Source organism: Moschus berezovskii, chromosome 3 (assembly GCF_049115385.1).
Source record: "Moschus berezovskii isolate FMDL1 chromosome 3, NW_MosBer_1.0, whole genome shotgun sequence".
NCBI lineage: Eukaryota > Metazoa > Chordata > Mammalia > Artiodactyla > Moschidae > Moschus > Moschus berezovskii.
The window spans coordinates 121,707,223-121,779,311 of NC_142462.1; positions in this window are offsets into that span (position 1 = coordinate 121,707,223).

The window sequence follows — 72,089 nt, forward strand, 5'->3', positions numbered from 1 at the left end:
GGAGATCCAACCAGTCCACTCCTGGGTGTTCATTGGAAGGACTGATGCTAAAGCTGAAACTGCAATACTTTGGCCACCTCATGCGGTGAGTTGACTCACTGGAAAAGACTCTGATGCTGGGAAAGGTTGGGGGCGGGAGGAGAAGGGGACGACAGAGAATGAGATGGCTGGATGGCATCACCGACTCTGTGGACATGAGTTTGAGTGAACTCCGGGAGTTGGTGATGGACAGGGAGGCCTGGCATGCTGTGATTCATGGGGTCGCAAAGAGTCGGACACGACTGAGCGACTGAACTGAACTGAACCACCTCCAACACACCACCACCATCACCACGGCCACCACCACCCTTTCTCAGCTGTGAGTGTCATATGGCATGTATTAAAGCTTCTGGGGTTAACTTCTTAACTCTGAAAAAATTTCAGACAGGAAAAATGTTGACAGAAGAGTGCATGACTTCCCCGGTAGTTCAGGGGTAAAGAATCTGCCTGCCGATGCAGAGAACACGGGTTCAGTCCCTGGGTCGAGAAGATTCCACGTGCCGAGGAGCAACTAAGCCCATGCACCTCAATGACTGAGCCCGCATGTGCCCTACAGCCCATGACCCACGACGAGAAAAGCCACCACAATGAGAAACCCGCACACCGCAACCAGAGAAACCCTTGTGTGCAGCAACGAAGACCCAGCACAGCCAAAAATCAATAAAGGAAACAAAACAGAAAAACGGGACAAAGAATTCCCAAGTCCCCTTCACTGATGTTCCCCAAATGTTAACATTCTACAGCATTCTACAGTAAACATACACAAACACATAAAGGGCACTCGGTTACTGCGCCTTGACCTGTTTAGTATTTTGTGGGCATTGGATTATATCACCGCAAACTTTCCTTCTCTAGAGAGTCTATGATCTTACCACTTGTATATAAAGTAAGTCTTTTATAATATTTGTAATACGCATTCATACACAGTCTCAAAACACTCGTAAATAATCAGTTCAGCCCAGTGATAAGTTAATAGTTCAGATGCAAATATTTGGCATTTCCAGAGTAACGTATCACACTAGGTGCCAAGTCATACAAGAAGTGTCTTGTAAATGGGACATGAGTGATGGTGAATGACCCCCACCCAAGAAATCAAATATGAGAGAAAAGAGATGACCCATAAGAGGCAGATGAAAAAATCAGCTGGAAGTGAGTTGAGGATTGACTGGATGGGACATCCATGTCCAAAGACACGTCCAGCTGCTGGTCTGACATTCACACCCATGGGTCTCACAAGTGCCACAAACAGAGGTAGCCAGCACCAAAGTCTTAACTGACTTTTTTCCTGTGTTCTCACTCTGCTTGGTGATATTGTGACCAATTCTGAGACTTGGGATTCCTCTTCCAAGAAATGTTCTTTCGTCCCCAGCTTCTAATCACTCCCTAAGTTCTGCTCATCTGGGAGGCTGAGACCTCCCTGGGAGAGTGAGGAGTAGTCCAGGTAAGCGGTCTTCATCAGAAGATGCCCAGAGATAAATATTTAAGGAAATACAGTCTAGAAAGCTTCCCAGTGAAATCCGAAGCCTGGTATATTTCTGTGGATGTAGCGGTTTCTGTTCACCGTGTTGTGTAAGATTAGTGCCAGCAACAGTTATAGACAGCTTGGTGTGAAAGAGCTTGGACGTGGGCCCTACATGGATAGTCTGCCACCCCATGATGGCTCCTCAGACTCAGGGACCATCAGGTCCCCTGGCGGTTTGTTGGGGGCGGTAGTGATTGGGACTTCCCTAGTGGTTCAGACGGTAAAGAATCTACCTGCCATGCAGGAGACCTGAGTCTGATCCCTGGGTCAGGAAGATCCCCTGGAAAAGGGAATGGCACCCCACTCCAGTATTCTTGCCTGGAGAATCCCATGGACAGAGGAGCCTGGAGGGCTACATTCCAGGGGGTCGCAAAGAGTCAGACACAACTGAGCGACTAGTGTGCAAACAGGGCTTGAGGGGTAAGGACGCTGGAGAAGTGAACTAGGGAGCAGCACACAGGACCTGCCTGCTTCCTCCTGCGCTCGCCACCGCCTTGCCAAGGGGTGGTTCCACGTTTCACTGCATTAAAGGTGAGCATTTGACACAGGCGTGTGACCTAATCACTGCTTTCAGACACACTGAACCAGGTCAAGCCTAGGCTAGAAAAAAAGTTAGAGTAGGGATGAGAAAAGAGAGAAATCCTTCGGCTCTAAAGCAAGTAAGACAGGGAAAATGTGGAGACTGACAGATTTTATTTTCTTGGGCTCCAAAATCACAGTGGATGGTGACTGCAGCCATGAAATTAAGATGCTTGCTCCTTAGAAGAAAAGCTATGACAGACTTCAGTTCAGTTCAGTTCAGTTCAGTCACTCAGTCGTGTCCGATTCTTTGCGACCCCATGAATCACAGCACGCCAGGCCTCCCTTTCCATCACCAACTCCCAGAGTTCACTCAAACTCATGTCCACAGAGTCAGTGATGCCATCCAGCCATCTCATACTCTGTCGTCCCCATCTCCTCCCACCCCTAACCCTTCCTAGCATCAGACTCTTTTCCAGTGAGTCAACTCATCGCATGAGGTGGCCAAAGTATTGGAGTTTCAGCTTTAGCATCAGTCCTTCCAAAGAACACCTAGGATTGATCTCCTTTAGAATGGACTGGTTGGATCTCCTTGCAGTACAAGGGACTCTCAAGAGTCTTCTCCAACACCACAGTTCAAAAGCATCAATTCTTCAGCGATCAGCTTTCTTTGCAGTCCAACTCTCACATCCATACATGACCACGGGAAAAACCATAGCCTTGCCTAGAAGGACCTTTATTGGCAAAGTAATGTCTCTGCTTTTTAAATACTGTCTAGGTTGGTCATAACTTTCCTTCCAAGGAGTAAGCGTCTTTTAATTTCATGGCTGCAATCAGCATCGGCAGTGATTTTGGAGCCCAAAAAAATAAAGTCTGACACTGTTTCCACTGTTTCCCCATCTATTTCCCATGAAGTGATGGGACCAGATGCCATGATCTTCGTTTTCTGATTGTTGAGCTTCAAGCCAAACTTTTCACTCTCCTCTTTCACTTTCATCAGGAGGCTTTTGAGTTCCTCTTCACTATCTGCCATAAGGGTGGTGTCATCTGCATATCTGAGGTTATTGATATTTCTCATGACAGACTTAAACAGTGTGTTAAAAAGCAGAGACATCACTTTGCTGACAAAGGGTTCGTATTGTCAAAGCTATGGTTTTTCCAGTACTCATGTATGGGTGTGAGTGAAATGATAGTTGCTCAGTCGTGTCTGACTCTTTGTGACTCCATGGACTATACAGTCCATGGAATTCTCTAGGCCATTCCTAGTGGGTAGAATTTCCCTTCTTCAGGGGATCTTCCCAACCCAGGGATCGAACCCAGTCTCCTGTGTTGCAGAAGGATTCTTGAGAGTTGGACCATAAAGAAGCTGAGCACCAAAGAAGCAATGCTTTCAAACTGTGGTGCTGGAGAAGACTCTTGAGTGTCCCTTGGATAGCAAGGAGGTCAAACCAGTCCATCCTAAAGGAAATCTGTCCTCAATATTTTTTGGAAGGACTGATGCAGAAGCTCCAATACTTTGGCCACCTGATGCAAAAAACTGCTTTTGAACTGTGGTGCTTGAGAGTCCCTAGGACAGAAAGGAAATCAAACCGGTCAATACTAAAGGAAATCAGGCCTGAATATTCACTGGAAGGACTGATGCTGAAACTGAAGCTCCAATACTTTGGCCACCTGATGAGAAGAGCCGACTCATTGGAAAAGACCCTGATGCTGGGAAAGAGTGAAGGCAGTAGGAGAAGGGGATGACAGAGGACGAGATGGTTAGATAGCATCATTGACTCAATGGACATGAACTTCAGCAAAAAAATCCCAGGAGACAGTGAAGGACAGGGGAGCCTGGTGTGCTGCAGTCCATGGAGTCACAAACAGACACAACTTAGCGACTGTACAACAGCTAACAAAATACTCAGCCCTTAAGGATTGAAAGTGGGAAGAGAGCAGGAGTTGCAGAAGCAAGCAGTTCACCCTGGTTGAGGCCCTACTGTGTGCAGGTGCTGTGTGTACCGTATTCGTATGAGGCAGCCCTCATTGGCCCCATCACGTGAATGAGACATCACGCTTCAGAGAGGTGAAGTGATTTGCTCAGGGTCACACAGCTAACTAATAATGAGGTCAACATGCTGCCTGTTAACTTAAAACCTTTCTCTTTGCTTCTTAAGCAGCATGACCTCATCTTCAAAGGAAATCTCAAACAAAAGCCCGATATGTAAACCACATCAGCTGTGGTTAGAAAGGGGTCAGAGAAAAGGCAAAACGATGGAGACAGTGAAAGCATCAGTGGTTGCCAGGGGTCTGGGCAGGAAGAGAGGCAGGAACAGACAGAGCTCAGAGGATGTGGAGGGCAGTGAAACTACTCTGGGTGATATTATAACACTGGGACACATGTCATTATACCCTATCCTAGCCCAGAGAAGGCACACCGCCAAGAGTGAGCCCTCATGGGGACTGTGTCGCTTGGGTGTTTATAACGTGTCCGCTGGGGGATGCTGATATGGCAGGAGGCCATATGTGTGTCAGGCTAGGAGGTACGTGGGGACTCTTGGTCCCTTCCTCTCAATTTCGCTATGAATCTGAAACTGCTCTAAAAAATAAAGTCTATCTAAAAAAAAAAAAAAAAAAGGATGAGGGTCCTTGAGTCTCTCCCCCAGTCTCTCATCCCTTTGGAGGTCCCAAAGCAGAGACATTACTTTGCCAACAGAGGTCTGTCTAGTCAGTTCAGTTCAGTTCAGTTCAGTCGCTCAGTCGTGTCCGACTCTTTGCGACCCCATGAATCACAGCACGCCAGGCTTCCCTGTCCATCACCAACTCCAGGAGTTCACTCAAACACATGTCCATCGAGTCGGTGATGCCATCCAGCCATCTCATTCTCTGTCGTCCCCGTCTTCTCCCACCCCCAATCCCTCCCAGCATCAGACTCTTCTCCAGTGAGTCAACTCGCTGCATGAGGTGGCCAAAGTATTGGAGTTTCAGCTTTAGCATCAGTCCTTCCAATGAACACCCAGGATCAATCTCCTTCAGAATGGACTGGTTGGATCTCCTTGCAGTCCAAGGGACTCTCAAGAGTCTTCTCCAGCACCACAGTTCAAAAGCATCAATTCTTCGGCGATCAGCTTTCTTCACAGTCCAACTCTCACATCCATACATGACCATGGGAAAAACCTATGATTTTTCCAGTAGTCATGTATGGATGTGAGAGTTGAACTATAAAGAAAGCTGAGTGCCAAAGAATTGATGCTTTTGAACTGTGGTGTTGGAGAAGACTCTTGAGAGTCCCTTGGACTGCAAGGAGATCCAACCAGTCCATCCTAAAAGAGAACAATCCTGAGTGTTCATTGGAAGGACTGATGTTGAAGCTGAAACTCCAATACTTTGGCCACCTGATGCGAAGAGCTGACTCATTGGAAAAGACCCTGATGCTGGGAAAGATTGAAGACAGGAAAAGAAGGGGGAGGGCAGAGGATGAGATGGTTGGATGGCATCACCAACTCAACAGACATGAGTTTGGGTGGACTCCGGGAGTTGGTGATGGACAGGTGCTACAGTCCATGGGGTTGCAGAGAGTTGTACATGACTGAGCGACTGAACTGAACTGATGCCACCAAAGGCTCTGCAAGGAGCTCCACCATGAACTGTGTAAAAGCCACCAGCCGCCCCATCAGAGAACAATCCCTTCTGTGAAAACCCAAAAGCAGCTCCATATAGACACGTGGCACTGCTCTTTCTTCCAACCCCTCTGCACACTCTTCCTGGTCTCCTCCCACAAAAGGACAGCAGGAACCTGTCTCCTGGAGGGGTTCCTTCCAGGCCTCACCGCACCTGCAGCCTCTCAGGGCACAGATAGCTTCCCTACCCTGTCGGAGAAAATGGACCAAGAGAGCTAGAACGCGCTGCCCCAGCACCACGGCCCGGGGGCTCCCTCAGGCCAGCCAGTCCGTGGGAAGGAAAGAGTGTCTGGGGACAGACGTGGCCAGAGTGGCACTGCAACCCAGCACACTGGCCTCTTCTGCAGCCTGGAAAGGAAACAGGAAGAGGAAGGACCAGAGTCTTCTCGGCTCCATCACCCTGGACTGCAATTTTTTTTTCTTTCTTCTAAAATTCCTACTTATTTCTTGGTCTCAGCAGCCAACACAATGAGGACTGCTCCCCAGGAGATACCAAAGGCACTTTGAATAAAGAACTGTGAGAATTCTCCCTGAAAGAGAGAATGAAGCTTGCCTCGTCTGCTGGGAATGCCTGAACACCGCTCTAACTGTTGCTATAAATGATTCAAAAGCAAGGAGAGAGATGTCTCGTCTAGCCTCCTCCCCTGTGACCCAGGGGTGAGAAAGTTCCTGGGGGAAACTGGATTGAAGACACTCTCCTTGTGATGTAGAAGACCCTGGGGGCTTCATTAGGCCTTCTGGGTCCTGGGCAGCGCTGGCTACGGTGAACAATATTTCCTACATCCTCACCTTGTTAATCCACATTACCAGTGGGAGGCAATGGCTCAGAACCTCTCCAGGAACTCTCCCTCATCACTAAGGTCAGCTTCAAAGTGGGTTACATCTCCCTGAAGGGTATGAGGAACAGAACACAGCAGAAGAGTTGTTGCACCGATTTCCGGCCAGGGCCTCACTGCCTCTTTGGAACGGTCGTTCTTGAGACGCTGCCATGATGAGAGAAAACTGTCACACATGGGTGCTTCAGTCCACAAGCCCAGCTGAGGCCTCCCGCCAAAGATGGCACTGACCATGGCCATGTGAGGGCGCCACCTTGGACATCCTGCCCGGCAGAGCCTTCACGTGACTCCAGTCCCAGCCGCTGTAGAGAGACCCCAAGCAAGGAGGACCCAAGTGGGCCCCACTAACCCGCAGAAACACAAGAGGCCCGTTCACTTCCCCGGGCTGCCTTCCACAGACAGTACCATGAGCTGCGGGGCTGAAAAAAACAGAAATTCATTCTCTCACCATGTTGGCAGCTGGATGCCTGAAATCAGTGTGTCAGCAGGATTATATACGCGCAGGCTCAGTCATGTTTGACTCTGGGCGACCCCAGTGACCGCAGCCGGCCAGGCTCCTCTGGCCATGGGAGCCTCCAGGCAAGAATACTGGAGCGGGTTGCCATTTCCTTCTCCAAGGAATCTTCCCTACCCAGAGATCGAACCTGCGCCTCCAGCACTGGCAGGTGGATTCTTTACCACTGGCACCATCTGGGAAGCCCTCAGCAGGGCTGCTCCCTCTGAAGCCTCTAGGGGAGGACCCTTCCCCATCTCTCCCAGCTTCTTCTCTCTCTCTTCCCCGGTGCTCCTTGGCTTATGGGAGCATCACACCAAGGTCTGCCTCCATCTTCCTGAGGCCTTCTTCCCTCCGAGTGTCTTGTATCCAGATTTCCCTCTTTTTTAAAATTTTTTATTTATTTGGCCATACCAGGTCTTAGTTGCGGCACTTGTGATCTTTAGTTGTGACATGTGAACTCTCAACTGTGACACATAGGATCCAGTTCCCTGACCAGGGACCAAACCTGGGCCCTTTGCATTGGAAGCGTGGCATCTTAGCCACTGGACCACCAGGTAAGTCTCGATGTGGACCACTTCTGAAGTCTTTATTGAGTTTGTTACAATATTGCTTCTGTTTTAGGTTTTGGTTTTTTGGCCTTGAGGCATGTGAGATCTTAGTTCCCCCATAAGGATGGAACTCACGCACCCTGCGTTGAAAGGTAAAGTCAACCCCCAGAATTCCAGGGAAGTCCCCGGATTTCCTTATTCTTATGAGGGCACCAGTGATCTGGGCCCTGACAAACTCATCTTAACTTGGTGACATCTGACAAGACCTATTTTCAAATAAGGTCCCGTTCCCAGGCCCTGAGGATTAGGACTTCAATATGTCTTTTCAGAGGCTACAATTCAACCCATCACAAGAGGTGAAGGCAGATGTTGCGAGTCTCTTCCTTTTGGAGAAGTCTGTGACGCAGTAACAGGAAGGTTGATAATAGAACGGCTGACACTCCTGGTCCACCAGGCACGTGAGCTGGATGTCTAAGGGACGCCAGCCTACAATGGAAGTGGTGAATCCGCAGATAACGGCAGCTTTGTGAAGCTGTGTTTCACTTGGCTTTTGTATACAGTTGTTTCATTTTTTTCTCTTCTTAGGATGTTTTCTTCACTGACCTCCAAGGACTTTTACAAAATTCAAGGTCTTTATTCTAAGCCTATTCCATACAGAGCGATGACCAAGAGTCAGAAGACATGGGTCCCTCCCTGAGTAACTGTGTGATCCCAGGCCAATCAAGCAGTCTCTTGGGGCGGGGGTTAGTTTCATTCACTCAACAACCACTTATTAGAAGCCTGCAAAATGGTGGTGGTGGGTGGGGATCAAGAGTTCATACAGCCCAGCCTTTCCTTTCACAGACCAGAAAGCTGAACTCTGGGAGGTTACGGACCTGCAGGCCATTAACGAGCCACAATCATCAGCATTCATCTGCAAAATGATGAGCTGGGAACAGATTTTCTCAAAGGCTATTTCCAGTCATTAAACTGATTCTAAAACCATGAATCTATAGTTTACTCGTTTTAAATTAAAAAAAAATACTACATTCGATTCAGTTGCATGCATTTCTGAGACTCAGAAATTGTGACTGTAAAATTATGTCACCACAGTTTCCTTGACTTTGATGCTTATGAATTATGAAGCCAGTGAAGAGAAAGTTTCATCAAACCATCAAAAGCGAAAACGTTTTTTTGTACTTTCAATTGCATGACTTTTTACAATCCTGTTTTTACTGATCTTAAGACTGTCTCCATACCTTTAAAAGCCCCAGAATACCTCCTCACGGCAAAGCTGAGTCACGGGGCTCGTTTGCAAAGAGTTTAGTCTTGGAAAGTGTACTCATTGCCTGATTTAACAGAAAAAAATAATAAGAGACTAATATGTGAAAGAAGGTCAGTATATCATATATTATTTATATGATATACTCAAGTACACATATATCATATACCCATTTATATATTGAATATACTCATATCATTTTCTTTGAAAATAGGAAGAAATCTCAAGTGTTGTACAGCTAGATGTTGGCATTATTTGTGGATTCATCTTCCGATTATGCCTGGTACCAGAGTTTGCAGGTTTAATGATCTGTGGGAACATTTACATGAATGATTTGCTTTTGGAAAGGAAAGCATATCGTATAGTCAGATAGAGACACAAAGCATGTGATGGGTAAAAAGATATTTTTATAATGCATCATGAGAGAAGACATGGGTAAGTGAGGTTAACATACAGTTTAAGGCAGCATGTTCTGCCATGGTAACGAAACCTGAGAATATGAATTAAAATGAAAAAGTCATAAAATGGGGACATCCGTGGTGATCCAGTGGTTAAGACTCCAAGCTTCCACTGCAGGGGCTGGGATTCAAACGCTGGTCAATGAACTAAAATCCTGCATGCCATATCGCATGGCCAAAAAGATTTCTAAAAAGTCATAAAATGAGAAGGTATCTGCTATATGATCAGGGCGCGATGTCAACCATCATCAGGTTCCAACGGTGGGAGGCTGAGAAGACCACTGCTTTGTTCCTGGGCACTCATTGGCTTCTGCCTCTTCCCAAATCCTGGGAAAAAGTGCTTCTGTAGCACCTGACCCCTGTGTGGTCATTACCAGTTTATAGCTCACATCTCTGTCTAGACTGTGAGAGTCTGTGTGAGAGAAATTAGGTCTGAAGTCTCTCTGTGTACCCAGAGCCAGTACCCAGTACGTAGGGAACAGAAGGTGATCAACAAACCATCTTTCTCCAGCCCCTCCACCACGGCAGCAAAAATGCTAGGGGTGGGCTTCCCTGGTGGTCCAGTGGTTAGGAATCCTGCCTTGCAATGCAGGGGACACGGGTTCAATCCCTGGTCCAGGAGGATCCCACATGCCACGGGCAGCTAAACCGCAACTACTGAGCCCATGTGCCGCAGCTACCGAAGCCCCCAACCCTACAGCCTGCACTCTGCACAAAACAAGTCATGGCAGCGAGAAGCCTGAGCACCACAACTTGAGAGGAGCCCTCTCAGCAACAAAGACCCGGCACAACAAAAAATATAAATAAATAAATAAAATTGTATTTTTACAAAAAAGATGCTGTGGTGATGCATGCACGAAGAGGCAGCTGAAATGATGCAGCTTTGGAGCAGAATGGATTTTCCCTCCCGGGCAGCTCCAGGTAATTAACAAACTTGTTACTCATTCATCACTTTCCCCATCCATCCCTGTCTTCAGCGTGGGAACGTCTAGGCTGTGGACTATTCACAGAGGTGCCAGAGACCCATCACCGCCTGATCCGCAGCCTTCAGTGCAGCTGTCTTTCTTAAGCACCTGCCGCTTACTCAGAACACACCCTGAGAGAGGCGTCTGCCAGGTCCTCTGTCATAACTGCTTGAGCGAAACCCAGAGTGTGACTCACTCACAGCAATTATGAAAGACGGGGAAGTAGTCTCAAGAGGGTTTTGGAGGCAAAGACCTGGCAGGGCCTCCACGCGGGCAAACCTCGGGTGTAACTGAAAAGGGCCCGCATGCACCAACTTGTGGGGGGTGCCCCCATCACCCCCACCCCCACCACCACCATTTCCCTCTTCTCCTCTATGAGCTGTAATTCCTGGAGATTAGCCAGGAGAATGTTTCAGCACTGAGCCCACAGCCAACCTGCACCCTCTCCTTTTTCTTAGAACAGGAACAGGTGAGAGGTTCTGGTTCCCTGGAACCAGGTCAGCAAGGCCGGGGCCAGATGCGAGGCCCTGACACTCAGGTGCAGACAGACAGGAGGACAGGAGCCAGCTGGAGGGCTGTTTTTTTAAGGTGGAGCTGGGATCTGTTGGGTGAGTTCCCGCCAATGCCCGAGTTGGCTGCACGGCAGCACCTCATGAGCACAGTGAGAAGCTTCTTCATAAAGTGTCTTTCTCCCTGACCGTTTTTGCCAGTGAACAGATAGGAAGCTGGTTCAGCTCTTCAAACAGTTTTTGTTGCTGCTCAGTGGCTCAGTCGTGTCCGGCTCTTTGCAGCCCCATGGACTGCAGCACGCAAGGCTTCCTTGTCCTTCACCAACACCCAGAGCTTGCTCAAACTCATGTCCATTGAGTCGGCGATGCCATTCAACCATCTCATCCTCTGTGGTCCCCTTCTCCCTCCTGCCTTCAGTCTTTCCCAGCACCAGGGTCTTTTCTAATGAGTTGGCTCTTGGCATCAGGTGCCAAAGTATTCAGAGAAGGCAATGGCACCCCGCTCCAGTACTCTTGCCTGGGAAATCCCATGGACGGAGGAGCCTGGTAGGCTATAGTCCATGGGGTCGCAAAGAGTCGGATACAACTGAGCTACTTCACTTTCACTTTTCACTTTCATGCTTTGGAGAAGGAAATGGCAACCCACTCCAGTGTTCTTGCCTGGAGAATCCCAGGGATGGAGGGGCCTGGTGGGCTGCCGTCTGTGGGGTCGCACAGAGTCGGACACAGCTGAAGCGACTTAGCAGCAGCAGCAGCAGCCAAAGTATTGGAGCTTCAGCTTCAGCACCAATTCTTCCAGCAAATACTCAGGGTTGATTTCCTTTAGGATGGACTGGTTGGATCTCCTGGCAGTCCGAGACAGCTTTGGGTCTCACCAAGTGCATGGCTTGCTTGCAGGTGGCCAGTTTTGTGGGGCTTCTTTTTTTCCCTCCCCTCTGGTTTCCTTCCCCACTGTTCTCCATGAAGAGCAGCTACTAAGGGCTGATGAAGACTGGCGGGACCAGCGACAGCTTCCTCCCACTTGCAGCCCGCCCTTCCACGCACAGAGCCATCTCATTCAGCTTCCTCAGAAGAGTTAGGCCCTGCCCTTTGCTCATTCACAGCTCTGGCCTCAGAAAGCTCCTGCCGGGTCCCACTTTTCTCAAAGGAGGAGAATTTGTGGGCAGTCTTGCTTCAAGCCCCTCCATGGAAATAAAGAGACTGACAAGCACCAGCCGTGCACTGGATTCTGCGGACTGGGTGCAGAGTCCTTTGATAGAGGGGTTCCAAGAGAGAATTAATCTAGGGGTGGGTGCTGCTGTGGGTTAGACACTAACTTACTTACACTTAACCTGCACAATAGCCCTACAAAGAGACCAGTCTTCCCATTGCACAGACAGGTAAACTGTGGCCAGGGCTATTAACCAGCTTTCCCAGGCTCACAAGGCTTGGATGCGGTGGCAGAGTTGGGCTTCAAGCCTCACTGTCACCATCTTCAGAGAGTCATTAGTTCGTATTTCATTTGATTGCATCACTAAGCTCTGTTTTCCTGTCCTTGTTCCAGTATATTCTAGTATATTCTAGTATATTCTTCATGCAGAAACCTCACAAATGTCAAGGATTGGAGGATTCCGATCACGATGTGTCAGCCACCTTCCTGAGTTCAAAGTGAGGACGTTAAGGGCAGTCTTCTCAGAGGCAAGTCTGTGGACAGGGTCCAGGAATGTTATCAATCTGACCAGTGAGCTGTTTGCTCAGTTGGGTCTGACTCTTCGCAGCCCCATGGACTGCAGCATGCCAGGCTTCCCTGTCCATCACCAACTCCCAGTGCCTACTCAAACTCACTTCCATCGAGTCCATGATGCCATCCAACCATCTTGTCTTCTGTCATCCCCTTCTCCTCCTGCCTTCAATCTTTCCCAGCATCAGGGTCTTTTCAAATAAGTCAGTTCTTCACATCAAGGGGCCAAAGTACTGGAGTTTCAGCTTCGGCATCAGTCCTTCCAATGAATATTCAGGGTTGATTTCCTTTAGCATTGACTGGTTAAATCAGTCAATCCTCAAACTGTCTCCAGGCATTGCCAAATGTCCCCTGGGGGCAAAAATCATAGCACCTGCTCCCCACGTCCCCCAAATTGAGAACCACTGTTTAAAAGCAATTTGACATAGGAACTTTATGTCTGTTCGATCTAATAATATTGGACCCTGAATTTTGCAAGTCTTGGTGGCTTTTTTAATTTCATCTTTGGAGTAATTCATTTTCATTGGTCTTATTAAAGCCTCTGTCTGCAAGGCACTAGGGAAATAAAGAGCAAAAGAGAACTAGGTTTTCACCATCGATGGTCTATTCTAGGAGCCCCACTAGGGGAGAACACAGCAGGTGCCCGGGCAGGAAAGGCCACGGGGAGGAGATGGCCTGTGTCCCGTCAGATTCCTGGTCTGTCTTGACCAGCAGTTGTCATCTGTGAACCTGAGTAGAGCCTTTTAACATTAAAAAATTTTTTTTTTTACCATATGGCAAAGCAACATGGTATAAAATTGAGAAAGTGCCCCCCAGTGACACCAGTCCCCATTAGGGTCACCAGCTTCATGTCATGTACCCCCCCCACCCCCTGCAGATGGACACATGTTCTTAGGCATGATACACATTCTTCCCCTCCCTTTGACAATGGGTTTGCTTCCCTGGTGGATCTTTTGCCATTTCAGGTGGGGCTGCAGCAAGCGTCCCCGTGTGCTCAGGCAGGAGACGGGGTTGATAGATGGTGCTGCAGCCAGATTCCTTTCAAGCTTGCTGCAGTACTATTTTTATTGTGGATGTCATCAACTTCAGCTCTGTCTGTTAATATATCTTTTCCTGATGACAAAAGCAATATTGTTTCTAATAAAAATTCAAATAGTACAGGAATATGTAACTCTAACTGTAAAAATATGTTATACTCTCACTCTGCCCTGATCTTCACCAAACCCCCTGTGAAGTAAGACAGTCTCCCAGAGTTCTGTGTGTCTAGTGCGTGTACTTATATATAACATATATACAAATGCAATCATATATACACAGACACAGTGTGTATACATATACATGTGTGTATACACACAACACACACAAATGCACACATAAAAACACGCGCATAGACATATGTAGATACACACAGTGTGTATACATATACAATCATGCATACACATGCAAACACACACAAATATACATATATACACACACAAATAGGATTATAGTGCATATTCTGTCCTGTGACTATCATCCTTAGATATTAAAGGTGACATACAAAATGCCAGTCAATGGTTTCTGATATTAAAATAAGAACAAAGCAAAAGAATCTATTGGTAAAGCAAAGAATTACTGAGAATAAATCTCTCCAGATTTCAGAAATGTGAAAATCCATGTGGCAGTGTTTATCTCCTCGAAGTTCACCCTAAAGGATTGTCCTCATGCAGTATTTATTAAAATGTATGTTTTCTGTCTAACATTATTGAACAAAACAAACATTTCCCTGGACCAGCCTAACCATCATATTAACTGTAAATTGCATTATCTGAAATGCAATCAATACTCTTCTGGTATACAACGCTCCTGATGTATAATTCTAAACCGCATGAGTAGACGGAGAAACCTGCCTAAGATTTAACAGGCTTTGTCTTGTCTAGCTATTGTTCAGATTTCTTCATCCAAACAGTGCAGTCTGAACTGAACATTAATTACCACCGACAGCAGGGAAAATGTCATTTGAAAAAAGCCACCATTGACCATCGTAGGTAAAGAAACGGCACGTGCAAGTTTGGGTACCAAAATCAAACATTCCCACACAAAAAATATGTTTTGAGCATGTTTTATAGTCTAAGCTCTGAGCTGGGCAGGTCGGTGAAACAAAGATGGTTAAAACAGTGTCCTCCCTGGCAGAGATTTTCTTAGGAGATGACTTCTCTCTTTAAGAAAGAATCTACTTTAAAACATTCTATCGTTTGGTGATTTAAGTTCATGTACCAGATAACAAGCAAAATTCTTTGCTTCCAAACCAGCATGTTTGTTGTTTAGGTGCATATTAATATCCCCTTCTCAGTGTAGAAGTCTCTCATTCAACACAGGGGAGAATTTTTTTTAAGTTTCTTTAAAGTGAAAATCTCCGCTAAATGAAATCTTCCACAATAAAATCAGATAGGCTTTCTGTAAAACAAAGCACAACAAAAAAGCACTGTATTTGAACGTGAGAAAATTATCATTTAAAAAGCAAGCATCTAAAAATCATGTACACTGAGAAAACACGTATGTACATGAATCATACACAGCATGTAGGAAGTTCTCATGCATTTCTGCTGCTAAATTAACATATTAATAAGATAGGCTATACTTTTTAAATTCTCCTTTGTCCATAAAAGGTTTACTCACTTACTAGATGTGACTCAGAAAATGGCGACACAACCAGAAATGCCAACTGCCAAAAGGAAATATATCTATTACTAAATTTATCCAGAAACCCTGATGGTAATTGGGTGTTTCACATCCTAGTCCTGCTAAATGCACTGTAGTTCCTGGAGTCTTAGGGTTTAGTGAAGTTCTACTTCACCCTCAAACCTCTACACCTATCAGATATTGCTCTATGGCAATTTTTATATATTTTGCTTTAATTCCACTTCTAGAATTTACCTTTGTCTCCCCAACTTCCTAGATAAAGAGGTAAGTCAATTAGGCAATGACATCTAATATCTGATTTCTTCTTTTTGAATGTGTATTTATTTTTGGCGGTGCTGGGTGTTTGGTGGCGTGCGTGGGCTGTCTCCAGTTGTGGCTCCCAGGCTCTAGAGTGCAGGCTCAGTAGTTGTGACACATGAACTTAGTTGCCCTGCAATATGTGGGATCTTCCACACTTACACAGTCACTCAGGAAGTTCACCCCTCCAGTGGGGTGAACCAGTGTCCCCTGCATTGCACGACGAATCCTTAACCACAGGATCACCAGGGAAGCCCCAAGTGTGCTAACTTCTACAAACACATCTTTCTCCTTAATAATCTGGGAACCTGAACCAAGAACTCCACTGCTGCTCCCACTGGAGACACCACCCGGAAATTTCACTGTTGCTGTTGCCACTGTGGCTGAAAGAACATCCTTATCTATCCAGATACACGTAAAACAACGCAAAGCGCTGGGTTTAAGATGACACGCCTTTGAGGCAAATTTTGAAATTAACGCTAACTCTAAAACATACAACTGAACCTTTTCTACTAGTTCTGAACTTCTTTCCCCTAACAGCCTTTATGCTAAATCTACTCTTTTCCCGGAACTTTATTTAAAAGACAGCCTTTAATCCACCCTAACTCTGCCTGTGACCCAGGCCCTGGGGATACTGGCCTGTTCGCTTTCTGATTCTGCTTGTCTTTCTCTGTATCTTTCTGTCTCCCATCTCTCCCTCTCCTCTGTTTAAGCAGTCTTTCCTCTCTTCTTTTAGCTCCAGATGGCAGTTGGAGCCTGGCAATTCTCGAGCTTCCTCTGCTTTTCTTTCTGACTCAAATGTTATAGCCAAATGTCTGTGTCCAGTGGGTATGCCAGGGGAGGGGGTCGTGGGGGTGGGAAGCCTGACTTCCTCTAGTCACCTAAAGAAGAGAGTCACTTGAACCACAGCCATCTAATTTGCTCTAATATCTAAATTTGTAGGCTTTAGTTGCTTCAGAAGAGACATCTAAGTGAAATCCTATGACAGTCAACTGACCTCATCACATCTAAACCTTGACCTCATACATTCACTCAGCAGACACAAACACATATACGCATATACACAAGACACACCCTCTCACACATACACACTTACATAGTCACTCAGGAAGTTTCAAGCCTACAGAATTGCAAAAGACATCAGCCACAGCTACTACAACTTTGTGGGCTGGCAAGATCCACGGATGAGGAGTCTAAAGTGCTTTACCAGTCACCAGTGGGTTGGTGCTATGGGCTTCCCAGGTGGCTCAGTAGTAAAGAACCCGCATGCCAATGCAGGAGACACAAGATGTGCAGGTTTGATCCCTGGGTCAGGAAGATCCCCTGAAGAAGGAAATGGCTCCCACTCCAGTATCCTTGTTTGGGAAATCCCATGGACAGAGGAGCCTGGCAGGCTACGTTCATGGGGTCACAACAAGTTGGACTTGACTTAGTGAATAAACAACAGCAACAGCGGGCTGGTGCTACAATTTCTTGTCAGGAGGTCGCCCCACTGGCACATTCCTTGGGGTGTCCATCGTGGGCACCAGACCCTCCTCTAGGACTCTCCTGTGGACCCTGTACTTCCCTTACCCGGGTCCATGTAGGATGCTTTTTAAAGGGAGGAAGGACAGGAAATGAATCATTATAAGTTTCGTTTGGTGGGAAGACATGATGGGAAGTTGGGTTCCAGCTCTGACATGTTGTTGTGGGGCTGGATTGTGTCCCCCCAAAAGACATGCTGAAGTCCTATTCCCAACACTTCCAGAAGAATGTGACCTTCTCTGGAAACACAGTCTTTGCAGATGTAATTTGTTAAGAAGAGGTCATACTGCAGGAAGGTGGGCCTTTCACCCAACAGGCTGGCATCCTTACAAGAAGAGGGAAGAAGGTAGCATGAAGACAGACACGCAGGGAGGGCCATGTGGCGATGAAGGCGGAGACCAGAGGAGGGAGAAATTGGGGTGATGTGTCCAAGGAACGCTGAGCTGGCCAGCCACCACCAGAAGCTGGAAGAGACAAGGAAGGGTTCTACCTGGAGTCTCAGAGGGAACATGACCCGTGTCCTGTATAGACCATCTGACGCTTTTCACAAGATCTTCACATCGCCATGCTCTATGAATTTTGCACTTCTCGGAATTTGGTTAGGGGTTCAATAGAAACTATGTGTAGGGCTTCCCTGGTGGTGCAGTGGATAAGCATCCACCTGCCAATGCAGGGGACACGGGTTCAAGGCCTGGCCCAGGAAGATCCCACATGCCACGGAGCAACTAAGCCCATGCACCACAGCTACTGAGCCTGCACTCTAGAGCCCAGGAGCAGCAACTACTGGGCCCACATATCCTAGAGCCTGGGCTCAGCAATAAGAGAAGACACCGCAATGAGAAGCCTGAGTACCGCAATGAAGAGTAGCCCCGGTTCACCGCAACTAGAGAAAAGCCCACACAAAGCAACGAAGACCCATTGCCACCAATATAACAATAATAATAATTAAAAAAAAAAACAATGTGTAACTTCCATTTAAAAGTAGTTTATATTTAAGTTTAGGACCCTTTCATTACCCAATTCTGTAACATAATAGGACCCATGACAAATGAAACTGGATGTCACAGAGAAACAGGTAAGTTGTACCTCTAAAGCCAACAGCAATTCAAGTTCACATTTGCTACAAGAGCAAAGTCCAAAGGATTCATGAATGTTCTTTGTGTCAACCACTGCTATCCTGTCCACGAGTTCAGCAATGAGAGTTAACAGCTTCCAAACAGAGCATGGACTTTCTGAATATTCTAAAAGCTACAAATTGGACTTGACATCAAAACAGCCTCCTTGACTGGAGGTTATCATGCCTTTCTTGCTTTTCTGTAGGCTGGCAACCCAGGATCCTTTTAAAATCTTCTTTCCTCTGCTCTCTGCACACAGCCCTTCACCAATGCACCTTCTGAAGGTATGTTGGCTTCAGCCTTCTTCTCCTTCCCCACCGTCAGCAGCCTTACCTCCTGGCCTCTCCCTGGCATGGTACCTGCCATCTGCTTAGCAGACCCTGGGGCTCAGCACCTTCCCAGCTCCAAGCTTTCTGGCAAACTGGGGCTCTGAAAACTTCCAGCCCCAAATCTGGCTGGTTGTGTCATATTAAATCAAGTGGGCTGGGCAGTTTCCCAGGCTGAAGATTTCAGGTATCATCCAATTCTCATGAGAAAAATGTGGCCATATCTGTGGCCAAAAATCAGGGGCTCCTTGGGCCACCTCCTCAGGGGTTGATCCACTCTCCCTCCGTGAATCCCTGGAAACCATATGATGAGAATAAAGGATCGTTTCACAGGGAGGGAGACCCATAATTTTCTCCTACCTTCTCAAGGGCATGCTTGACTACATAAAAAAATAAAAAGTGTAAGAACCACTTAGACTCTCTTCTGAGTTTCAACACTAGTCAGAGTCAGACTTAAATTGGTTATTCATTCCTTCTCTCATTAGAATAAAGTTGAGGAGAACCAGAGGTGACCTCCAGGATCAGACATTTATCAGGGTAGATCACATGATGAACAATGAGAAGGCACCTGTATAGCCAAGGCATCTTGAGAAAATGGCGTGGCTGCACTATGGTTCAAGGTCATGACCTTGGCTTTCTTTGCTCAAGCTGTTTTCAGCACCGCATTGTTGAGGGACGCTAAGGAGATGCTTATAGACTTGGGGGAGAACCAGGCAGCACTGGCCTGTGGAACTGTGAAAGAATCCCCAAGTCTTCCCAGGTCATGACTGCTGTCAACACATCACCTTTCTCCAAAATCCCCCTCCTCCTCCCGAACTTCTGTAGGGGCCAAAGGGGTTACCCAGAATGACATCTCCATTTGGAACCTATGAATGTGACTTATTTGAGAAAAGGGTGTTCAGCGATGTAATTAAGAATCTCAAGATGAGACCTTCCTGGACTGGGATGATCCCTAAATCCAGTGACAAGTATCCCTGTAACGGAGGAGAGGTAATGTGAGGATGGAATCATGGACTGGAGAGGCGCACCTGAAGACCAAGGATCGCCAAGCATCGTTGGCGAAGCCACGAGAAGCCAGGAGAGAGTCATGAAATGGACTCAGATTCTCCAAAAGGAACCAGCCCCGCTCTCATCTTGATGTCAGACTTTATGGCCTCCAGGATTGCAGGGAGCACACTGCTGCTCTCATAAACTACCAGTCTGCGGTCATTTATTCCAGCGGTCCTAGCAAGTGAATTCACCACATCCAGTTCCAGTTCAGTTGCTCAGTTGTGTCCGACTCTTTGAGACCCCATAGACTGCAGCACACCAGGCCTCCTTGTCCATCACCAACTCCCAGAGTCTACTCAAACTCATGTCCATCGAGTCGGTGATGCCATCCAACCACCTCATCCTCTGTCAACCCCTTCTCCTCCCATCTTCAATCTTTCCCAGCATCAGAGTCTTTTCCAATGAGTCAGCTCTTTGTATCAGGTGGCCAAAGTATTGGAGTGTCAGCTTCAACATCAGTCCTTCCAATGAATATTCAGGACTGATTTCCTTTAGGATGGGCTGGTTGGATCTCCTTGCAGCCCAAGGGACTCTCAAGAGTCTTCTCCAACACCACAGTTCAAAAGCATCAATTCTTCAGCGCTCAGCTTTCTTTATAGTCCAACTCACACATCCATACATGACTACTGGAAAAACCATAGCTTTGACTAGAGGGACCTTTGTTGGCAAAGGAATGTCTCTGCTTGTTAATATGCTGCCTAGGTTGGTCCTGCCTTCTTCCATTTCTCTTTCTTGAGTCTATTCCCAACATAAGAGCCACAGTCAGAAGTCGTTCTTCTGCTGGAGACCCCGGATGACTTCCTTCCACTCCTGGTCCTCTCCTTACCACTCCCTCCTTTTTAGGAGGGCATGCTTCCACCTCCAGGAAACCAGATGGCTCATTTCCTCCCACCCTTCAGGCGTTTATTTCAAAACCCCGCCTCTATAAGAGGGTCCCTAACTGTCCTACTTAACACTGCACCTGGGGGCTTCCCTGGTGGTCCAGTGGTTAAGAATCTGCCTTGCAATGCAGAGGACACCAGTTTGATCCCTGGTCTGGAAAGATTCCCACACACCTCAGAGCAACTAAGGCCATGCAACACAACTAGAGTAGCCCCTGCTCGTTGCAATTAGAGTAAGCCCACACACAGCAGTGAAGACTCAGTGCGGCCAGTAAGTGAATATTTTAAATAAAATATGTGCTGTGCTTAGTCGCTCAGTTGTGTCGACTCTTTGCAACCCCATGGACTGTAGCCCACCAGACTCCTCTGTCCATGGATTTCTCCAGGCAAGAATAGTGGAGTGGGTTGCCATTCCCTCCTCCAGGGGATCTTCCCAACCCAGGGATCGAACCTATGTCTCCTGAATTGCAGGCAGATTCTTTACTGTCTGAGCCACCAAAGAAGCTTAAATATATTATTTAAAAAAATAAACCCCTGCACCTGGGACTTCCTTGGTGGTCCAGTGGTTGAGACTCCACATTCCCAATGCAGTAGAGCCCCAGGTTCAAACCCTGGTCAGGGAACTAGATCCCACATGTCACAACTAAGACCTGACACAGTCTAATTAATTAATTAATCATTTTTAAAGCTGCACCTGCCACACACCCTAGCTGCCCATTGCTTCATTTTTCCTTGTAAGACCCACTACCACCTAACATGGTACATCCTGTAGTTATTTATTTTACTTTTCTGTCTGTCCCCCCCACTGTTACACTGTAAGTTCCATGAGAGTGTCAAATACTTGGTACACTTCTGCTGAATGAATGATTATTTAATGGAGGTACTTGATATATTTGCGCTCAATGTATGAATGAATAGAATGAGTAATGTTCATCCAGTGGAACTTTTCAGGTCACCTTTAACTCCTCCCTCTCAAGTCTCACTCCCCACATTTAAATTCATCCAGCCATACTGATCACTCACTTCCAATGGCCTCAAATCCTAGGTGGCGCTAGTGGTAAAGAATCTGCCTGCCAATGGAGCAGACAGAAGAGATGCAGGTTCAATTCCTGGATTGGGAAGATCCCCTGGAGTACGAAGGGCTTCCCTGGTGGCTCAGCTCACTCTGTCTGCAGTGAGGGAGATGTGGGTTCGATTGCTGGGTTGGGAAGATCCCCTGGAGAAGGGAATGGCTACCCACTCCAGTATTCTGTCCTAGAGAATTCCATGGACTGTACAGTCCATGGGGTCAAAAAGAGTTGGACATGACTGAGTGACTTGCACTGGAGTAGGAAATGGCAACCCACTCCAGTATTCTTGCCTGGAGAATCCATGGACACAGGAGCCTGGTGGGCTACAGTCCATGGGGTCGCAGAGACTCGGACTCAGCTGAGCACAACACACTCCTTCAGTCACTGCTACCACCACCATTTTGCCCAGTGACCCACGACTTGGCTTCCTAAAGAGACTTCTTGCTTTAGTTCTCCCCCAAGCACATCCTAAACTTCTGTCATGTTAATTTTTCGAAAAATAGCACTTTAATAATACTTCTCTCCAACCAAAAAAAAAAAAAAGGAAAAAAATCACAATGACTCTGAAAGATGAGATTATAAGTGATGTTTATCTCCTTCTTTATACCCTTTTGGGTTTTTTCCTGATTTTTCTACATTAAAGGTATACTCTTCTTATTATTGGAGAAGGAAATGGCAACTCACTCCAGTATTCTTGCCTGGAGAATCCCATGAACAGAGGATCCTGACAGTCCATGGGGTCGCAAAGAGTCGGACACGACTGAGCGAACACTCCCTCCTCCCGTCTTATTATAAAAATTTACTGAAATAAAATTTCCAAATGGTTCCTTCTTGCCTACAGGAAAGCCCTCGATAGTGTGGCCCCCACTGTCCAGATGTTCCCTCCCTCTGAACCAGTCTCACCACTGACCCAGATGTTCACTTCCCTCTGGACCAGCCCCACCACATTCTGTGCAGACCAAGCCTGAACTCTGACCCACACTTCAGTGAGAAAGTCTCCCCATTCCACAAAAGGAAACCAGATTGGCCAGGGCAATTCCAAGGCACGAGGGGCTTCAGAGGCAGTCAGATGGAACACACATGTTAAAAGTTGCAAATCGGACTACGGAAGAGTCCCCAGAGGCAGACACTCTTAGTCACTCTCACATTCCGAAATTCCTGCTCCTCGCTCTGTTATACTTAATTTGCACTTGGAATGTTGCACTGATTTTTCTCGCCGCTTACTTCCGTAATGCTGGCGTGGTCATTGTGTTCTCCTATTCAACAAAGCAGAAGAATTCTGAAATGCAAGTCTTCCTCTGATGATAAATGAAATTGATTTTTTAAAAAACCATTTGGATTCACCAGAAACAACTGCCTTTTAACACTTGTCTCAACTCCTACCTAATTATTTTTGGGGCTTTGGGCTAGGAAGCAAATTGCATTATGTGCTTCTAAAAGTATATACTTACAGAACCATCTGTAATCCCTTCAAAGCAATCTTTGCAAGTCACTACTGGAATACACAATGTTATAAATTCTATTAGATCATAGAATTACAGGGCTGAACGTGATCTAGAAAGCTGACAGATCATAGAGCTGACAGATCCCCCACTGTCTTCAAAAACCACATCTAAACGAGGCCAGAAAATAAATGACCAAATGCATTTGTTCCCGGATGCCTTCCTGAGCTGAAAAAAGATCTTCACATTGAGCGAGATGAAGCCATAAACATTTGAATTTCAAAAGCGGACTGGGAAGAACTTTCCAGAGCTAGGATCCGTGATTATTTCCCTGACTATGCACATTCGTAGGGATCACATGTAAATACTCTGAAGCCAGCCCCACCCTTTCCTCTCCTTTGGTCACTAGGTTATCAGACAGAGTTATCTGGTTAGCTGCCAGGAACCAAATCTAGGCTGCTGAGTTGACCCCCACTGGAAGTTCCCATGATAGAAGCCAGCAGGAAGAAGAGACAGACTATCTGTCATTTATGTTAAAACAATGGCTTCTTATCACCAAGGCCAGGTTCATTCTAACTTGGGCAGCTGCTAAGAAACATTTTGTATAGATAGGGTAAGAGCAAGTCAGACCATGTCCTAGATGGAAACGTTTATTAAAACCTCAGTCTCAGACTTCCCTGGTGGTCCAGTGGTTAAGACTCTGCACGTCCACTGCAGGGAACACTGTTCGATCCCTGCTCGGGGAAGTTCCACTCGCTGCATGTGTGTGCATGCTCAGTTGTGTCCAACTCTTTGCGACCCCATAGACTGTAGCCCACCAGGCTCCTCTGTTCGTGGAATTTTCCAGGTAATAATACCGGAGTGGGTTGCCACTTCCTTCTCCAGGGGTTCTTCCCGATCCAGGGATCAACCCTTGTCTCCTTGGCAGGCAGATACTTTGCCGCTGTGCCACCTGGGAAGCCCCCTTGCTGCATAGTGTGGCCAAAAATAAAAAACCCAGGCTCACTCTTCTTTGTTGCCACCACTCTCCCCATCTGCCGGCTGACTTTTGCTCCGCCCTCCTCGGACACCCAGACCCACAGACGCTTCCACCACTGCTCAGTCAGAACAGCACAGATTTGCATTCACTCAGCACGTGTGTTTTGGCGCGCCTTCCCGCACTAACCACTTCACTGGGAGGCTCTCTCTAATCGTCACAAGGGGACTCTGATGTGTGTGCTCTGCTGATCCTCATCCAGCTGGTAAAGCGCTGCACAGAGAAATTAAGTAATTCGCCCAAGGTCACAAAGCTCGTAAGCAGTAAATGGCACAGAGACTTGAACCCGGGCAGTCAGACTTTGGTGGCCGTCCTCTGAGGCTGCCTCACTCGCAGGCCTGGTGCCTCCTCGCAGGCCTGGTGCCTCTCTGCTGCCAACAGCAGTGGTCCTGCGTGTCAGGAAGAGGTGGAAGGGGCTGAGAGAGTGTATAAGGAGGTGCCCTGATCTAGTCAGGGGCTTGCGAATAGCTTCTCCAAGGGTGAGGCACTGAAATTCGGGCCCGCAGATAGGAAAGCAGCCGCAGAAAGAGGCAGGGAGGAGCGTTTCAGCCAGAAAACGAATTCACTCATTCACTCACTCATTCATTCACTCACTCATTCATTCACTCACTCACTCATTCACTCACTCATTCATTCACTCATTCTCTAACTCACTCATTCACTCACTCATTCATTCATTCACTCATTCACCCACTCATTCACCCATTCATTCACTCACTCATTCACCCACTCATTCACTCACTCACTCATTCACTCACTCATTCATTCACTCATTCACTCATTCATTCACTCACTCATTCATTCATTCACTCACTCATTCACTCATTCACTCACTCACTCATTCATTCACTCACTCACTCATTCATTCACTCACTCACTCATTCACTCACTCATTCATTCATTCACTCACTCATTCATTCATTCACTCACTCATTCATTCACTCACTCACTCATTCACTCATTCATTCACTCACTCATTCATTCACTCACTCATTCACTCACTCACTCACTCATTCACTCATTCACTCATTCACTCACTCATTCATTCACTCATTCACTCATTCATTCACTCATTCATTCTCTCACTCTTTCATTCACTCATTCATTTACTCATTCATTCATTCACTCATTCATTCTCTCATTCATTCACTCATTCTCTCACGTGTTCATTCATTCTCTCACTCACCCGTTTCTCACTCACTCATTCATTCACTCATTCATTCATTCTCTCACTCATTCATTCACTCATTCACTCACGTGTTCATTCATTCTCTCACTCACCCGTTTCTCACTCACGCATCCACTCACTCATCCACGGTGTGACGCTGAAATGCCAGTGAATATTGCTTTCCTGCAGGCACTGCCATCCATGGCCTCTTCCTTGGGCAGGAAGCAGAGCTTGATGTTCACGTTCTCATTACCCTGTAAATATTTAGTGATCCCTAAGCTGCACCACTGTTAACCTAGGGAATCAAGAGCTGCTGGACACTGTTTGGCAAATGGATAAGAACTTTCCTTTCTTCCTGAGATCTTCACATGAAGGCTACTCGGCAGGTGAGGCCAACTCCAGATGAAGGCCCTGGACGTGACTTCTTGGTCACTAATACTCTTCCCAAGGAAAGAGGCCAGGGTTCCTGACTGGTGGTGTGCAGGGTGCAGAGCAACAGGCGAACCAACGTCTAGGCCCTCAATACCCTGCTTTCTGGGGAGGAAGCCATCCAAGAGGACCAAGGGAAGTGATGGTTCAACCAAAAGCCCGCCCCTGCAGTCTGTGTTTGATTCGCAGACTCAAAAACCGGACCACACAGGAGGCTTAAGTGATGTGTTCTGTGTTGGTCTAGGCAGTGGTCACGCGGGTGTGCTCACTATCCACAAATGCACCCATTGTGCACCTTCTATATCCTCATCACACTTGAATTTACGAGTTTATTTAAAACATCAGGCAATGCAGTTTACTTTCTGGTTATAATAAGCATGATGGGGAAGGCAAGTCTGAGCATGGCTAGTCCAGCATTTATCAGAGTGTGTTCCATGGAACCCTGGCCCCTAGAGATGCTCCACCAAGAAGAAATGGATTACCGGGCAAACGAACTTGACAGATGCTGCATACTATTGACTTCAGGGAGAGCAGAGCTCACTTTTCTCGACACAATCCTGTCACCGTCACCTTGTGACTATTCTCCAGGTCAGCATCACAGGTTCCACCTTCCAGGCACAAGCACCAGTATCCACCCAACGGTACAAGCCAGGAACCAGGGCATCGCTTCCGACTCCTCTCTTTCCCTGACTTCTTCCAATTACATCTCCAGTTTTTCTCTCCAGTCCGTCCACTTTGGCCCCGTTTTCACTATTATCCAACATCACCAGCATCTCTGATCTAAACACCGTGTCCCCCTAACAGTTCTGCCTCCGTCAACCTAGTCTCTCCAAAGCAGCAGGAGGATCTCTGCAAAATGTAAACATCACACCCCTAATTAAAATCTCCAGTAGTTTTTTACCCGCCCACCCCCCACAGTGTTCCCCAGGGATAAAGCTCAAGATCTCCCCCAAAGACCTCGAAGTTCCCTAGTGATGCAGCTTCAGGGTGAACTCTCAACAGTTCCATGCCATCTCTCTTAACAGCATGTGCTTTTACCCTGGGCAGCTCCCACTCCAGCCTCTAGCTCACAGCACTTGGAGGGCTCCCCCTGCTGTGGGTTCCTGACACCCCGTCACAACTTCCCTGGAACTGACCAGGGTTTGCTCAGCGTCTGTCTTCTGCACAGTATGACCTCCAGTGCTGAGACCATGTCTGGGCTTGGGGGACTTTTCTCTCGCGATGCTTGGCTTAGGAGGCACGCAAAAAATGCTTCTGAATGAATAATAATATTTATCATTCAAATAAAGAAAAGGAAATGCCTTTTACACTTTATGTAACACAGAAGTTCCCAAAATTGTCCACAGAATTTCTTTCTCATTCAGCCCACCAGGTGTGTGGTCCTCGGAAGAAAAGTGGATCCAACCCAAATCTCTCATTTTACAGAAGATTTTGTGGCCCAAAGAAGTGAAAACAGAGACCCAAAATCATTTAGCATGTTAGTTCTTGAAAGAGTGCAGTTTATCCTCAGAAAATAACCTACAGCATAGTAAAATGTAGCTATTTTTAACACTACCTGCAGGGGTTTTAAGGCCCAGAAATACCATAGAAATTAGAAATCTTAATTAAGATAAGAGGGAAGAGCCAGGCTAGGAAGATGAGAAACTGGTTTCTCATTACTCACATTGAAATAAAATTGATTAAAGAGTTAAATGAAAAATAAGAGCAAAACCTAGAAGAAAACATCAGTGAATAGTTATGAATTATCAATAGGAAGGACTTTAAGCTTAAAAGGAATGGAAGAAATCACATAGGAAAAGACGTGACAACTGAAAATTGACCTGGGTGTGGGCTTCCTGGCCAATTCAGGCAGGACTTCTTTCTCTATGTGTAAACATAACTGGCTGTAGCCCCCTAAGTAATTTAAAAAGAAGAGTATCATTAGCATAAGTCCAGGAAACTATAAATGCTTTGGATCATAAGAAAGGAAAAAAGGGCACAGATGTAATGTTGGTCAGTTACCAAAATTTAAACTCTGCAAAATCAAACTCAATAGTCATTAACAAATTAAAGTGACCATTTAAGTCCACGTGACAAGTGCCAGGCATTAGATTACATGCCTCTGACCCCTGCAGTCACATCTTCTAGGGAAAGAAAGCTACATGGGGCAAGGAATAGCACTAGGTACCACCTTTTACAGCATTTGCTACTGCAGGAAGTTGTTTTCTTTCTCTGATTTAACTGAAGCTCAAATTCCAATACTTTAGCCACCTGATGCGAAGAAATGACTCATTGGAAAAGACCCTGATGCTGGGAAAAGTTGAAGGTGGGAGGAGAAGGGGACAACAGAGGATGAGATGGTTGGATGGCATCACCGACTCAATGGACATGAGTTTGAGTAAGCTCCGGGAGTTGGTGATGGACAGGGAAACCTGGTGTGCTGCAGTCGATGGGGTCACAAAGATTCAGACACGACTGAGCGACTGAACTGAGCTGAACTGACTTAACTACCTGATGGAGTTGTTTTGTGGGTGAAATGAGATCATGCTAGTTAACGCTCTTAGCACAGTGCTTGGCAGGGAGATAAATCTCAATAAAATATTAAAAAGAGCTGACTTAAGTTGGATTCTACAGATCTAGGCCTAAGAACATTTCTATAAAGATCTAAGCTATACTCCTCTCCCCCACACACCCCAGTAACTGCTTTGATCAATATTTGTCCTGATATTTCACGGTATTTCCTATAGGTCAGTAGGAGAGGGAAAAACTTTTTCTCTACCTTCTTGTGTTCAGTTTCTGGGGGCCTGTGAATTAAGTCCAACAAAAGACAGGATAACAAGGGGGGAAGAAGGAGTGTCCTTATGTGTGCAGGACTCATACATGCAGGAGCAATCAATGAGGAGCATAACTCAAAGCAGTTAGAATTTGGAGTTTATACACCTAACTCAATAGAGGAAAGAAAAGGCCAGTATGAGAAGAACAAAAGGGTTTCTTTAGCGAAGGCCAATGGATTTTCAGGAGAACAAATAGGAGATAAGAAAGTTTGTGATAATGCTTGTCTCTGTGGGTATGAGAAGCCTATATGCCTGCGTCAGGGCCATAGAACTCCCCTAGTCAGGACACTTATGAGTAGGTCTGCCCAAAAAGGAAATTTGTGGCAGGCTTATTTCCCCAAAGTTGGTGCTTTGGGTCAGAAAAGGGAAACTCCAAAACAGCTTCTTTCTTCATCTGTTGACTCTCAACAGTCCTCAGCTCAAAATAATTTTATACTAAAATGCATATCCTGATTCCCTTCGGGTCTGATAAGTGTAACAAAGAGGGGGGAAAGCTGACATATGCAACCAGTTACTAAAGACATCAATACTATAATATAAATGAGATAATATACAGAAAAGTATAAATTATAATAGAAACTAAAATGATTATTATCATGTAAATTCCCACCTTAGTCAAAAGGCAAAAATCTCCAAATGTATAAGGATGTCACTAGAGCAATTATCCACATCTGTAACAGAACATTTGACAACATTCCTAATATATTTCTTAATCTATTAGACTCTCCTAGATTATACGTATTGTTAAAAACCATGAGTCAGCTAGCTTAGACTTAGGGATTCTCTAAGCTTCTTGAACCATCATTTTCTCTAAGACTTTAAAAATATCTTAAATTTGATGTTTTCTCCATTTTTTTCCCAAAATTCTCAACCCAAGGCCAATATTCCCAATTTCCCACATTTTTCTCACTAATCATAATAGTCAATTAGAAAGTCAGCTTGGGCCTTTTTCTGAACAATTTCCTGGTTTTGTCCTTACAGGAAGAAAGAACAGTAAGTTACTAGGAAAACCTGAGAAAATACGTTGAATAAGAGCTTTATTTTGAGTAAGTGCAGGAAATCTACTTAAGTTTCCCCAAAAGGAGTTTGTTTTTTAAACAGACAACAACCAAAAAAAGCAAAACTATCCTCAGAAATGATTCAGATGATGCCAAAATTCCAAAGGGTTCATTTCTTATATCTAGCTCATATTTTAGTTTCTGGGTATAACTCATACCTGACACATAAAACCGAGGTTCAGCCCCACTTCCTCAGTTGAAACTCTTTTCCTTAAGGAAAATAACTTCATGTTTTTGTTGGCAATGTTTTTTATGTGCAAAATACTTAGGGGTGGGTAATCTCTCAAGTTTGTCCTTAGACTTTCATTATAAATAAAAGCTTGGAAAGGTCACCAATGGTTTGCATTTTCCCAATCGGTTTTTGGAAATAAATACCCCAGCCCCTGTGGTCGGTTGAGAAAAGGTGAGTAATTTATGGGTCGATGTAAACCATTGAAGAACTCCCAGAATAAGGTTTTTAACACACACGGGGTTTCCTGGATGGCAACTTTACCGGAGGGGAAGAGGAAATCTGGCTGGAACCACCTATTTGACTCCTGCTGACTCACTCTTAATCCCTAACCAGTAGAGACCTGAGCGTAGACACACGGATTTCTGGGAGTAGGGGCTCCTAACGATGAGACGGAAGGGGTACCTGCCAGTGCGGGCGAGAGGGACCCGCAGGCCGGCGCCCCCTAGCTCGCCGCCCGGCCTCCGCGCGCGCCGGGTTAGAGCGCAAGGTCCGGACCCGCCACGTGCTCCTGACACTGACACGACACTGACAGCGCCGCCCGCCGGGCCGCGCGCCGGGAGCCCCAGGCAAGCGCGTGACTTTGTTTCCTGGTCAGTTTCCGCGCGGCCCCACCCACTGGGGCGGGGCATGGGCTCCCGGCCAGGTGGGCTGTCCTCACCCGGGTGAACCGCCACTCCCACGTGGCCGGCGGCCACCCGCATGCCCCGCTTACTTTCATATTTAGCCAGGCGCTACGCACGATGCTTTCGCAAAAAAATGAAATGCAAAAGAGGTTAGTGGTTAACATAATCCTTAAAAATACTACTTTTAGAAAGAGGGATTTTGGTTTTTTCACATCGTATTTAGTCGAGAAGTTGTTCACATCTTACTTCTCATGGTTGCGACATGGGCCGTGAAAAGTCTCCTTACTTAAAAAAGTGTCTGGAAAGGAACTATAAATACTCAGAAACCTAGGCTTGTGCAGAGTTGGTCCGAAAGCTGTGGGTTATCATATCTGTCTCCCCCACAACCATGTTTGACTAACTTTGTGTTTTGCCTTCATCAAGAAGCAGTAATTGGTAGTGTTTACATAGATTAACTAAAATGGAAATTTAAAGAAATTTTTAGTTTTTTATCTAAAAAATAAAAGACTTAGGATGGCCTGCCCGAGACTCACAGACAAAGAAAACAGACTTGTGACCGCCAAGGGTAATGGGGTGGGGAGGGAGGTGTTTGGAGTTTGGGATTAGCAGATGCAAACTGTTACATATAGAATGGGTAAACAATAAGGTCCTGCTATATAGCACAGGGAACTATATTCAGTATCCTGCAATGAACCATGATGGAAAAGAAAGTGAAAAAAATAAAAGAGCCTGCTTTGTTACATTTTTTTTTTTTTTTTGGTAAGGTTAACTTTACTGCAGCATTTATACATTTACTTTCAAAGTCCCCGGGGGAGAAAGCTAATGCAATAAAAGCAACTTTGTTTTAATTCGCTTTAAACTTATCAGAGAATTTATCAGTTTTTAGAAATCTTATATTGAAAACCGTTAATTCATGGTTAAACAGCAATGCCTTTCTTATTATAAATCAGGAAAAATGAGGGGGGAAGTCAATTAAAGAAGCTTCCTTTCAAAGCTACACTGGCATGATCTCATATGTCTGTCTGTATGTATAAATACACGTGTGTTTGTAGGTGGATAGAAAAAACCTGGAAGAGGTTATGAACAGTGATCACATAACTCTAAGCGTGCACGCTCAGTCGTGTCAGCCCTGTGGACTGTAGCCCACCAGGCTCCTCTGCCCATGGGATTCTCTAGGCAAGAATACTGGAGTGGGTTGCCATTTCCTCCTCTAGGGGATCTTCCCGACCCAAGGATCCCACCCGAGTCTCCTGCATTGGTAGGCGGATTCTTTACCACTGAGCCACTCGCGAAGCCCTACATAACTCTAGGGAGTAGGATTTCAGATTAGGGCATTTAAAGAAAGCTTCAGAATGAAAAAAATGTATGCAAACAACGGTTGCCAAAAATTCAGTACATTTATAAGTGTCTGTGAATGAGTAGAAAATGAACTTTGGATTATTTCACAACAAACATAAAGCACATACGTTCACAGACCCAGATGGAGACCCAATTTAAAACCACGTGGGAAAGAAGGTTTCTAACTCTGGCAAGACTTCCTGACTCCTCATGGATCCTTTCTGTCTGCCAGTTGTCAGCCATAGCTGTCTTCTCTTTGGTTCAATTGCTATGATTGGTTAGAGTTTACAGTCAAATTCAATCCACAGGTTCCAACACACTGGCTTTCCTTATTAGCAAAGAAACTTGACTGTTTTGTTGAGATATATGCACCCTCTACGGTAACTTTGTTTGGGAAAAAAATTTGAAAAAAAAAATCAGAGAGAGTAGTAGCAGTGTTAGTCACTTAGTCATATCTGACTTTGCGACCCCATGGACTATAGCCCAGGAGCCTAGGTTCCTCTGTCCATGGGGTTCTCCAGGCAAGAATACTGGAGTAGCTGTTCCCTTCTCCAGGGCATCTTCCCAAACCAGAGCTCGAACCCAGGTCTCCCGCACTGCAGGCAGATTCTTTCCCACCTGAGCCACCAGGGAAGCAGGTTCTATATTGACTGAATCTTGATAGATGAAAAGGGCATCATTTGTTGGTAAGGATGGTTCTCAGCTAGAGAAAATTCACAGCTCACACTCTCAGGCTGGCGGTAGCTTGTTAAAAATGGGTGCTTTGCATCAGCCAGCCTTGTTGAACTTAACACTAACTCCTGAATTTAACAGCATGAAGATATAAAGTCCCCAAATTCTAGCCAACCGGTAGTCTAGAAATATTACAGCACTAGAATTTTGCGCAGTGTTACTATTATGATAGGCATTTCCATGTCTATTTCAGATGACTAAAATATCTAGCGAGGTGAGGTCCATTCCAAGGGAAATGGACTAGAATTTGCTGATGCAATTTCAACCTATAACCCAGGCCGAAGATGACAGTTACTAAAATGATGTTCTTAGTGTTAGATAATCTTTTTCCACAAAAATATCTATATCACAGGGGGAAAGGTAACATCCCTACAAAACAATGAAATTTTTAAAAACAATTGGAGATTATATATACACAGAGAGAGAGGGAGGGAGGCAGGAAGAGAGGGAAGGGGAGGGGAGGGGAGAAGGGGAGAAAGAGAGAGGTCTTACTGAAATGCATGTCATCTTTCATCCCTGTCGCTTCACTGCGGGGATTTATGCAATCACCTCCCTCCCAGTAGTCATTGCTGAGTATCTACCTCTCTAAGAGTTCAGGAGACCTGAACGTACTGACTCATTCCTAAGGAAAAGAACAAGGCAAAAGTAATAGGGAATCACCTCCAAGATGAGTTTGAAAAATGACTGTGGATTCTACCAGGATTCTCTCTCTCCCCTGCCCCTTTCCCCCTCATTGCTCTGGGGGAAGCCAGCTGCCCCACACAGAGTTGGCCAACGGAGAAGCAAGGAAGGGTGTTTGCAGCCAACAACCACTCCAGCCTGAGGCCGTGTGAGCGAGCCAACAACCAGGCAGAGGGCCTTTGAGCAAGGAAGTCGCCCCGGGGGAGCCTCGCGGGGACCACTGCTTGGGCCAACACCTTCCGTGCGGCTGGGGAGAGCCCTTCGACCTGAGCGCCAGCCAGCTGTGCCCAGATTTCTGCCCCATGGATATTGTGAGAAAACAAATGTTAGCTGTCTTAAATCGCTGTCTGGGGTAAGTCTGTTAGACAGCCGTGGATAGTTAATACATGTCCTTCACTAAAAGCGCCTCCTCTGCTTAAGCATCCTTGGAAGCCTTGTGTTTTGCAAGTCGCCTTCAGGGTCCAAGTGTGAGCCACACAAGAAGATGGACCACGTCCCTATAATTACACCTTGTTTTTGCCAAGATCATCCGTCCCAGCTTGTTCTCATCACATTCACCATCCTGCACTGACAGACTTGGGGCTGTTTTCAAAAGCAAATCTGCCTTCCCGAGAGAGTCACTGTCCCAAGGAACACTGAAAGTGAAGATGCTGTGGTTTCCACGGACAGTTTCCCTTGGTTTCAGATACATTTTAACCAATGGCTCCATCGTTGGAATAATTCTTCCAAGGTGATTATTTTGAAAGTCATTAGTACTTACTTTGGATATTTAATGCACAGACTACTCAATGAATGAGTTGTGCTGTTTACTTACTTAGTATCTAACAAACATGTGCCACATCCTACCTCCTTATTGCCAAATTCAGACTGAAATTGAAGAAAGCAGGGAAAACCACTAGACTATTCAGGGATGACCTAAATCAAATCCCTCATGATTATACAGTGGAAGTGAGAAATAGATTTAAGGGACTAGATCTGATAGATAGAGTGCCTGATGAACTATGGATGGAGGTTCATGACATTGTACAGGAAACAGGGACCAAGATCATCCCCATGGAAAAGAAGTGTGAAAAAGCAAAATGGCTGTCTGAGGAGGCCTTACAAATAGCTGTGAAAAGAAAAGAAGTGAAGAGCAAAGGAGAAACGGAAAGATATAAGCATCTGAATGCAGAATTCCAAAGAATAGCAAGGAGAGATAAGAAAGCCCTCCTCAGCGATCAGTGCAAAGAAATAGAGGAAAACAACAGAATAGGAAAGACAAGAGATCTCTTCAAGAAAATTAGAGATACCAAGGGAACATTTCACGCAAAGAGGGGCTCGATAAAGGACAGAAATGGTGTGGACCTAACAGAAGCAGAAGATATTAAGAAGAGGGGGCAAGAATACACAGAAGAACTGTACAAGAAAGATCTTCACAACCAAGATAATCACGATGGTGTGATCATTCACCTAGAGCCAGACATCTTGGAATGTGAAGTCAAGTGGGCCTTAGAGAGCACCACTACGAACAAAGTGAGTGGAGGTGATGGAATTCCAGTAGAGCTATTTCAAATCCTGAAAGATGATGCTGTGAAAGTGCTGCACTCAATATGCCAGCAAATTTGGAAAACTCAGCAGTGGCCACAGGACTGGAAAAGGTCAGTCTTCATTCCAACCCCAAAGAAAGGCAATGTCAAAGAATGCTCAAACTACCGCACAATTGCACTCATATCACACGCTAGCAAAGTGATGCTCAAAATTCTCCAAGCCAGGCTTTAGCAATATGTGAACTGTGAACTTCCAGATGTTCAAGCAGGTTTTAGAAAAGGCAGAGGAACCAGAGATCAAATTGCCAACATCCGCTTGATCATGGAGAAAGCAAGAGAGTTCCAGAAAAACATCTATTTCTGCTTCATTGACTATGCCAAAACCTTTGACTGTGTGGATCACAACAAATTGTGGACAATTCTGAAAGAGATACCTGCCTCTTGAGAAACCTGTATGCAGGTCAGGAAGCAACAGTCAAAACTGTACATGGAACAACAGACTGGTTCCACATAGGAAAAGGAGTACGTCAAGGTTGTATATTATCACCCTGCTTATTTAACTTATATGCAGAGTACATCGTGAGGAATGCTGGGCTGGAAGAAGCACAGGCTGGAATCAAGATTGCTGGGAGAAATATCAATAACCTCAGATATGCAGATGACACCACCCTTATGGCAGAAAGTGAAGAGGAACTAAAAAGCCTCTTGATGAAAGTGAAAGAGGAGAGTGAAAAAGTTGGCTTGAAGCTCAACATTCAGAAAATGAAGATCATGGCATCTGGTCCCATCACTTCATGGGAAATAGATGGGGAAACAGTGTCAGACTTTATTTTTGGGGGCTCCAAAATCACTGCAGATGCTAATTGCAGCCATGAAATTAAAAGACGCTTGCTCCTTGGAAGGAAAGTTATGACCAACCTAGATAGCATATTAAAAAGCAGAGACATTACTTTGCCAACCAAGGTCCATCTAGTCAAGGCTACGGTTTTTCCAGTGGTCATGTATGGATGTGAGAGTTGGACCGTAAAGAAAGCTGATCGCCGAAGAATTGATACTTTTGAACTGTGGTGTTGGAGAAGACTCTTGAGAGTCCCTTGGACTGCAAGCAGATCCAACCAGTCCATTCTAAAGGAGATCAATCCTGGGTGTTCATTGGAAGGACTGATGCTAAAGCTGAAACTCCAATACTTTGGCCACTTCATGCAAAGAGTTGACTCACTGGAAAAGACTCTGATGCTGGGAGGGATTCGGGGCAGGAGGAGACGGGGACGACAGAGAATGAGATGGCTGGATGGCATCACCGACTCGATGGACATGAGTTTGAGTGAACTCCGGGAGTTGGTGATTGACAGGGAGGCCTGGCGTGCTGTGATTCAAGGGGTCGCAAAGAGTCAGACACAACTGAGAGACTGAACTGAACTGAACTGAACCAATAACTATTCTGGGGACTTCCCTGGTGGTCCAGTGGTTGACTTCACCTTCCAATGCAGGGGGTCCCAAGTTCTATCCCTGGTTGAGGTGCTAAGATCCCACATGCTTTGGGGCCAAAAACCAAAATATAGAAAAAAAAGAAGCAATATTGTAACACATTCAATAAAGACTTTAAAAATGGTCCACATTAAAAAAAAATCTCTAGGACTTCCCAGTGGTCCAGTGGCTATGACTGTACTCTCAATGCAGGGAGTCTGGCTTCAATCCCTGGTCAGGGAACTCGATCCTACATGCCGTAATGAAGATCGAAGATCCTGCATTGCCACAACTAAGACTCGGCACAGCCAAGTAATTTTTTTTTAATCTTTAAAAAATTTTTTTAATCACTCTGTGCAGTATTACCCCTGTTTTGCAGAGAGGAAGCTGAGGCAGAGTGAACTTGCCTAAGGTACACAGAGTAGGCGTCTAATCTGAGCAGTCTGGTCCAAGTCTTGCTGTCTTACTTCTGTTAATTCACTTTCTTTTCTACTCAGATCTCATACCACAACAGGATCAAGATAATAACAAAGCAGAGTCAGTTTCTTGTTCATTGCAATAACATTTCACCTCTACTCAGATAATCTTCCAATTTGATGGGCTTAGAAAATGTCCAAAGTACCAAAGTGATGTTCCTTCATACATTCTCCTGTAAGGGAAGGAAAAAAAGACCAGAGCATCTGTCTTTCGTCAAATTTAGGAAGGTGTAAGTTCAAAGGATTTTGGTCTTTATGTAAAACCTGATGATTTTTTACATCAGTAACATATCAGACTTTGAGTAGAACTTTCCACGCATTTTTCTGGGTGTGGTATGTCTGACCGAAACGCTGACCAAGCTCACACTGGATCTGGAGTCTGACTTCTGAGAAGAGGGCTTTGTGGCAGCCATCATGTCCGAGTCTTGACAACAGCTAACTTACTTTGGAGAGGGTTCCTTTACTGACAAACCTCCCTTTTTATTTTCTTTTTGGTCTGTGAGGGTGTACAAGCAGAGTGTATCTCCTCTGACAGCAAGCAAGGGAAGTGTCCTTTCTGGTTTGGTTTCCTAGGACCCATGTCTCCCTTCAGTCTGCACCTCCTTCCTCCAAACCAAAGATCCTTATTGATACATTTATTTTGTGGCACCTCTCAACAGATCCTTTGTTATCATATAATAATTTGTAAATTTGTTCCCAAGTAAAGTAGAACGCCTTTGGTGGTGGTTACGGGGCTTCCCTGATGGCTCAGTGGTAAAGAATCTGCCTGCCAATGCAGGTAACACAGGAGACTCGGGTTTGATCCCTGGGTCGACAAGATCCCCTGGAGGAGGAAATGGCAATACACTCTAGTATTTTTGCCTGAAAAGTCTCATGAAGAGAGGAGACTGGTGGGCTGCAGTCCACGGGATCGCAGAGAGTCAGACACGACTAAGCACAGTAGTGGTTATGCAATTGTATTAGTTCCATCAGCCTCACAATGCCTGGTATGAAAACAAATTGTTTATTTTTTTTAATACTTAATGATTATTATTTTTTTAATGAATAGTTTCCATTTCCAAGAAGCCATGTTATTAACTACAGACAGGATCCAGGTTGGCTTCCAAGGTTATGCAAGCACCAGGAGATGCTGCAGTCAGCCTTGTAAAGATTCCAAACTCCTAGGACCATTAGCGAATGCAGCAGGACGCAACAGGAAGTGAGCCTGGCCACTCTGATGAGTTTCAGACTACCCATTACTGGAAACTATTCTTTAAGAATGGTTACTTGATCTGTATGCCTTTGTGCATTCTCCTGTTGCTGTTGGTATTCGGCCGCTCATTTGTGTCTGATTCTTTGCAACCCCACGGACTGCAGCACGCCAGGCTCCCCTGTCCTCCACTGTCTCCTGGAGTTTGCTCAGACTCACATCCATTGAGTCAGTGATGCCATCCAACCATCTAATTGCACTCAAGGACTTTCTTTGATTCGAGTGCACATTTTTTAATCTCTAAGAAACTGAATTAAAAAGGATTCTGTGAATCCATGAGGTCACCCCCGAGTTTTCCTCTTTTTCTATCCTTTATATGAAGGCATAAACACCATCACTTTAATAAGGAGATTAGCAACAAGTATTCACTGGACCCTACCATTAGCAAATGCTTTGGCAAGGAATACACAAGAGAAACAACCTCTGTCCTCACGTAGCCAAGTAAATAATGTATGTGATTCACCTGCACAAGCTAATACCTGATGTAAGGTTCCCAGAGCACAGTTTACAAACAAGGAACGTGAGCCTGGAGAGGTCAGGCGGCTTACCCGGAGATGCATAGCTGCTAAGTGACCCAGCCATAACTCCACTCTGGTTTTCTGATGCCAAGTCCAATGCCCCTGTCCCAAATGAGGCTGGATATGCAGAAATATACATCCAGCCTGAAGAATGTCCAAGGAAACAGTGAGACAATATATGGCTTGAATAAAGAGCTTTTATTGCATTTTAAAGAAAATTATAGGTGCTTCCATGGTGGCTTGGTGGTAAAGAATTCGCCTGCCGATGCAAGAGACATGGGTTCGATCCCTGTTCCAGGAAGACTCCACATGACACAGTGCAACTAAGCCCATGAACCACAACTACTGAGCCTGTGTCCTAGAGCCTGGGAGTGACAACTTCTGAGCCCAGGAGCCCTAGAGCCTATGCTCCACAGCAAGAGAAGCCACCGCAGTAGAAGCCTGCCAACCGCAACTGGAGAGCAGCCGCCTCTCACCGCAACTAGAAGAAAGCCTGTGACGAGAAGAAAGCAGTGCCAGCACAGCCAAAAATAAAAATAATAAATAAACAAAAGTATAAGCACAACCCAGTTTGCAAGTAGGTTATTCAGTCTGTGCAAATGACTGAAGAAAAAGAAGCTTACATAAAGTTGTAGTCATGCATTTAGTAAAGAATGTTAATGGCGAAAATATATTTCCAAAGAAAGAACATAGGCAACTTTTGGGTGACAATTGCCGATGAGAAGTCCATGCCACCGTCCTGTGGTGGTGTCAGGCTCAGCAGGATGTGCTCAAGGCTAGCAGGCTGGCAGGAGGAAGCTGCAGGGGCAGGGGAGACCCCCTACAGCAGGGGACAGCCATCTCTGTGAGACCACACACAGTCACTTCAGTACCCAGAACAGATAGCTGGACCATCTGGCAGTAATTCCCACTTTAGTGTTGCTTTCCTTGAAATAACTTGTCATTCCCATTCGCTCCTCTGGGAGGTAATTAGTAGGAGGACCCAGCAGGGGTGAGGTCACGTGCCCGAATCTCCCTGATTGCGTGTGTACTCAATGGATATTTTCGACTAAATGAAAACCACGTGCTACAGCATAGACGCTGTCATGTTCCAGTGACTTAACTGCTGATGTCTTGGTCTAAATGTCACATACAGAGAAAAGTTCTGAGAGCTAGGGATGGTTGGCAAGTTAAAACTAAAGGCGGCCGCCACTTTGATATGGACCGAATATTTATGTACCACCCTCCAAATCTATGCGCTGTGTCCCCGATCCTGAATATGATGGTATTTGGAGGCAGTGGCTTCGGAACATGGTTAGGTCATGAGGGTGGAGCCCTCATGAATGGGATCAGTGCCCTCTAAGACATGAGCAATGACTATTCTCCCCACCACCTGAGGACACTGGAAGGACAGACAGCTGCCAGCCAGGAAGAGAGCCCACGCCAGGAATTAAATCATGGACTTTTAGCATCCAGAACTGTAGGAAATAAATGTGAGCTAAGTCATCCAGTCTCTGGTAGTTTGTTATTATAGCCTGAGACACAGCTCATCACATTCCATTTCTGCCACTTAATAGGAGTGTGATCATGCACAAGTTAGTATCGTGAGGCTCAATTTTCTCATTATTAAAATGAGTACAATAAAACACAGGCAGCCGGACTTCCCTGGTGGTCCGGTGATTAAGAACCTGCCTGCCCGTGCAGGGGACACAGGTTCGATCCCTGATCCGGGGAGATTCCGCATGCCGCAGGGGAACTAAGCCTGTGTGCCACAACCACCACGCTCGAGCTCTAGAGCCCATGCTCTGCAACAAGAGAAGCCACCGCAACGAGAAGCCTGGCACCACAACTGGAGAGGCGCTCCCACTTGCCGCATCTAGAGAAAATGAAGACTGCTTCAAAGCAATGAAGACCCAGAGCGGCCGAAAAATGAGTAACTGAATCAGACACAGGCGGGGCTTCCCTGGTGGCTCAGTGGCGAAGGCTCCGCCTGCCAGTGCGGGAGACACGGGTTCGGTCCCTGACCCGGGAAGATCCCATTTGCTGCAGGGCACCTGAGCCCGTGCGCCACAGCTGCTGAGCCGACGCTCTGGAGCCCGGAGCCGCGACTGTGAACACCGAGTCCATGTGCGGCGCGACCGAGCACAGAGCCTGTGCCTCCCAACAGGAGAAACCACCGCGGTGAGAAGTCTGCGCGTCCCAACCGGAGGGCAGCACCTGATCTCCGCAACGAGAGAAAGCCCGTGCAGCTGCGAAGGCCCGTCACAGCCATTAAATAAATAAATACCGCTTAAAAAAAAAAAAACAGCGGTAAGTACTTCAAAATCAAACTTGGTGATGATTTTTCTGGAACTGACACCAAAAGCAAAGGCAATAAAAGCAAAAATAAACAAGGGGGTCTACATCAAATAAAAAACAAAAGCAAAAACCTTCTGCACAACAAAGGAAATCATCAACAAAATGAAAAGGTAACCTACTAAGAGGAAAAGGATATTTGAAATCATACGTGATAAGTGGTTAATATCCATACTATATAAAGAACTCATACAACTCAGCAGCAAAAATATAAACAATCCGATTGACAAAGGGGCAGAGAACCTGAATAGACATTTTTTCCAAAGAAGATACAGATGGCCAACAGGTACACGAACAGGTACTCAGCATCAGTAATCATCAGGAAAACGCATATCACAGCCACAGAGAGATGTCACCTTACACCTGTTAGGATGCCTACCACCAAAATGACAAGAATAACAGGTGGTGGGAGGGATGCAGGGAAAAGGGAGCCCTCATGCGCTGTTGGTGGGAATGCAAATTGGCACAGCCATGTGGAAAACAGTACGGAGAGTCTCAGAAAATTAAACGCTAGAGCTACCATATGACCCAGCACTCCCACTCCAGGTATTTACCCGAAGAAAATGAAAAACGAATTTAAAAGGATGACCAACATCCCCATGTTCACTGCAGTGGTATTTATAATAGCCAAGACATAGAAACAACTCAAGTGCCCATCGATAGGTGAATGGGTAGAGAAAATATTATTCGGCTATAAAAAAGAATGAAATCGTGCCATCAGTGGCACCATAGACGGATCTTGAGGGCACTGTGCTAAGTGAAACAAGTCAGACAGAGAAAGACAAATAAATACCATATGATCCCACATATATATGGAATCTAAGGAGAAAAAAAAATACAGAACTCAAATTCAGAGAAAAGATAGATGGTTATGGTGGGTGTGGTTGGAGGATGGGCAAATGGGGGTCAAGAAGTACAAACTCTCAGTTATAAACTAGTAATGAGGATGTAATATACAGCATGGTGACTATAGCTAATACTGTATCATATGTTTGAAAGTTGCTAAGAGAGTAAATTCTAAAAGTTTTCATGAGAAAAGAAATGCGTAACTGTTGAAAGATGTTAACTAGACTTCAGAGTGGTGATCATTTTGCAATATATACAAATACTGAATCATATGTTGTACATTTAAAAAAACATAATGGTATGTGTCAATTACACTTCAATTTTTAAAAATATTTTCAGAAGGATATAATAATAGTATTACTTCATAGAATGATTAGCTGGGTAAATGACTGCATTGAGCACAGTCCCAAACAGCAAGAGCTCAACCAATAATCAATGCTATTTAACTACTACAATGATAATTATGACTACCTGCTCTTTATTTCACAGGGTATTTTTCTATATTGCAGAGATGAGCATTGTTTGGGTGTAAATCAAATGCTTTAAATCATACTATCTGACTTGTTTTGATGACTCTGGGGACATGGGGCTTCCTGGTGGCTCAGCCATAATCACCACACAGTACAGTGGCCCAGTTCACTTCCCGGGTCGGGAAGATCACTGGAGAAGAGATAGGCTAAGCACTCCAGTATTCTTGGGCTTCCCATGTGACTTAGCTGGTAAAGAATCTGCCTGCAATGTGGGAGACCTGGGTTGGATCCCTAGGTTGGGAAGATCCCCTGGAGAAGGGAAAGGCTACCCACTCCAGTATTCTGGCCTGGAGAATTCCATGGACTATACAGTCCATGAGGTTGAAAAGAGTCGGACAGGACTGAGCGACTTTCACTTTTCACAGTGCAGGAGATGCAGGAGAGCTGGGTTCTACTCGGTCAGGAAGATCCCCTGGAAAAGGGTGCAGACAACCTACTCCAGTATTCTTGCCGGAAAAATCCCATGGATAAAGGAGCCTGGCAGGCTACAGTCCATGGGGTCGCAAAGAGCCTGACACGACTGAAGCGGCTGAGCACAGCACAGAGCAGATAAGGAGCTTGTGTCTGATGAGAGCCGGGGCACCAGGTGGGGCCGGCCTTCTGCCTCTACCAGATCCTGCCCACCTGCTCCTGGCTTTCCGCAGGTTTATTCCCAAGTCCGACCCTCCGCACCTGGCCAGTCTGGGTCTTTCATCCACCAGCTCTTTCCCCCACCCAGCTCTGGGACTGAGCAACCTCATCACCTGGTTTCACCACCCAGTCCTCTGCCTGCTGAGTGCCCCGAGTGAGCGAACGGGCACCCCCACCCAGCCCACCCGACCCTGGGCCACGGGGTTGTAGTCAGGGAGTATCCTTGGAACGCAGTGTCCACATAAATGCCACCCGCCCCCAGGCAAAGGCAATAAAACTTTCAGCAGTGACCCTTAATAATGCAGGGCTCATCGCCTTTGAGCAAGGCCATTTTCCAGCTGGGTTTGTGGCTCAGCTGGTAAGGAATCCGCCTGCCATGAGAGAGACCCAGGTTTGATCTCTGGGTTGGGAAGATCTCTGGAGAAGGGAAAGGCTACCCACTCCAGTATTCTGGCCTGGAGAATTCCATGAACTGTATAGTCCATGGGGTCGCAAAGAGTCAGACACGACCGAGAGACTTTCACTTGAGCCCTCAAGGACAAAGATAACGATGGACTGATGGCCCGGCGAGTCCCCACCGGCCACCTCGTCCAACCTTCGCAGGGGTAGGCACTCCCATCCCATTGCACAGAGGAGGCAGACGAGACCCAAGAGAGGATGCTTGCTAAGTCAGGAAGGTAGGGTGGGGACAAGCCCACATCCCGAAGCCCCACTGCATCTGCCTGAAAGCGGGAACCTTCCAGGGGAGAGGTGTATCCCAGGACCACAGGTTTGGGCATAAAGAAGGAAACTAGCACAGTGGAGAAACAAATAACTTTTTTATTTTCAAACGGAAAAACGTTCCAGCTGGGGTACACCTGCCAAACCAGAGAACACACCGAGCACTCCTGTCTGGGTCTGCGGCAGCCCAGCTGTCTCACCTGACTCCAGAGCATCTTGCAGAATGGATCATCTCCGGGACGAGATGCCGAGGCCCCCACTCCAGAGCCAGCCGTTCCCGGCTGCCCGTGGCTCCACACCCCCCGCCGGCCCAGGCCGCCCCCCGCCCCCTGAGGTCCAGATGGAGCCTGTTAGAAGAGAAGCTTCTCAATGCTGGAACCCACGACCTTCCCGAGGAGGCCAGTTCTGACCCATCCCACCTGGCCTTCCCTGGAGTGGCAGAGCCCACCGCAGCCACAGGTGGGCTTATGGGGGGTTTCCCCCCGGCTAATGCCCCCTGCCACCCGCTCCGGCCTTCATCCTACATCATCCTTGCATGCCAGTAGTAACGAGCGCCTTCTTCAAAGACCACGGCTCCCCAAGAGTCTTGGAAGAAACGTTGGGAAAATATTTCCGTGTGATCTTTTCCTTTTTCAATTTGGAAAGAAACGTTAAGAAGCCTTCAGCCTCTTCGCAGAAGGCCAGGACGCACTGGTGGCTTAGCTAAGTCCCTTTCCAGGGTCATTTTGGGTTGGGGATCCCATTTGGATCAGACCTAGGGGGTTATATGGTGGTATTTACACCATGTGGGACTTTGTTTACTCCATTTTTCTTTTTTTTTTAATTGTTTACTCAGTCTTTCTTTTTTAAAAAATTGAATGAAAGATTCTTTAAATTCTATGTTTTATACTTTTCAAAAGTTTCACACACACACAACTTCATATAATCACCTAATAACCCGTTTTTAACCCCCTACCCCTACTTTGCCCTCCTTCCTTCCCTCTCCCCACTGGTAGGCACGCGTTTGCTCTGTGTCGGAGGCTGCGGCTTTTTGTCTCAGTCACCAGTCCGTGGATCCCACGTGTGACAGCATACAGCATCTTTATCTGCCATTCAGTCTCTTTTACTCTAACTGGCTGAGCTGGCTGCAAGAAAGGAATGCGATTCCTTGTTTTTACATCAACAGCACTTTAACAATACAGCAAAAGAAAAACAGACACGTCCCAATATGTCACCCTTTTGATTTTCAGGTGTTTTGCTTATTCCCATATAATTCTCCCATAGGTGTGAGTACAGTATGATTGCTCTCCCACTGAAGCTTACATAGAAGAGTTTTCCTTTGTACTACCCAGTCTTAATAACTCTCTATTTTAAATCTGCACAATTTTCCATCTCTCAAATACAAGCATAAAAACATACTTCGTACATTTCCTGTTCTTTTGGTGTGTTCAGGAGGAATAAGGGTTTTTATGACTGGGAGGAAGGATTAGTTTTGGGCACTGCTTGCAAAGGCAGCTCTGGGTGGACAAGGAGGTGCAGAATTCTGAGTGGAAATAAGGGTGGAGGGATTAGACAAATGTGTCATGGTTTTGCAGGTTGCTGTCAGTATTCCTAAGGTTCAGATCAGAGTTTCTTAACGTCTTGAGTGGCCTTGGAGGCTCATAACACTCTGACACTGTACACAGAATGTTTGCACAAGTGCCAATGTGTGCGGCTTTGTGAACACAGACACATAACTTTCATCAGAGTCCCAAAGAGTGTCATGATTTGTGAGAGATTTTAAGAACTACTGTTTCAAAAGAATAGCTTGAAAGAGGCAAGTCCCTATGGTCACTAAGCCTCTGCCAACCCCAAAGATGCATCTGAAGGAGAGCATTTGGGGATGACACACTGGTGTGTGTCTTGGGGGCTGCACATCACAGGGGACCTGTAATAACACACCTCCATAATTATGGCACACTTGAGAAACTGAAAAGTGCTGTGACAGGGGCATGTGAATAAAATTATATTGGTGTTCAGAGAAAAAAAGAGCCCTTATGACTGAGGGAAAAGAGAGACAAGAGAGGCAGTCCTGCTGGAAGAGATGAAGCCTCAAAAACACTTTTAGGGAGGCGTGTGAGGTGTGGTTTGATGTGGCAAGGATGTGGAAGACAGACCAAGTAAATGGTGGAGTGTGGAATAAAGAGGGGAGGTAGGCCAGGGCCAGAGGGTTTAAGATGTACCTTAAAAACAAAACCTGGGGGCTTCCCGGTGGTCCAGTGGGTAAGAATCCACTTGCCAATGTAGGGGACATGGCTCTGATCCCTGGTCCAGGAGCTATGATCCCACATGCTGCATCCAAGCCTGTGCACCACAGTTACTGAAGCCAGAGGGCTCTGGAGCCCGTGCTCCGCTACAGTGGAAGCCAGGACGATGAGAAGCCCACACACGCCACTAGAGAGCAGCCCCCATCTTGCCGCAACTAGAGAAAGCCCATGCACAGCAACAAAGACCCAGCACAGCCCAAATTAATTAATTCATTTAAAACCAATGCCAGGGGCTTCCCAGCAGTCCTGAGGTTTAGACTCCAGGCTCCCAAAAGAACCAGTGAACAGAACGGCTACCTCTGTGGCTTCATCTGTAGCTTCATCACATCCTGGGTGACTCGTGACAGAACGCCAGGTGACTCCTCTCATTTCCCCGGGTCAGTCAATACTCTGAGGGCCTCAGAGGAGCCTGCCCCTGTTCCCAAGACAGATGCTGCTCGGGTCTCCTCCAGCTGCTGGGGATGCGGTGCTGCACCCCTGTGGCTGGCCTCCTAGCAGGGCTTGTCCTCTCCTGCTAACACAGGTTATTCACCTGCCTGGTAACCAAAATACAGGATTCAAGTGATGAATTTAAACCCGTCTAGCCCTGATTACATCCATGAGTTAGGCCTTCAGTTTAACCCTTAGATGACCAGGCTTTCTTCATCACCTTGGTATCTTCCAAACGCATAACACCAAGTACCTGGCAGGGCCTCAATAAACACTTGTACAATGACTAAAACAGCAAAGCAGCAGAATCAGATTCAATTCAGTTCAGTTCGGTCGCTCAGTCGTGTCCAACTCTTTGCGACCTCATGAATCACAGCACGCCAGGCCTTCCTGTCCATCACCAACTCCCGGAGCTTGTTCAAACTCATGTCCACAGAGTCGGTGATGCCATCCAGCCATCTCATTCTCTGTCGTCCCCGTCTCCTCCTGCCCCCGATCCCTCCCAGCATCAGAGTCTTTTCCAGTGAGTCAACTCTTCACGTGAGGTGGCCAAAGTATTGGAGTTTCAGCTTTAGCATCAGTCCTTCCAATGAACACCCAGGACTGATCTCCTTTAGAATGGACTGGTTGGATCTGCTTGCAGTCCAAGGGACTCTCAAGAGTCTTCTCCAGCACCACAGTTCAAAAGAATCAATTCTTCGGTGATCATATTACAGATCATATTAAAATTTTCTAATTTCTTACCTATTGCTAAGCTTCTCAGGTGGCTCAGCGGTAAAGAGTCTGCCGGTAATGCAGGAGCTGTAGGAGATGCGGGTTCGATCCCTGGGTCGAGACGATCCCCTGGAGAAGGAAATGGCAATCCAGTCCAGTAGTCTTGCCTGGAAAATCCCATGGACAGAGGATCTTGGCAGGCTACAGTCCATGGGGTCACAAAAAGTCAGACATGATTGAAGCAACTTGAGCACCCATTGCTAAAATCATAAAAGAGCACTTTAAAGAAGTTTACAAAGAACTTTATGGAGATGTAATTTGTGTTCCATAAAATTCAGTAATTTTTAGTAAATTTATGGAGTTACACAACCGTCACCACACTCTGGGGCTTCCCCAGTGGGTCGGTGGTGAAGAATCTGCCAGCAATACGGGAAACACAGGAGATGTGGGTTTGATCCCTCGGTCGGGAAGATGCCCGGGAGGAGGAAATAGCTACCCACTCCAGTGTTCTTGCCTGGAAAATCTCATGGACAGAGGAGCCTAGTGGGCTATAGTCCATGCGGTTGCAAAGAGTCAGACACAACCAAGTGACTAAGCACACACACACGCAACAACCTGGTCCAAAGACATTTTTATTCTCTTCCAAAGGACTCATGCAAGAAGCAACAAGGGCCTACTGTTCAGTTCATTCACTCAGGAGTGTCTGACTCTCTGTGACCCCATGGATGGCAGCACGCCAAGCCTCCCTGTCCATCACCAGCTCCCGGAGCTTGTTCAAACTCATGTCCATGGAGTTGGTGGTGCCATCCAACCATCTCATCCTCTGTCATCCCCTTCTCCTCCTGCCTTCAATCTTTCCCAACATCAGGGTCTTTTCCAATGAGTCAGTTCTTTGCAAATAAGCAACAAGTTCATACTGCAGAGCACACAAAAATATAATCAATACCTTGTGATAAACCATATTGGAAAAGAATATGAACAAGAATGCAAATATATTTACATTCTACACTTCACTGTATAGCAGAAATTAACACCACAGTGTGACTCAACTATAGTTCAATGCAATTTTATAAAGGTTGCACAAGAGCAACGTTTTAAATGAAAGAGACCTACCTGGTGTTCTATCACTGTAGTGTAATTATTGCCTTTTTTTCATATTCCTTCATGGTCTTTGCCCAAAGGCAGCATTTGTTGCTGTTGTCGTTTACATAGTCATGTTCTCCTCCTGTTTTTTAGAAGAGGCATTGGTTTCTCGCCTGACACAGAGAATTTTATAAGGAGAAATCATATCAGAGACCTGCTGAGACAGAGCTGGCTAAAAACGCTTTTGGCCAGAGAAAGATTCCCCCTTAAATAACAATCCCCTTCCTGTCCCAGCCTTAGACAGCTGTCGACTGTCATTATAAATCAGGCTGAAAGGGAGAGGGGACAGCCCAGAGCTACGAGCAGCTCTAGGGGCTGGCTGGAGATAGCCCGCAGAGACGAGCCTGTGGAAGACAGGCCCCAGAGAAATTAGAGAATTTAAACTTCATCAAAGGGTGTCATGGGATGATTTCCAGCATATTCTGAAGAAAAGCACAGGTATGGTTTTTCCAATAGTCATGTATGGATGGGAGAGTTGGACCATAAGGAAAGCTGAGCACCGAAGAATTGATGCTTTTGAACTGTGGTGCTGGAGAAGACTCTTGAGAGTCCCTTGGACTGCAAGGAGATCCAACCAGTCCATCCTAAAGGAGATTAGTCCTGAATATTCATTCGAAGGACTGATGCTGAGGCTGACGCTCCAATACTTTGGCCACCTGATGCAAAGAGCCGACTCATTGGAAAAGACCCTGGGATGCTGGGAAAGATTGAGGGCAGGAGGAGAAGGGGACGACAGAGGATGAGATGGTTGGATGGCATCACCGACTCAATGGACATGAGTGTGAGCAAGCTCTGGGAGTTGGTGATGGACAGGGAGGCCTGGCGTGCCACAGTCCATGGGGTTGCAAAGAGTCGGACACAACTGAGCGACTGAACTGAACTGATCCACACATGAAGTCACAACCAAGATGGAGAATGGTCTCATCACAGTATAAAGTTCCTCCGTGGCCCTTTGCACAGTCCCCATCCTCAACCTCCATCGTGGGCAATGGCAAGTCTGCTTCTTGTATCATAGACTAGCTTTTGCTTTTCTGGAATTTCATATCAATGAAATCCTACTTTTTGTACACTGCTGTCTGGATTCTTCTATTCATTATTGCTCTTGAGATTCATTCATATTATTGCATATATTAGTAGCTTTTCCCTTTTATTGACAAGTAACTTTTCAAAAGTATTTCTTTCCTTTTTAAAAAAGGTATTTATTTATTTGGCTGTGCAGGGTCTTAGCAGCAGCATACAGGATCTTCCATCTTGGTTGCAACGTGCATATCTTTTAGCTGTAGCATGTGGGGAATGTTTTAGTTGTGGCATGTGAACTCCTAGCTGAAGCATGCGAACTCTTCACTGAGGCATGGGGACTCTTAGTTTCAACATGTGGAATATTCCCTGACCAGGAATCAAACCCAGGCTCCCTGCACTGGGAGGGTGGAGTCTTGGCCACCGGACCACCACGGAAGTACCAAAAATATATTTATAAAGAAAACTTTATATCTCCAGTGAAATTAGAAAATCAGCGTAAATTACCATAAGTGAAAGGAACCATAAATAGGAATACTTTGGAAACAAAGTAATGTTGTTAAAATTCTAGTGAGATACTATTACAGCAAGAGGTACTTCCCCTTCGCTTAAAAAGAAGCTGAGCAAATGGGAGGGGTTCGTGACATATCAAATTAAGATTTTTCCTCCTTGATGTAATCAGAAAGACTGAAAGAAAGTTGGAAAGAAATAACATTCTCATTATAGGTGTGTGTTCCTGTGTGTGTGTGTGTGTGCTCAGTCATGTCTGACTCTGTGACCCCATGGACTGTAGCCCACCAGGCTTCTCTCGTGGGATTTTCCAGGCAAGAACACTGGAGCGGGTTGCCATTTCCTTTTCCAGGGGATCGTCCCGACCCAGAAACCGGACCCTCATCTCTGCATCCCCTGCGCTGGCAGGCAGGCTCTTCACCAGTAGCACCACCTGAGAAGCCCCGTTAGAGGGTCAGCGTTATTTAAGTCCGTGTACAGTCTTACCCACAGTTCATACCTCATCATGGTCCGGGGATACGTGCCCCATGCCTCAGGCACGCTCTTTCTCCAGTTAGGAATACACTGAGCTGCATGTAATGGGAAAGCCAAATCGCAGTGGTTTTAACTCAGTGCAGACTAACTGCCCTCAGATGACAAGAAGTGTGGAGCGAGCCAGTGTCCATGGATGGAGCAATGCCCTCACTATGTGATCAATGCTGCAAGACCGTTTCTCTTCATCTTACGCCATCCTAAGGGAGGGTGTCTGTACTCAAGGTTTCAGGGTGGTTTTTTCCCACTCCAGGCACCAATCCCCATTCCAGCTGGAGGAAGGAGAGAAGTGCGTCTCCTTTCTCTTCTCTTCTTTTTTAATCTCTTCACCCCTTTTTTCATCATTTCACTCTAATTTTAATTGAGTTAGAGAAGGAATTCAGACAAATGCATGCATTCAGGCTGGCCTGTTAAACAGGAGTTGAATGCTTACATTTTGCTAGGAGAGGTCTGAGACCAGAAAAGCCTTCATTCACATGAACTGGAGAAGCTTTCAAATGTGGGAGAGATGGAAGTAATCTTGGACTGGTCAGCCTTCCGGGAAACCCCAGCCAGCCTACTTTGGCAAGTGGTCCCTAATCACTGCCTGAGAGATGATAAGGATAAGGGTAGATGGTCAGAATAGTCATCATCAAAAAATCCACAAACAAGAAATGCTGGAGAGGGTGTGGAGAGATGGAAGCCCTCCTACACCGTTGGTGGGAATGTAGATTGGCACAGCCACTGTGGAGAATATAGTATGGAGGTTCCTTGAAAAACTAAATCAGAGCTAACATATGACCCTGCAATCCCACTCCTGGGCACATATGTGGAGAAAAACATGACCCGTTTTTCACGGATACATGCAGCCCAGTGTTCATTGCAGCCCTATTTACAACAGCCAAGGCATGGAAACACCTAAATGTCCATCGACAGAGGACTGAATAAAGGTGCGGTACATATATACAACGGGGAATAACTCAACCATTAAAAAAGAATGAAATAATGCCATTTGCAGCAACATGGATCGACCTAGAGAGCGCCACCCTGAGTGAAGCCAGACAGAGAAGGAGAAGTATCCTTAAGACGTCCTTTCCACGTGGAGTCTAACGAGAAGCCATACAAACGAACTTACCCACAAAACAGAAAGGGGCTCACAGACTTAGCAAATGAAGTTATGCTTGCCGAGGGGGAAGGGATACTGAGAGACTTTGGGAAGGTCATGCACACACTGCTCTATTTAAGATAGATAACCGACAACGATCTACTGTATAGCGCAGGCACGCTTCTCAGCACTCACGTTAATCACAATCTTGAACACACATCTTCCTCCATCCTAGAAACCTTCAGTTCATGTTAGCGTTTACTATTTTAAAGTACGGACAGTTTAAAGCAAGAAAATTAAGAGCTGACAGGCAAAGATAAGAACTGAGACCTAGTGATCATTCTTGAGCCCTTTGCGTTTCTTTCCTTCTGGAGAACGTGGAATTTCTTACCTGGATTTTAGTGAGGGTGCTTATATCTAATTATTGAGTGGGGTTTGATCCCAACAGTTAAATCATTGGCAAAAGACTATTTTCACCATTTCATGGCAACTTGCACATCACAGCAGCAGTCTTCCTTAAAGGTGAAGGATACGACCATATAATACAACCATAGTACACTTGACATAATTATCTGACTTATTATAACTATCAGGGATTATTAAGAAAAGAAGAAAAATCTAGATTATGACAGGTGTGAGAGCACAATGTATTCTTGCCTGAGAAGCTCTCTAGTCCAGGCTCAGCACAGACGGTGGATGGAAAGTGAATTTCCTGTGTGTTACCGCCATCTGCTGCTGCCTGAGTCCGGAAGGCGTTTTGCAGATCGTAGACAGAAAGACGAGCTTTAAAAAAAAAAAAAAAAAAATCAAAGCTCACTTGGTTAACATTATTTTTTTTTGCTAAACATTTGGCATAAGTATGTTCATTAATTTTTTTCCCCTGTGATCCCTGGATGTCATAAAATATTTGTGAAGGACAAGAAGCTTCCATCTAGTCATTTGTCTTTCTATTTCCCATCATGCAACGATATTCATTTTGAATATCAGTTCGTGTTAAGCTGTTAAAAATCCAGGAAAAATAAGGCGATGTGTTGCTTTTTGTAACACTCTGCTGCATAGCTCACATAACATTACAACTTTTTGAAAATTATGAAAACAAGTCAACCTAAGTTATTTGGAGTAGCTACTTAAGGGATTTATATAATGAAAGTGAAAATGGCTTCCTTGGCTGGTCCGATGGTAGTGGGTTACCAGAACTTATTAACGTTAGTGTCACTAAAGTTGGTATACAACCCCCCACTGCTAAATTTGACTGGCTTTTTACTATTTGAGCTTGTACCCAACTTAAAAAAAAATTACTTTGCAAAATGTTCACTTTGGAGGAAAAATATCCTTAAATAAGTGCACTTACAACAACGAGGAACAATACCATTCTTTTTCTAAGTTTCGTAACAAGTGTATAATTTTTTTAAAACCAGAAATGCTCTTTTGCAGGTATGATCCTTTCATTTGTACTTAGCCTGGAGGGCAATTTCCTACAGCTTCTGGGATTGGGGCACACCTCTCACGTATTAGCCATTGGAGATGGTATCAGTACAGCGTTACTGTCAAGCGTTAAACCTTCCTGGCAATGTGTCCAGGGTTCTTATGCTCAGAAGGGAGGAGCAGTTTTCGAGGGACCCAGTACAGTCTGGCCTGATCATCTGCTCAGAGGACCAAGGCTCTCGTTGCCGTCATGGTTACCTGTTGTTTGAGCTGCAAACTCATGTCAATAATTTATCTCTGTAAGCATCTCTAAGTAGCGTTTAGGGATGAGAGCTAAGGTGAAGGGAAAAATGAGAAATCCACAAGTCTTTCCTTGACCCTGCTCTATTATATCTTGTGGTTATTATTGTTTAGTTGATAAGTTGTGTCCAACTCTTTGAGATCCCATGGACTGTAGCCTGCCAGGCTCCTCTGTCCATGGGATTCTCCAGGCAAGAATACTGGAGTGGACTGCCAGGCCTCAGAAGATCCAGGGGATCTTCCTGACCTAGGGATCAAACCTTTATCTCCTGCATTGCAGGCGGATTCTTAGCCCTAGAGCCGGGGAAGCCCGCGATTACATCTGCTTTAGTTCAAAGTAGTGATGATCATTTTTTAAAATAATAAAACCAGCATAATCTTTCCTTCGTAAAGAATGAGGTTGGCCATTGGAGCAAAGCAAAGAAAATAACAGGGATGTTATTACTTCCCAAAACCCCTGATAATGGAGGGAACAGTACATACATCTTTTTGTTTTTTTCCACAGTGGAGGGGAGGGCAATGGTAGGTGGCTGAGTCACTGGAATAGAAACAGCTTGAGTCTCCAGAAACAACCCTTTAAATGACCTGGTCCAAACCCAGCGTGGTCTCAACCGAAGGACAAAGTGATGGAAACAAAGAATTGAAGCAAATGTTTGCATAATTGAGGCAGCATTCCCACCAATCCCCAAATCCTTTGTCTCTTGTTTCTGAGTAGTGTTTTCTCAGTTGCCTGGACCATGGCCTCTGCTCCTGAGTGTGTATGTGTGTGTGCATGCACATGTGTGTGTACATGCGTGTGTGCCTGTGTATAGGCTGAGAGCTCCCAAGACCAGCAGAGCAAGAGCAGTGTGCATGCCTCAGGGACATGCGATGCAGTGTGGTAATAGCACCCGAGCCCCTTCTCCTCTCCAGGGTCTGCTGAGGACTAATAACTGTGTTGATCTGAGTATCAAATGTCTGGCTCTCCAGGGACAGGATGGAAATTGATCCCTTAGAGAGACTATCCTTCTAGGGCCCACCTCTCTGACTCCCCTGCCTCATCTCTGAACCCCCCAACCACTGGCTCTGGCAAAAAACACCCTACCTTCCCCTCTGGGCAGAATCCCCCGCACTATCTTCATCCAGCTACCCATTGCCTCATATTCTCCTTCTCCATCCCCATTTCTGGCTCCCCAGCGAGACAGGGAGTGTTTCACAAGTTCTTCCATCTGTGCAGTCCTAACACACAACCCCCACGTCATAGATCATAGCAAGTGTTTGGGGAATGAATGAACAACGAAGTGATTAACATTGATTTTAAATTACTGAGGGGAATACACAAAATTTTCCAGCCTCGGTCTCGAAGTCAGTTTATTCCTCATGGGTGGGTGAAAGGAGGCTTAGGGTCCCTCCAGGAGCTAGAGCAAGTGTTGGTGAATAATGGGATTAGGGGGGGCTGGCAAGGAAAGGACAGAAGGGAAATTGATGGAAACTGACGGGCTGGAAGAAGCACAAGCTGGAATCAAGATTGCCAGGAGAAATATCAATAATCTCAGATATGCAGATGACACCACCCTTATGGCAGAAAGTGAAGAGGAACTAAAAAGCCTCTTGATGAAAGTGAAAGAGGAGAGTGAAAAAGTTGGCTTAAAGTTCAACCATTCAGAAAACTAAGATCATGGCATCTGGTCCCATCACTTCATGGGAAATAGATGGGGAAACAGTGTCAGACTTTATTTTGGGGGGCTCCAAAATCACTGCAGATGCTGATTGCAGCCATGAAATTAAAAGACGCTTGCTCCTTGGAAGGAAAGTTATGACCAACCTAGATAGCATATTAACAAGAAGACATTACTTTGCCAACCAAGGTCCATCTAGTCAAAGCTACGGTTTTTCCAGTGGTCATGTGTGGATGTGAGAGTTGGACCGTGAAGAAAGCTGATCGCCGAAGAATTGATGCTTTTGAACTGTGGTGCTGGAGAAGACTCTTGAGAGTCCCTTGGATTGCAAGGAGATCCAACCAGTCCATTCTAAAGGAGATCAATCCTGGGTGTTCATTGGAAGGACTGATGCTAAAGCTGAAATTCCAATACTTTGGCCACCTCATGTGAAGAGTTGACTCACTGGAAAAGACTGATGCTGGGAGGGATTGGAGGTAGGAGGAGACGGGGACGACAGAGGATGAGATGGCTGGATGGCATCGCCGACTCGATGGACATGAGTTTGAGTGAACTCCGGGAGTTGGTGATGGACAGGGAGGCCTGGCGTGCTGTGATTCATGGGGTTGCGGAGAGTCGGACACGACTGAGCGACTGAACTGAACTGATGCTGCTGAAGACACTGGCTCCTGAGACCGGATGTATGCGCGCAAAGCCCTCCTCTGACCCCACTCTCATCAGCAGCCCACAGAAGCACCTCTGCCAGTTCTTCCCACCTTCTGGAAGTGGGGGGCAGGCCTCGACACTGTTTCCTGTCAGCCCGGAGCCTCAGCTGGGGGCCCCTGTTCGCGCTGTGAGCTGCACTTGTTCCCAGAAGGGTTCACCCCACCGCCCTGCGTCCGCACTCTCGTCTTCACCCACAGTCCTCGCTGCACTTTACCTCCAGAATAAAAGCCACTCAGAAAGGGAGTGTGTGCTTTACTTTTCAGCTCTCCTGCTCCATGAAGTTCTGCAGGACACTTCTCAGTGGAGCGATCAGCCTTCTCTCAGAAGCAGGGTGTTTCCCTTTCCTTCTTAGCTTCTACAGGGATGCAATACTTTGCTCCCTGATACACCAAGGAGCCAACAGCAGAGGTTGCACTGGGAAGAGACAGAGGTGGCTCTAGAAGGCTGGGTTTCTCTATCACGACATCATGGCAGAATCTCCTAGCTGCAGGTGAGCGATGCTTTGGAAAGAAGTCTGCGTGGATTCTGAGCATCGCAGCCTACGTGTCAATTCTTAGCAGTCCCTGGCCACAGGGGACAGAGGACACCTCCTCAGTAGCTGGGAGCAGGCCCATCATGGTCACCACCATCCCTTGTAAAAAGATCCTGAGACAGTAGCCTGAAGAACATCTGATGGATGTTGGGTAGCAGCTACCAGCCCCTAGCCATGCTCCACAGCAGACCAACCCTTTTGCATCCATTTGTCCATCCCAGGAGTTCACCCAGTCCTGTCTCATCCTCTCCTTCCTCAGATTATTTTGAAGCAAATCCCAGACATCATATTTTCTTCAACTGAAAATATTTCAACAGAAAATTACAAAGGAAAATCACTCTCTTGAAAAACATAACCACAATACTATGCCCTACCTATTTAACATGGACTTCCATGGTGGCTCAGTGGTAAAGAATCTGCCTGCAGTGTAAGAGACATGGGTTCCATCCCTGGGTCGGGAACTTCCCCTGGGGAAGGAAATGGAAACCCACTCCAGTATTCTTGCCTGGAGAGTCCCATAGACAGAGAAGCCTCACCGACTACAGTCCACAGGATAGCAAAAGAATCGGACACACCTTAGCAAATAAATGAAACAAAATATTAACAACATTTCCTCAACGTCATCCAATACACAGCCTTGGTATTTCCCTGGCCATCTCATAATTTTTGTCCAGCTTGTATTTTGAATTTAAGCCACTCCAGTACTCTTGCCTGGAAAATGCCATGGACGGAAGAGCCTGGTAGGCTGCAGTCCATGGGGTCACTACGAGTCAGACATGACTGAGCGACTTCACTTTCACTTTCACACATTGGAGAAGGAAATGGCAACCCACTCCAGTGTTCTTGACTGGAGAATCCCAGGGATGGGGGAGCCTGGTGGGCTGCCGTCTATGGGGTCACACAGAGTCGGACACGACTGAAGTGACTTAGCAAGATCCATACACCATAATTGGTTAGCATGTTTCTTAATTCTCTGTAAAAAAAAAAAAAAATCAGATTCAACTTCCTAAAGTATACAATTGAGTTCATTTTCGTATAGTCACAAAGTTATGCAACCATCACCACTATCAAACACCAGAACATTTTCTTCACCCCATATCCATCAGCAAACATTCCCCTTTTCCCCTCCCACCCAGCAACCACTAATCTACCTTCCGTCTTTTAATTGTGTTTTAATCTGTAGGCGTCTCCTCTTTCTCTGTCTTATGCAATTTACTTGTTGAGGAAACTGGGTCACTGGACTGCAGCGTTTGCCCGGGCCGGCTTTCCCAGGTTGCTTCCCTGGGGTGTGGTTTACAATGTTCCTTTGTTCTGTATCTGCTGTAAATGGATAGTGAGAGCCGGAGTCTTGAGCAGATTTAAGTTGGATTGGGGGCAGGTATTGTAAATGCCTATAAAGAAGCACATGATGTCAGTATTAGCAGTTATTGGTAATTGTGGCCTAAATCCATTAATTCATCAGGGGTCACACAATGGTCAGGTTTTAATTCTATCTTCCCTTCTCATCTGTGAGTTGGCATGTCTCTACAAAGAGGAACTTTCGTTCAGCAACTAGGAGGTTACTCTGAGGTGCAGTGTGTTGAATAAAAGCAGGGTAAATGTTTGAGTCTTTTCCTCTATTATGGTTGTGAAAATTATGGGTTGGCTCCCAAGCATTCTCCAAAGCTGATCAGTAAGAATTGGCTGTCTGGGTTTATTTTTGGTAGTATCATTATAAATTGTGCATTTAAAAACCCATTATAGGGACTTCTCTGGTGGTCCAATGGTTGAGACTCCACACTCCCAATGCAAGGGGCCTGGGTTGGATCCTGGGTCAGGGAACCAGATCCCACGTGCCACTATTAAGAGTTTGCATGCTGCAACTAAAGATCCTACATGCCGTAGTGAAGATTGAAGATCACACCGACCGCAATTAAGATCCAGCAAAACCAAATAAATAAACATTTTTTAAAATCCATCAATAATAGTGAAAAGTAGAATGGATCCAGATTCTGGAGAACCTTAAAATCTGGCAGAAGAGCATAAATTACAGCATTCAGGGAGCACTGTTAATTTCTGACTGAGCTGTTATCTGGTAAAAAATGGTGTTGAAGGAATAAGATTAGAACAGGCAGCAAAAGAGAGGATGTGGAGAAAAGGAATCCTTTCTATACCACTGGTAGGAATACAGGTTGCTACAGTTGGACTGTGAAGAAAGCTGATCGCCGAAGAATTGATGCTTTTGAACTGTGGTGCTGGAGAAGACTCTTGAGAGTCCCTTCGACTGCAAGGAGATCCAACCAGTCCATTCTAAAGGAGATCAATCCTGGGTGTACATTGGAAGGACTGATGCTAAAGCTGAAACTCCAATACTTTGGCCACCTCACTCGAAGAGTTGACTCACTGGAAAAGAATCTGATGCTGGGAGGGATTGGGGGCAGGAGGAGAAGGGGACAACAGAGAATGAGATGGCTGGATGGCATCACCGACTCGATGGACATGAGTTTGAGTGAACTCCGGGAGTTGGTGATGGACAGGGAGGCCTGGCGTGCTGCAATTCATGGGGTCGCGGAGAGTCGGACACGACTGAGCGACTGAACTGAACTGAACTGAACTGATAGCCATGATGAAAAACAGTATGGAGGTTCCCCAGAAAACTGAAAATAATGTTACCACATGGTCCAGCAATATCACTCCTGGGCATATATTCAGACAAAACTCTAATTAAAAAAGATACATGCACCCCTGTGTTCACAGCAGCACCATTCACAATAGCCAAGTCATGGGAACAAACTAAATGTCCATCAACAGATGGATGATGATACGGTACATATATACAATGGAATACTACTCAGCCATAAAAAAGAATGAAATGATGTCATTTGCAATGACATAGGTGCAACTAGAGATTACCATACAAAGTGCAGTAAGTCAGAAAGAGAAAGACAAATGCCATATGATATTGCTTGCATGTGGAATCTAAAATATGACACAAATAAACCTATCTACAAAAGAGAAACAGACTCACTGACATAGAGAACAGACTTATGGTTGCTAAGAGGCAGGGGGTTGGAGAAAGGATGGAGTGGGAGGTTGGGGCTAGCAGGTGTGAGCCGTTACATAGACAATGGATAAATAATACGACCCTACGGTATAGAATGAGAAACTACATTCAATAGCCTGTGAATATTGGATATTGGGTATTTAAACCTGTCTCTCCCTGGACAAATCTCTTCACACTGGTGGCTTCAGCCCTGCCCATCTATGAGATCTGGTTTTCCCACGCGAACAACTCACTCTAACCTCAAGCTTTCCAGTCCAATCTCATCATCCTGACCATCTCCAGAACTGTCTCCCTCATCCAGAATCTGGATAGCCATCCAGAGTCAGGCTGGATGAGGAGGGAGTCCCAGCTAAAGGTGCCACTACGGTTGGGTTGGGTTAAAGACAGGGAGAATTGAGATGCCGCTGGATTTATCAAGACGAGGAAGTAGTGACCCCGGAGAGAGAAGGGGATTTGGAGAAAGCCGGGCTCGTAGGTGCAGAATTCCATCACTGTGGGAACTCCATCCATCTCTTGGACCAGAATGCCAGCAAGTATCAGAGCAACACCAAAAGGATATGCTGAGTGCTGAGTCCGCCAGTCTCCCACGGCTGCCATCAAAGAACCACACTGTGTGTTGCGGAGGGGAGGCTAAAACAGCAGAAAGTGACCATCTCAAAGCTCTGGAGGCTGGAGGTCCAGAAGAGGTCAGCAAGGCCAGGTTCCCATTGACTCCTAGAGGAGGGTCCTGGCTCGCTGCTGCCCGGCTTCAGGTGCCATTGCTCTGCTGACCTTGGCTTCTCTGCCACAGCAGCACCTCTCCTGTCTCCGCCTGTCACCACGTGGTGTGGCTGTCCCATGTGAGTCTGGTCTTCACACGGCATTGTCCCCTCTTCTTATCAAGACATCAGTCATATGGGATTAAGGGCCAACCCGACTCCTATACGACCTCATCTTAACTTGACTAATTGCATCTGCAATGACCCTATTCACAAATCAGGTCACAGTCACAGATGCTGGGCTTAGGACTTCAATGTGTTTTGGGAGACACCTTTCAACCCATAAGGGGGAACCAGGGGCAAAGCAAGGGCAAGTTGCTGAATGACCAATAGGGAGGTCTGGTGGCTGGGCGCCCTCCGCTGGCCAACTCTTGGACATGAGCTGTTCACTATGGTGGGGTGGGGCACCGTCTGGCTCCAATGCAATCTGTCTTTCCCCAAATAAGAAAGAAGATAGACACACAAGATTCCACTCAGCTCATTGTAACCACAGACCGGTTCTGCTGCCCCAAGCTGACCCTCAAATTTTTCCATGGTATTATAAGACTGTTGGGCTTCCCTAGTGGCTCAGTGGTAAAGAATCCGTCTGCCAATGCAGGAGACTGGGGTTCAATCCCTGGGTCGGGAAGAACCCCCTGGAGAAGGAAATGGCAACCCACTCCAGTGTTCTTGCCTGGAGAATCCCATGGACGGAGGAGCCTGGTAAGCTACAATCTATGGGGTTGCAAAGAGTAGAATATGACTGAGCGACTAAACTACAACATAAGAAAGTTCCTTTTTTTAAAAAAAATTATTTTATATTGGAGTATAGAGAAGACTCTTGAGAGTTCCTTGGACTGCAAGGAGATCCAACCAGTCCATTCTAAAGGAGATCAATCCTGGGTGTTCATTGGAAGGACTGATGCTAAAGCTGAAACTCCAATACTTTGGCCACCTCATGCGATGAATTGACTCACTGGAAAAGAGTCTGATGCTAGGAGGGATTGGGGGTGGGAGGAGATGGGGACGACAGAGAATGAGATGGCTGGATGGCATCACCGACTCGATGGACATGAGTTTGAGTGAACTCCGGGAGTTGGTGATGGACAGGGAAGCCTGGCGTGCTGTGATTCATGGGGTCGCAAAGAGTTGGACACGACTGAGTGACTGAACTGAACTGAACTGATAGCCAACTACGGAGAAGGCAATGGCAAGCCACTCCAGTACTATTGCCTAGAAAATCCCATGGATGGAGGAGCCTGGTAGGCTGCAGTCCATGGGGTCGCTAAGGGTCGGACACGGCTGAGCGACTTCACTTTCACTTTTCACTTTCACACATTGGAGAAGGAAATGGCAACCCACTCCAGTGTTCTTGCCTGGAGAATCCCAGGGACGGGGGAGCCTGGTGGGCTTCCGTCTATGGGGTCACACAGAGTCGGACACGACTGAAGTGACTTAGCAGCAGCAGCAGCATAGCCAACTAACAGTGTTGTGATAGTTTCAGGTGACTAGCAAAGCGACTCAGCTATACATATACATGTATCCATTCTCCCTCAAACTCCCCACCCGTCTAGGCAGCTATACAACATTGAGCAAAGTTCCCTGTGCTATACAGTGGGTCCTTGTTGGTTATCCATTTTAAATACAGCAATGTTACAAGATAGTTCCTTAGTTTATGCTCATTAATAGGTTAATTTCTAACAGGGCAATTTTTTTCTAATTTCCCTCCTTCCAAGAGTTTAGAAGACACCTCACTGTTACCCTGAGGTACCACCGACATCCATAACTCCAGAGTACAACTGAGAGATGGAAAATTAATGTCAATGTGCCCAGCAAGGTGAACAGCTGGCTTTTAGAGAAAAACCAGCTTCATGGCCAGAACCCCGCAGACAGTGACCTTTATAGTCTTGGCTCTGGTTGAAACTCAGTGAATCTCTTACTCAAAGTGCTTTGGTTTCTTTCTTTTTTTTTAATTTTAAATTAACTTTTTTAATTGAAGGATAATTGCTTTACAGAATTTTGTTAGTTTCTGCCAGACATCAGTGTGAATCAGCTGTAGGTATACATACGTGCCCTGCCTTGGTTTCTTAACTGCAATAGCATGACTTCTGTGATACCCACTCACAAATCGTTTTATACCAAAGTAGCTAAACCGTGGTTAACCTTGAGTGGGCCTGTTTTTTTAAAAAAAATATTAATATAAAGACAAATTTTATAGAACAGTTTTTACAGACCATTGTGAAGACAGTACAGAGAATTTCCATAAAGCCCACACCCAGGGCCCCTATTATTAACATATGACATTGGTAGGCTGCTGCTGCTGCTGCTAAGTCACTTCAGTTGTGTCCGACTCTGTGTGACCCCATAGACAGAAGCCCACCAGGCTCCCCCGTCCCTGGGATTCTCCAGGCAAGAACACTGGAGTGGGTTCCCATTTCCTTCTCCAATGTGTGAAAGTGAAAAGTGAAAGTGAAGTCGCTCATCTGACTCGTAGCGACCCCATGGACTGCAGTCCACCAGGCTCCTCCGTCCATGGGATTTTCTAGGCAAGAGTACTGGAGTGGCTTGCCATTGCCTTCTCCGATTGGTAGGCTACACGTGTCACAATTAGTGAACCAATATTGGTACGTTCTTGTTAACTAAAGCGCCCACATTCTTACTGGCTAAAGTTCCTACCCCTTCATGGATCACATCCTTGTCATGGCAAAGGGGCTTGCATAACTCAATAAAGCTATGAATCATGCCCTGCAGGGACAACCAAGATGGACGGGTCATAGTGAAAAGTTCTGACAAAACATGGTCCACTGGAGGAGGAAATGGCAACCTACTCCAGTAGCCTTACTACAAGAACCCCATGAACAGTGTGAAAGAGCAAAAAGGTATGACACTGGAAGATGAACCCCCTGGGGTCAGAAGTTGTCCAATATGTTACTGGGGAAGAGTGGAGGGCAATCACTAATAGCTCCAAAAAGAATGAAGCAGCTTGGCCAAAGTGGAAACAATGCCCAGTTGTGGATGTGTCTGGTGGTGAAAGTAAAGTCTGATGCTGTAAAGATCAATATTGCATAGGAACCTGGAATGTTAGGTCCATGAATCAAGGTAAACTGGAAGTGGCCAAACAGGAGACGGCAAGAGTGAACATCAACATTTTAGGAATCAGTGAACTAAAATGGACTGGAATGGGTGAATTTCATTCAGATGACCATTACGTCTATTACTGTGGGCAAGAATCCCTTAGAAGAAATGGTGCAGCCCTCATAGTCACTGAAAGAGTCCAAAATGCAGTACTTGGGTGCAATCTCAAACATGACGGAATGACCTCAATTTGTTTCCAAGAAAACCATTCAACATCACAGTAATAGAAGTCTATGCCCCAACCAGTAATACCAAAGAAGCTGAAGCTGACTAGATCTATGAAGACCTACAAGACCTTCTAGAACTAACACCAAAAAAGATGCCCTTTTCATCATAGGGAATCACAGTGCAAAAGTAGGAAGTCAAGTGATACCTGGGGTAACAGGCAAATTTGGCCTTGGAGTACAATATGAAGCCGGGCAAAGGCTAACAGCATTTTGCCAAGAGAAAGTACTGGTCATAGCAAACACTCTTTTCCGACAACCCGTGAGACAGCTCTACACATGGACATTGCCAGATGGTCAATAACAAAGTCAAGTTGTTTATGTTCTTTGCAGCCAAAGATGGAGAAGCTCTATACTGTCAATCCACTTCATTGACTAAAAGCCTTTGTGTGGATCACAACAAACTGGAATATTCTTAAAGAGATGGGAATACCAGACCACCTTATCTGTCTCCTGAGAAACCTGTATGTGGGTCAAGAAACAACAGCTAGAACCAGACATAGAACAACTGACTGGTTCAAAATTGGGAAAGAGGCGGGTGGCGCCAATGGGCAGCCGGGCGGCAGGCTGGGCACCGGGGAGCCCGCGGCCGGCGCGTCCCTGGGACCCGACGTGCCCCGGCCCGTGCCCGCCGCCCCGATGGGCCCGCCGCCCTGAAGACCCAGGGCAACGAGCTCTTTCAGCATGGGCAGTTCTCCGAGGCAGCGATCTCGCAGCTGGAGCCCGCAGGAAGTGGAAGTGAAGCCGATCTCAGTACCTTATATTCAAACAGAGCAGCATGTTACCTCAAAGATGGAAACTGCAGTGGCTGTATTCAGGATTGTAACAGGGCCCTGGAACTTCATCCATTCTCCATCAAGCCTCTTCTTCGACGAGCAATGGCCTATGAAACTGTGCAGCAGTATCAGAAAGCTTACGTGGATTATAAAACAGTGTTGCAAATAGACTGTGGAATCCAGATAGCAAATGACAGTATTAACAGGATAACAAAGATTTTGATCTCTCTGGATGGCCCAAACTGGCGGGAGAAGCTGCCACCCATTCCCGCTGTGCCTACCTCCGCACAAGTACAGGCTTGGCGGCCTGAAACAGAGACGCCCCCAGACCAAGTGGGAGATTCTTGTCGCCATCCCCAGCCGGGCATGCCAGGCAGAGGAAGCCTGCACTCTGTTTCTTCTGAGGGTTATTGTGCGTGATATCAGGCGTCAGACCTGGGTTTAAGTTCAAGACCCCGCTCTCCCTCTGTCTAACTGCAGAGTCTTAAGGAGTTGCTGCCCACCTCCAGTGTCTTCATGTATATGAAAGGGGGAGATGTGAGTAACTGTCTCAGGGAGTTATACTCAGGAGTAAATGGAGATATGCATGCAGCATACTCAGCACAATGTGCTGCCTGTGTAAGCGTACAGTATCCTCTTCAAAGAGTTGGACTATAAAGAAAGCTGAGCACCGAAGAACTGATGCTTTTGAACTGTGGTGTTGGAGAAGACTCTTGAGAGTCCCTTGGACTGCAAGGAGATCCAACCAGTCCATTCTAAAGGAGATCAGTCCTGAATGTTCATTGGAAGGACTGATGAAGCTGAAACTCCAATACTTTGGCCACCTCATGTGAAGAAGTGACTCATTTGAAAAGACCCTGATGCTGGGAAAGACTGAAGGTGGGAGGAGAAGGGGACAACAGAGGATGAGATGGTTGGATGGCATCACCAACTCAATGGACATGAGTTTGAGTCAGCTCTGGAAGTTGGTAATGGACAGGGAGGCCTGGCGTGCTGCAGTCCATGGGGTTACAAAGAGTTGGACATGACTGAGTGAACTGAACTGACTGAACCTCTTCATAAAGGTTGTTATTGTTTAATTGCTCAGTTGTGTCTGACTCTTTGCAACCCCATGGACTATAGCTCAGACTCCTCTGTCCATGGGATTTCCCAGGTAAGAATACTGGAGTGGGTTGCCACTTCTTCCTCCAGGAGATCTTCCCGATCCGAGCATTGAACCTGCATCTCCTGCATTGCAGGAAAATTCTTTACCGCTGAGCCACCAGGGAAGCGCCTAATAATGGCAAGCCACTCCACTACTATTGCCTAGAAAATCCCATGGATGGAGGAGCCTGGTAGGCTGTAGTCCATGGGGTCGCTAAGGGTCGGACATGATTGAGCGACTTCACTTTCACTTTTCACTCTCACACATTGGAGAAGGAAATGGCAACCCACTCCAGTGTTCTTGCCTGGAGAATCCCAGGGACGGGGGAGCCTGGTGGGCTTCCGTCTATGGGGTCACACAGAGTTGGACACGACTGAAGTGACTTAGCAGCAGCAGCAGCATTATTATTAATAATAAGAAAAAGAATTAAGTAGCCATGTAGTTCTCATCATATCGTGAATGTGGTGGCAAGGCCAGTGTGATGAAATTGATGTTTTTGAAAGAATAAAGCCTTATAACATGTGAAAAGAAAAATTGGGAAAGAAGTACGACAAGGCTATATATTGTCATCCTGTTTATTTTGCTTATATCCAGAGTACATCATGTGAAGTGCTAGGTTGGATGAATCATAAACTGGAATCAAGATTGCTGAGAGAAATATCAACAATCTTAGATATGCACTCTAATGGCAGAAAGTGAAGAGGAACTAAAGAGCCTCTTGATGAGGGTGAAAGAGGAGAATGAAAAACCTGGCCTGAAACTCAACATTCAAAAATGTAAGATCATGCCATCTGGTCCCATCACTTCATGACAAGTAGAAGGGGAAAAAGTGGAATCAGTGACAGATTTTCCTTGGGCTGGAAAATCACTGCAGACAGTGACTGCAGCCATGAAATTAAATGACACCTGCTCCTTGGAAGGAAAACTATAACAAACCTAGACAGCCTATTAAAAAGCAGAGACATCACTTTGCCAACAAAGGTTCATATAGTCAAAGCTATGGTTTTTCCAGTAGTTATGTATAGATGTGAGAGCTGGACCACAAAGAAGGCTGAGTGGTGGAGAACTGATGCTTTCAAATTGTGGTGCTGGAGAAGACTCTTGAAAGTCCCTTGAACAGCAAGGAGATCAAACCAGTCAGTTCTAAGGGAAATCAACCCTGAATATTTGCTGGAAAACTGATCCTAAAGCTGAAGCTCCAGTACTTTGGCCACCTGATGCCAAGAGCCGATTCATTGGAAAAGATCCTGATGCTGGAAAACAATGAGGGTAGGAGCAGAAGGGGACGACGGAGGATGAGATGGTTCAATGGCATCACTGATTCAATGGACATGAGTTTGAGCAGGCTCCAGGAGATGGTGAAGGACAGGGAAGCCCGGCGTGTTGCCGTCCATGGGGTTGCAGGGAGTCAGACATGACTTAGTGACCGAACAATGACAACAACCAAGCCCCTGCATTATTCAGTTTTCCCCTAACGTCCTTTTCTAGTCCAGAATCCCCTCCAGGACGCCCCACTGCATGTAGTCATCATGTCCCCTGAGGCTCCCCTTGGCTCTAAGTTTCTCAGAGCGTCCCTGTTTTTGATGACCTCGACAGATTTGAGGATTGCTGAGTAAATATCTTGCAGAACGTCCCTTCATTGGTATTTCTCTGATGTTTTCCTCATGATTAGATCAGCGTTACGAGTTTTGTGGGAAAGACCTCAGAAGTGATGTCCTGTCATCATATCGTGTCACAGTCACCTACTGTCATTGTGACTTACTGTTGATTCAAACTTGAACATTTGCTGGAGCTTGGCTTCGGTGAGCTTCTCTTTCTTTTTCTTTCTCTTGCCATTCTCTCTACCAGGTGGCTTACTGGTAAAGAATCTGCCTGCCAATGCAGGAAACAGAGGTTCAATGCCTGGGTCAGGAAGATTTCCTGGAGGAAGAAATAGCTACCCACTCCAGTCTTCTTGCCTGGAAAATCCCATGGACACAGGAGCGTGGTGGGCTACAAAGAGTCAGAAATGACTGAGCACACATACACTGTTCCCTTTGATGGAATGTCGAGTGGGCATGTTTTTGTGGGGCCTTTTATTTTTTAATTTTTTATTGGCATTTATAGTTGCTTTACCATGTTGTATTCGTTTCTACTGTACAGGAAAGTGAATCAGCTATTCATACACATATAGATCTCCTCTGTTTTTGGATTTCCTTCCCATTCAGGTCACCACAGAACATTGAGTAGAGTTCCCTGTGCTGTACAGTAGGTTCTCATTAGTTATCTATTTCATGCCTAGAATCAATAGTGTATGGGCTTCCCAATGGTAAAGAATCAGCCTGCCAATGCAGAAGATGCAAGAAACTCAGGTTCTATCCCTGGGTCAGGAAGATTCCCCTGGAGGAGGAAGTGGCAACCCACTCCAGAATTCTTGCCTGGAGAATCCCACGGACAGAGAAGCCTGGTGGGCTACAGTCCATGGGGTTGCAAAGAGTCCAACAGGACTGAGCGTGCACACATGGCGTGGCATGTCAGTAGCGTGTATGTGTCAATCCCAACCTCTCAGTTCACCCCATCTTCTCCTTTCCCCTTGGTACCCAACAGGTTTTAAATGCCGTTTACCTTTTAATCCCTGTATCCCTCTGGCGGCTGACTTCCCTTGGTGACAACAATCCACGTCTGCGCACAGACAGCACCCCCACAACACATAATCCCCCTCCGTTTGCCGCTGCAGACACCTCTGCAGTACTGTTTATCCCTTCCTGGGCACAGCTTGTTCCTGCGTCTTGCGATCGGTCTGCATTGCCCTTTGAAGAAATACCCTCATGAAGCAAGATCGTGGCAAGTTTCTGCGACCTGGGTAATGAGGCTGTGAGTCGCTGCGGAGGGTTTGTTTGGTTGTTTTAGTGCTATCGGCTGTGACACATGCAGCAGCTAATCACCACATCAATCGTCTATCGCGTAATTATCACCTCGGTTAAAACATCAGAGCCTGCTAGCAAGTATCATTAAGCTTAAATGGGATCCCTGGGCAATGTTCTAATTACGATATTTCAATTTTTTAAATGAACTCATAGAAAGATGAGTTTCACGCTGTAATTAGTGATTTCCTCCTATTGGACAGGAATATGTACAATGCACCCTTGGAATAAATGATCTTTCTCTCCTTGAGGCACTAAGGTGGGCTTATGTGTATGATTAAAGTAATTACATCTTGCTTCTTACTAGAATATATTCGATTCTAATTATTATATATTACGTACAATATATTCATAAATATATTTATATATTTAAGTAAGTAGAACATATTATAGGGTTTCTCAGGTAGCGCGGGGGTAAAGAATCCGCTTTGCCAATGCAGGAGACACAGGAGATAGGGGTTCGATTCCTGGGTGGGAAAGATAGTATTCTTGCCTGGAAAAGCCCAAGCACAGAGGAGCCTGGCGGGTACAGTCCAAAGGGTCGAAAAGAGTCAGACCCGACTGAGCATGAGCAATTTCTTCAGAAATGCCCCGACAAACATTTCCCTGCCTCCGTCCACCTCCCCTGAATTACCCTGACACTGTCCTCACCCTGACACCGTTTGTGGGCACCGTGCACATGGAGCTGCCTTCCACTCTCCATCTGAAGCTTCCAGGGGTCTGGGCCCGTGTCCTGGGACCCTCCCAGAGTCTCTGAGAGAGGCAGGTGTTGGCACAACCGAGGCGGGCCCAGAGCTTGTCTTGGCTGAATTGACGCCTATGTAGACTTTCCACCTGAGAGCCAAAGCTTTTTACTTTACTTCCAACAGATGGCGCTAGAGCTCAAGCGGTCATCCCATCTCCTTCTGGTCCACCGACTGCTGCCCTTGCCCTTGTTCTAAGGAATTTTAGGAAGACCTTTAACCTCACCCTGTCTGATTTATGCAAAAGAGGTGAGAAGGCTGAAAAAGCCAGTAAGAAAAGGGGTGTGGCTAAGAAGAATCAGGGAGACATGATTAAAAATAGCTGATCAACCTGAGAAGTAGAGAAACGCAGGACTTTGCAGTTTTTAGGGAAATGCTTGGATTGGACACCAGAAAGGAAACAAGATGAAGGGCCTCAGGAGCAGACACCACAGGAAGAAAGGGGCTCATCATCTCGTCAGGGACCAGGTGGCTGTGAGCAGAATCATTTAGACCCAACACTCAGACTGAAAAAGACCCAAGAAACAACTCTGCCCAGGACCTGGGCCTCCCAGGAGAGAAGCACCAGGCGGGCAATGTGCTGGGGTGGTGGGCACAGGGCTTCAGGGCTGTCTGAGGGGACCTAAAAACAATCAGAGAACCAGCTAGAAGGTGGCCTGCTTTTTCTTAGCATCATGCACTGGCAATTTCAAACAATGCCAGCCACAAAATGCTTCTCTCCCGAAATCTGTTGTTGACTCAAGTTCTAAAACACTGCTGGCAGTTACTCGTGAATTTAATAAGATAACCTACAGGTGTGGAATCGGCACATTTTTAAGTATTATTTTTGTTTGTTTGCTTTGGCTGTGATGGGTCTTCATTGCCGGCACAGGCTTTTCTCTCGCGGCTGCAAGCGGGGACTGCTCTCCGGTTGCAGTTCACAGGCTTCTCTTTGGTTGTTTGCTCCTGTTGCGGGTCACGGGCTGTAGGTACCAGGGCTTCATTCAGGACTTGCTGCACGTGGGCTCAGCAGTTGTGGTTCCCGGGCTCCCGAGCGCAGGCTCAACAGCTATGACGAACAGGCTTATTTGCTCTGCAGGATGTGGAATCTTCTGGACCAGGGATGGAACCCATGTCTTCTTCATTGGCAGGCAGATTCTTTACCCCTGCAGCACCAGGAAAGTCCCTGGAATTAGCACATTTTAAATGGTTTCTTTAACACATATTATGTGCTACATGGGAGCTAATTTGGAGAACTCTCAGGCATACAGTCAACCTACACATGCAGACTCAGCCCAAGCATCTGTCAGACCGAATTCTTCTGATTACCCAGGATTCACTTTATTACAAATAAATCACTGACTGACATCCATTGGCTACTTCATTCAGAGGGCGAATTAACATTCTTAGCAAGCTCACAGGAGACATTCAGCAAGATTGACCACATCCTGGGTTATAAAGTACACCTTAATGAATTTCAAAGAACAGAAATCATAGAAGGGCTGCTCTCAGACCCCAACAGAATTAAGCTGGGAATCAGTAACAGAATGATGGCTGGGAAATCCCAAACTACTTAGAGATTTAACAGCACACTTATAAATAAAGCATGGTCAAAGAAGAAATCTCAAGAGAAAATTTAAATATTTGAACCAAATGAAAACACAATATTAAAATATGTGAGATGCCAGGACTTCCGTCATGTTCCAGCGTTAGGGATTTGATGCTTCCAATGCAGGGGACACAGGTCCCTGGCATTAGGGAAATTAAAGAGATAGTCTTGTTTAGGCTGCAAAGACAGAGCAGAGCAGGCCTCTGACCTTGCTTCTAACCCGCCTGGACACTGCTCTGATTGGGAGTGACTGGGAGTGACTGCTTGCTATGAATGCAAGCCTTGCAGCACCTTAGGTAAGATGGAGGAGAAATCTTGAGATTCTTGAGCCCCTGGAGGGGGTCTGGCCAACCATTTTGTTTGTTTGTTCAGTCGCTCAGTTGTGTCTGATTCTGAGACCCCATGAACGGCAGCACACCAGGCTTCCCTGTCCATCACCAACTCCCAGAGTTTGCTCAAACTCATGTCCGTTGAGTCGGTAATGCCATCCAACCATCTCATCCTCTGTCTCCCTCTTCTCCTCCCACCTTCAGTCTTTCCCAACATCAGGGTCTTTCCCAATGAGTCGGCTCTTCTCATCAGGTGGCCAAAGTATTGGAACTTCAGCTTCAGCATCAGTCCTTCCAATGAATATTCAGGACTGATTTCCTTTAGGATTGACTGGTTTGATCTCCTTTCTGTCCAAGGGATTCTCAAGCACCACAGTTCAAAAGCATCAATTCTTTGGCAGTGCTCAGCCTTATTTTTGGTCCAACTCTCACATCTCTACATGATTACTGGTAAAACTATAGTTTTGACTATCCAGACCTTTGTCGGCAAAGTGATGTCTCTGCTTTTTAATATGCTGTCTAGGTTTGTCATAGCTTTTCTTCCAAGGAACAAGCGTCTTTTAATAGACCAGGCTTAACAACATTTCAAGTTTTACAAGACACAACAAACAGCATTAACATGAAACCCGAGCTGCAATTTGTTCAGACTGACGACAATAGCAGTTTGCATCCTGGGATTATAAACAGGAACCCCAAACTGCGAGTTTTGAAGTCTCACTCACAGAGCAGATGTGCTGCCTGGCACTTTTTCCCAACTGGGACTCCAGATGTGCTGACAGAGGACCTCCCAGTGCTATTTAAGCCTGGATGTTGGTCAAATTCCAGTTTGGTTATGTATCCTCTGTGGTTTCTACTTCTTTTTTCTTTTAATGTTAGTATATTGAAAGTAAGCTAAATAATCCTCTAATAAATATTGGTATTATTTATTTGTATATAACAAGTGGCTTATTTTGTTAATAAATCCTTTGAACTTGAGAGGAAGGTGAAAGCTTTCTGCAACATACCTGGTCAGGGAACTAAGATCCCATATGAAATGTGGTGAAGCCAAAAAAAAAAAAAACTTAAAAAGATGATATGCAGAGCAGCAGTGATTAGAGGGAAATTTATAGCATTGAATGCATATATTAGAAAAGAAGAAAGACCTAAAATCAATCACCTAAACATCCACTTTAGGAAGCAAACAAACAAACAAAAAAAAAAGAAAAGTAAATCAAATCCAAAGTAGGCAAAAGAAAATAAATAATAAATAGTAAAGCAGAAATCACTGAAACTGAAAATAGGAATGCAACAGAGAATATCAACAAAACCAAAAGCTGGTCCTTTGAGATCAATAGATCAATAAGCCTTAACCAGGGGCTGATTAAGGGGAAAAAGAGAGAATATATAAATTACTTTATCAAAATGAAACAAAAGACATCACTACAGAGTCCATGGACATTAAAAGGAATATCATAAGGACTTTCCTGGTGGTCCAGTGGTTAAGACTCTCCCAATGCAGGGGGCCTAGGTTTGACCTCCTATTTGGGGCACGCCACAAAAAACAGCCTGTGCAGCCAAATTAATAAATATTTTTAAAGTAATATTGTAAACAACTCTATGTCTACAATCTGATAACCTAGAGGAAATGGACCAATTCCTTCAAAGACACAACCTGCCAAAACTTATAGAAGTAGACAATCTGAATAAGTCTATATCTTTTTAAAGAAATTGAATCAGGAATTAGTAACCTTTCAAAACAGAAAGCACCAGGCAGAAATGGGTTCACTGGTGAGTTCTACTAAACATTTAAGGAAGAAACTATACAAA